Source organism: Gastrolobium bilobum, unplaced genomic scaffold (assembly GCF_033153095.1).
Source record: "Gastrolobium bilobum isolate Gb01-03AN ecotype WA unplaced genomic scaffold, APGP_CSIRO_Gbil_v1 utg3288, whole genome shotgun sequence".
NCBI classification, from domain to species: Eukaryota; Viridiplantae; Streptophyta; class Magnoliopsida; order Fabales; family Fabaceae; genus Gastrolobium; species Gastrolobium bilobum.
The window spans coordinates 287,641-350,740 of record NW_026899098.1 but is presented as its reverse complement, the minus strand read 5'-3'; the positions used below and the strand labels follow the sequence as shown (position 1 = coordinate 350,740).

Here is a 63,100-nt window from a genome sequence, read left to right as displayed (position 1 = left end):
ATACATGACATATTTTTATAGAGAAAAACTGATTAGACGAAGTTCGTTATTAGTGATAATGAATTTAATACTTAATGTGATCACGTGTCGTAAAATCATAAACAAATATAATTCACTATCAATTATAACGAATTATATCATGTGACAGTTTGACAAAAAATACTGTTCGCATACAATAATTTGGCAAAACGGTTCCCAATTATCATGACATGAACACTTGTACAAAACTCAAGGAACAAAAGAAAACCGATACTACAGCTGTGTTGCATTACAAATATTTTCACACACGTCATAATTTATTTTTACCTTTTTTAAAATACTATGTTATGAGTTTATTAATCTTATTATTTTGTTATTTTCTAGATTATTGATTTATTTTGATTTAGTGGATAAATTCTAGATAATTATTAAGTAAGTGTCAGTAGTGGGTAATTTATTTTAGTTCAACATATTTAATTGTTGTTGCATATAATTATTATTTTCAAATTATACTTTATTTATATAAGAAATCATCATATGAATTATTTGGAAAAATACTATATGCAAGAAGTCAAGCTTTCTCATTAATAAAGTTACCCTTGTATGTATGTAATAACTTGGTATGAGAGCCTTCAACTATATTTTTCGATTGCAATCGAGAGGAACAGATGGTAACGCTAGCATTGCAGTATTTATCCAGGGCTAGTAAATGCAAAGCTAGCCCAGGCGTCAGGGCTGCAGAGTATAGTGAAAGGTTATGATCCTACTCCAAAATATGAGACTTCTACTCCCACATCGAAAACATAGGGTTCTAATGTTGGGTTTATATAGATTTTGGGTTCTCCTATTTCACTGACTAGCTTTTTAGGTGAAGCACTCCCAAAATTTATATCAATTGGTATCAAAGCCGAGCATTACAAAAAATGATTGAAAAAATTAAAAGATGCAAGTCACGCACTAGTATCAATCATCAAACTCTCTCAATAAAATTACTTTCTATGTATATAATATGAGATTGCTTTTTCTTATGTCATTGGAGACAAGACTATCTCCTATAGAGACATCTTCAAGTGGGTCCTACACTATAACAAAAAGAAAATAAAAATAAAAATTGATGGCTCAAATTTCGAAGGGTCTATAGCATGAGGTAAGTTCTCTCCAATGACATAAGAAAAACATTATCCATATAATATACTACTTGATTCAATAGTTAAAATTGACATTTTACGTAAAATCAAAAAGAGAATAAAAAATTATAAAACAAAATATAAAATTATAATATAAAAATTATAAAAACATTTGAAATATTAATAAAATTATAATAATAAATCAAAATTTTATCTACTATAAAATCAAGCATTCAGCGGGGAAGCGGAACATAAAATTCGCTGAACATAAAATCACACTACTCACTCAGATATAACCATTTCTTATTCCCCTATAACTCTAGCCATTGCTTAATAGGGGACTATGAGAGTCTATCTGCTGCATTCACGTGTTGGATTGTAAGTCACACATTTCGTACTTTATAGCATCTTATGAAGAGTCTTGGGTATATTATTTCACCGAACGTCCCTGACCTGACTATTCAGCAGTAGCTGCTTTCCATATAAAATATTAAATTCAGCTCGTGCTGCCCCTCTCATGGATTGGAGAAACTCCCGCTGTACCTACATTCATATTAAAACTTTAAAGGGAGAAATTTTTGCAATTTAAAAAGAGAATTATAAAGAAAATCATAGATTAAAATAAAAAATTTAATAAAAAGATGATTTTAATATTTCTACAATAAATATAGATAAATTAATTATATTCTCTCTCAAAATGACATTGTTTTGGATAAAAAATTAAAAAATTATAATGAAAAAAATTATTATAATCCTGAAATAAATTATAATTATAAACATATCTTGATTTCTATCTCAAAACGACATCATTTTGAACTCCATATAAAAAAATTATCTACATTGACAATAAAAAAACGAACCCTAAAAAAAAATATCAAATTCGTACTCTCATTCTATTAAAGAAATTTTCCATGAATTGACAAAGAATGATTATAATAATGTTTTGTAAATGTACGTCACAATTTTTTCTTGCACAAGCTATTATGTTTGTTTTTTTTTCCTTTAAATGAATTGATCATGTGCAATGTGAGTCCACAATTTATATATAGAATATTAAATTTGTCCAAAAAAATATTGGGCTCATCTTCTACACGGGGCAATGAATTATCCTTGGGCCCTGATTAGGCTAAACCGATAGGCCTTGGCGTTACAAAACAGTACTTTGAAGGGGACTAAATATTTAACATCTTATTCCATTAAAATCCAAAACAGGAGGAAAATAAAATAAAAAACTCTTAATTCCTTATACATATATAATAATACACCCACATAAAAATAATATTAAAAAGAAAAAAAAAAAACAAGAAATTAATTGTGTTCATATGGCTCTAGGAGGTTTTTCCAGCAATGCAGAGAGATATACCTCATCCTTTGACTTCTGAGAAATAACCCACTTGTGTTTTTTGTACCTGAGTTGAAGAAACATGTACATATAGTCATCCAAATCCTTTCTCTTACAGAAGAATCTGTCTATCCAAAGTAAACCTCCTGGTCTTAGAATTCTATCCCAATCATATAGTATAAAGTCCAATAACAACAAGTCAATCCAGCCATCCATGAAACCAGTGGTGTGAATCAAATCCATAGTGTTATCAAAGAATGGAAGCCTTTGATTTAGTGTAACATATAAAGGAATCAAACCCCTTAGAGCTATCATCTCATTAAAAGGAGCCCCAAGATTTAGAGCCGTTGAGACAATTGTCACATTTTGTTCCCTCATTCTTGCAGCAAATGTGCCACTGCCAATGCCATAGTCTAGTCCAATCCTTATCTCTCCTTGCTTAATTGCCAAAACATCACTGATCAAAAACACTGCAGGAAGTGAGCTATTAGAAACCCATTTCAGCTTTTCCTTTTCCATTTCAAAACATCCAATGCATTTTGAATAGCCCCTCTTTGGGTTCTTGCTGGATAAGCACTCAAAATTCCTGCAGTGGTAATTCCCCCACCTCACATTTCTGCCATCTGGTATTCTCCAAAGTGACTCATTGATAGGGTAAGGCTTCTGGTAAGCCTTTGAAGCCCTTGTCAAACACCTTCTTCTAGGCAATGGATCACACCCATTGAGCATAAGCTTCTGAGCTAAATTCCAATCATCATCACAGTAGGAACCAATGTCATAGTCCATGTACTCTTCTAGCTCTTTCTTGTGCAAAACACAAGCATGACCAATTGTGTTATAAACCTTGTCCGTCCCATATAGATTAATCTTACCAACTCTATTCTCCTTTGGGGTTATATATTTTCTAATCTCCTCTCTGACAAAAAAATTAATCAAAGGATCCTCCTTCAATGTGGAGTTCCTTCCTTCAATCTTTGGAAGCCGAATCTGTCTTAGAGCAACATTAGCATTGTGAAGAGGCCTAACTATTTCATCCTCTAAAAACTTCTTATCAAAGGTGCCTCCCTCGTCTTTCTCCATTTCTTGTACTTTTGACTCAAGCTTGACCTGCAAAGTTTCCAACCTATCCAATACTTCTCCAACTCGATCAGAGAGTGCTTTGGCATCAAAACCATCATAAACAACATCCTTCACACTATAGAAATGTTGGCATATATCTTCATTGTGGAAGAAAAAACCAACAGAGTATAATCTAGTTAGACTCAAAATGCTTACCAAGATGACCAACCCTCCCAAAATAATCTGCAGCCAACCCATTATTCGGGCAAGTTTGCATTTGGGAAGACATGACCTCCTCATTGGACACTCTCCAACAGATGAAAAATAATTGAACACTATTCTATAGATGCAAAACTAGGATGAACAAATTGAGGGAAATGTAAAAATAATAGAGGCTCATCATACCATAAAAGAAACACAAACAAATGCTCTAGCTAAAAGAAAGAACACCACAAACCAAGATTGTGGGTGCTGCGTGCTTCATTAGCTGATGTGAATAATTTCTGTTGAAGAACAGCAATTGGGTATGCATTGAAAGTAGAATAAAAAAAAATAGCATCCTCACTGTGATTCATGAACTTGAAATATATGATAAGGTACTAAAAGTGGTCAACTGACTCAACTGGTTCATAAACTATGATATATAGCACATGATTCTTCCACGATCCAAGGAAATCTATGCAATAAAAAAAAAAACTATTTGAGAACGTTCCGATCCAGTTTTAGTGGTGGAAATTCTTAGATTGCAAGAAATGCCACATGAAGGTTGTAAGACTTCACAGACGTGAAGGCACGTAACCACTAGAAAATTACAAATAATTATTCATGACTTGTACAAAAATTGTTAGTTAAGTATATGCTATGTAGCACCGATACCGACACGGGACACGATACGACACGATACTTCGACACGTTAATTTTAAAAAATGTTAGATTTCGACACGTTAGGACACGTTTTGATGTTGAATAATATTTTTAATTTATGTTGCGTATATTATATTTAATATTCAATAATTTTATAAAAAAATAAAGCTAAACCTATAATACCCATTAATTTTGCAAAGATACATAAGATATCATAAATATTTATATTAAATTCAATAAAATAATAATAAAAATCCAACGAATCTAATTGATAGAACTAAAAACGCAACCTTTGAACTTTTTTGAATTTTTTCAACGCACGTTGAAGTGTCGGGGAGTGTCGGAGTGTGAGAGAGTGTCGAGAAGTGTCGGACACGACACGTCGGAGTTTTTGAAGTGTCGGTGCTTCATAGAGTATATGTATATTAAAAAAGAATTGTGTCCATCACATACTCACTCAGACATAACAAGGAAAAGAAGAAGAATTGCAACTTTCTTGCATTGGCAAAAGGCAACGACTTCGTCTAAGAAGCTTAATTTAAGTGGCACCAACACCAAGTCCTTTTGGGAATAATTTGAACGCGGGTTAGTATCTTGAACAAAGAACTAGTTTTACACCCTTTTCTGTTAAGTTTAACATTACTCACTCCAACTTGAAAACGTGACTTTTCTGTTAAATTTAACATTACATAGATGTCACATGACTTGTAACTTATTAAAAGTGAAATTCCTAACTTATTCAAGCTTGCTAGAGAAAAAGTCTTAAGAGTAATGTCACTTTTGATAAATTACAAGTCACATCATCATTCAAGTTTACTAGACAAGGTGTAATGGAAAAGCTTGAGTGAAAACAGAGAAAAGGAGCATTGATCCATCATTGAGAGAACGATAGAGATAGAATGAAAAATCAAGAGTGTAAGTTGAAGCTGATAACTAAAATTCCATTTTCCAGCTATCATCAGACTCATCCCATCAACTTCACCTCACCAATCATGCAACTAGGAGAATGTGAAGGGACCACAAACGAAAAAAAAGACGTATATGGAGGTTTCAATTCAGATAAAGGGAGGAAAAGGAAATGGTATCTATCTACCTTTGGTTACAGTAGCTAAGTAATGTTTTTTCCTCTTCATTTGTTTGGCATGAGGATGTTTCTCTTCTTTCTTTGTTTGGCTCAAGTGATACTTTGTGCTCCCTCAACCCTATCTTCACCTCCAAATGCTCCCTTCAAAACTGATTTGACTAATTGACTCCAATTACGCCTCACTTATATACACAAATTATCTTTCATCGCACCAAATGTAGTTAACTAATAAAAAAGTGATATCTTGTACATGATAAACATGATTTTCATATATTATACCTCTTACGTGCTTAACGATTGATCTTGGACATATTTTGTGAGTTTAGGTTCAAAATTGAGTTTATTGGCATTCTTCAGCATAATTGAATAGTTAACATTGTTAGGTACTTGGAGCATATCTTGAGTTTTAGACATCTATGAAAATGAATACAATATATAGAGCTTAAAGGGATCTCTAAAACTCTCATGAAGAGCTCCAATACTAGATTGGATGTCTAAGTGAGCTTGAAAGTTGAAACAATGTTGTTGCTGGAACTTGGATCTGCATGCAGAAATTGGCCCATATTTGCATCTCGACAACTTATAGTTTACTGTATCTTTGATTGTGTTCTAATTTTTTTTATATTAAAATTGTTTTGTAGAATAGTTAATAAAATAAGTGTTTTTTATTTTGTTTTTTATTTTGAAAACTAAAAGTCAAAAGACAAAACAAAAACAACTAAGATATGTTTTTTAAATTTGATTCTAAAAAATAAAAAAACAATCACAATTTTCAATTTTTTTTTATCAAACAAGCCTTATTAAATATATTTTTTTCTTCTAAAAATTAAAAAAATATTTTTCAAAATAGATTTCAAACATGCTCTTAATCTTGAGAGTTTGCTTTATTTGTTTTTATATTTTAATTGAATTTATCTTTTTTCTCTTTACTCTTGATCTAGAATTGCGTAAGTAGTGATTTCTACTTGTGTGTGATCTAATTTAATCTTGGTTCTTGACGAAGATTTTAAAGAATTACAAACGACGAATCTTGATTTATCACTAAGAATGTAGAAAATACATTATGCATTCGTGGCGTTTGGTGAAATTCTTTAATTAGCTGAATTTAAGTTTCTAAATTGACATGGATCTAAATATAAATTGTGCCATTGCAAAATTATGTCACTTGTTAAGTTATAAGTGATTATCAAGTAGAGAATTCATGGTTCACTGTAGAGATCTCGAATAAATCAAAGTTATGATAGATCAACCGCAAGTGATAACATAAAGGAAGATAAAAATATACTCCTACTTGTAGCTAGGGTTTGACCATTATTTATAGGGGATATATTCTCGGTATATGTGCATGACCTAAGTTATAAATGTGAGATTTTGACTTTAGAATTATAATATTTGTTGATAATGGCAAAATTCACTTTAAAAATCTTTATTTCTCGAAATAATCAATCTTCTGTTGTTAGTTCAGAAATACTTTGAGAAAAATTAGAGGTAAAACCTTAAATCTGAATATAAAAGTAAATAATTTATAAAGAAAGCGATATAGACAAAATTTTCTTACAAATTAATTTAAAATTTAACATAAGAAGATTTATTTCGCTACTCATTTATTATTTTCTAAATTGGTTTCTTCTTCTCTAAGTGTTTCTTTGAAAATACTTAAATTATTAGAAATAATTAATTTTTTAAATCAGTCTAAAAAAGCTCTATATAATTTTTTTTAAATGAACTAATATAAACTAACATTGATTCTAAAAGTTATAGTATTGCAAGTGGCATTGTTTAAAAATATTCAAAAGGACTAATAAGTAGTAAAGTAAAAGACAAAGTTTAAGGAAATAAATAACATCAAATAAAAAAGAAAAAACTGATTGTGACATATAGCAATAGGTCAATTGACTGGGGGATCGATGCTTCCAACTTAATTTGGAGCATGTTAATTGTCTCCTCCATTTTAAATTTAAAGTTTACTTTAACCAATACTTTTCCGAAGAGAGATATTCACACTATCATAATTTTTCACTACCAACTTACTACCTACCTAATCACCATTAGATTAACATTTTCTCTCTCTTCAATTTTTTTTTAATATTCTCTCTCTTTGATCCAATGGTGATGTGATGAGTAGTAAGTTAGTAGTAAGAATTTTTAGTAGTTAGAATATCCTTACTCTACTTTTTCCTCCCTGCGACATGCAAATTGCAAATAGAATCTTACTTAATTGAACTAGAGAATATGCCTCAATACTTTTTATTTTTTTAGGAACCTCAACACTTTATATTTTTTTAAGTACAAGTTGTCAACTTTACGATAACTTCAGAGCCATGCACACGGCTTCAGTCAAAAAAAGAAGGAAAAGAAAGTCATATAACACTGCTAGAGTTGGCCCTGGAAGGACTTGTGTCGTAAGACACACGCCAAGGGAATCTAATAAAGTACTAAAAAATGAAAAATGATAGATAATAAAGCCGTTTAGTCCAAACTTTCTTTTTTAATTTAGCCTATAAAATTACGAGACTGATCTTTCACCTGCCCATCCCTTTATTATATATGAGAATAATATTTTTTATATTATAAGAAATAATTTTTTTTATATATATATAAAAATACGTGGGACTTATATTTTTCTTTTTTACATGGCTTCATATGAGCCTTACATATTTTTATATGTGTATAGCATAGAAAATTATCTCTTATAATATGAGAAATATTTCTCTTTATATATATATGGCTTATCTTTTCTCAAGTTGCTTGAGATAATTTTATCTTCGATTACTAATTAATAACCGTATAAAGATGGATCAATGGTGATAAAGAAAAAGAAAAAAAAAAGAATCATAACTATTCAAAAGTGAATCAATTAACATAGGAAAATAAATAAATAAAATAACATAATTTTTTGGTAGACAGAGATAAATATATATCAAACTGCTTGAAAAATATTTTTCTCATATATATATATATGATCAAATAATTTTTAAAAAAATTAGATAATTTTTAAAAAAATTAGATAATTTTTTCACACATAAAAATAAGTGAATTTTACTTTTTTTTCTTTCTCTTTTATCTCCTTATAAGATCGTACCCATTCTCATGGATATACACGAAATAAAGTTATCTTTGCAGTGGCAGACCCAGAAAATTATATGACCTGAGACGAAAATTTATATTACTATTATGAAAAGGTAATGCCAGTTTTGGTTGGATGATCACGCTAAGAATACAAAAATATCTATTAAGAAGAACCTAATAAAATTAAGAATTTTTTGCCAATTTTTTGGTTGGAATGTCAATTTTTTGTTTCCGGTGACAGTGGTTCACTACACCTTCTATTTCAACGGGGAACTAGCCATAAGACCCTATATTTTATTTGTAAGATCAATTTTTTATTGTTTACCTTCATGCCTTCTGGTATTATAATTGCACTTTCTTTGATTTCTTTATAATCTTATTTTCTCCCTTAGCTGTTATTTAGCAGAAGACACAGTAAATTAATTAATGTGTTATTTATTTTTAGCATTTGATCTCAATTAATAATTGATAACTATTATTGACCTTTTTTCTTTGCCAACAAAGTCAAAGCTTAAATACTCTTCTCTTAAGTTCTGAACAAATTTTTAATGATTATAAAAAGAAAATTAGATAATCAATCAATATAAAATCAAATTATAGGCAAATTTGACAGGTAGAGTGAATATGTATACTAGCTGAACTCTTCTTTGTATACAATGGAAAAGCCAAATTTCACATTGATTGGGAAGGGTAGCAGACCAAGAACAAAACTCTCATATACACTGGCAGGTTGAATATGGTAAATAATAGTTATCTCTAATTGGATGCAATGAACGGGTGAAACACTTTTCTTATGAATAATATCGCCTGTCTTTCACTTTTTAAAAGCATTTTCAAAATTTTAATTTTTTAGACCATGTTACATATCATATAGTAGAACATATTTTCATATTTTAGAGGCCCACCCTAGCCCTTATGTAGGTCCGCCCCTGATCTCTTGCTTATAAGAGAAATATTAATTTTATATATTGTTATACTAAAATTGTCTTATAAAAAATTATACTATTTTTTGATTTTTTAAAAATTTTAATCGTTTATGATAAAAAAAATTAATCGTTTTCAGAATAATTTGAACTCACAATAAAAGTTTTATACAAAATTTAGAGTAATCTTTATATTCAATTCATAAATTCGTGAAAATATCTGAATTCCGTTATGAAATTTAACTAGGATTTTGATTGAACGGTTACATAAAAGCTTAGAATAGTATTATTTACACACTTCAAAATATTGTGTGAATTAATGTATAGCCATCGATCAGTTTGCAGAGGTACGTAATAGCACGTGGTATGTGTTTTCTGACCAAGTTGAGCGAATCTGTTCGTGTCACCCTCACTAATTGATTTTACATGCAACCACACATATAAAATGTTAGTTGGAATATCAAATTTAATATGGTTAAGAATATATTTAGTTATTATATAGAGGATGTGATATTTGTGCATAAGAAGGAATATGCCTGGAAAATATGCACCCTCTTTTATTTTTCTTATCTTAACCTCATTTGATTGGAAGTATTCACTGATTCACTCTTTCTTTTTCACCTTTTCCTTGAAACTCTCTTTCTTAGCGTATTTGCACCGTCCAAACGCGAATAAACCCCCCTTTTTTTAATTTTAAAATAAAAGAAATAACTCAAAGTGCAAAGGGAATAAAAAGCAGAGTCATTAAGTACTATTAGTTGGTTCACTAATTTCTCAAATAAAAAGTACTATAGAAATATGAAAATAAATATATGACTGTAATTTTCAAATAAAAATTCTATATATCAAGTAGAATAAGCACTTGTTTTTTTTTTAAAAAAAATATTAGTCACTTATTTATACTTGCTTTGTCCCAAAAGGAAATAAAAATCCAAACATATTTCTAAAATAAGTTTTTTTTTTCCCCTAAAAGCTTAAAATTTATTAGATCTAAATGTTTTATACTTATTAGGTGGATCTCGTACAACCAACGCTTACGAAGAAAGAAAAGAAAATATTTATTCTAAAGCAATAAAGCATGTCATAACTTCTTTGAAGACAGAAATACCAAGTTGCTTGGAGAATTGTACGAAACGAATCACTGATTATGAGGAATCACGGGACAAATGTCTCACTGTCTTCAATCACTTTACTTATTTTTTTGTTAATTCATTTTAAATAATATAATTTAAAATAATAAGTATATTTTTATCTAATAATTTAAATTTTTTGAATTGAATTGATTTTTATATTAAATTAGAACTCTCGTTCTCCATTCTTGTATTTAATCACATATTTCCTTGTTGCTTAAATAAATCTTTCAGTTTTTTCTTAAATTTCTTTTCCCCATGACTATGAGTATTTAACTAATTTCATTTGTATAAAGTAAATAAAATTAGAAGAAAAATTACTCAAAAGTAAAAATATTTTCAAAATTACATTTATTCCATAAAGGCTAAACTTTTCTTGAGCACCATAAAATCACTAGTTATATATTCAATTAAAAAATTGTAAAATAGAATTAAAGTTAATGAAAACATGAATGTTATTACGTATTAGTTTTTTTGCTAGATATAGTCCTATTAGTTTAAATTGTTTATTATGCCTTACTTTTTATGCATAAATCATTCCCTATTTTAAATTAATATTAATTTCATGTTTATGTATAATTTTTTCTATATATTTTATATGGAAACGGATTCACTTACCACAACAAAGTTTATCACTTTTACAATTAATTTAATCACCGTTGATTTTTATCAATCTAATAGTTATAATTTATTGAGAATTAATAATATTTATTGTGTTATAATTATTAATTTCTAATAAATTATAATCGTTGGATTGATAGAAATCAACGGTTATTAAATTAATTGTAAGAGTTGTAAATTTTTATGATGATAAATATATCCTGTATTGCTTACCAAAAAAAAAAATATCCTGTAATAGTAGAATTGTACTAACGAGCAATTACTATTACTAATAACATTAGTTTTTTTTGTACAAGTAAGGAAATTAAACAAAACAAAACAAACTAACTACCCACTATCTTGGGCACTGTCCTCTCTACAATCTCTCAACAAAAGATTTCTACAACCCTCAGGGGGTTCACTATACCAAACAACATTCATATCCACTCTAGGAGCATGACCAGCCAACCAATCATCCACTCTGTTACGTTCTCTATGAACATGAACAAACCTTCACCATCCAGCTTTTCTCCAGCATCTCTTTTATCCTAAGCATGAGCAAATGGCAATGGTGCGAAACCACACATCCTTGAAGAATCAATTCATAAGCATCCATAGAATCTGTTTCCACCATCACCTGCTGATAGCCTTTCACCCAAGCTCATTCCAAGCCAATTAACATTCCCCCATAATTCAGCCATCAACACATTACCACTGCCAAGTCTCTTTGAGAATCCAGAAATCCAGTTCCCATAGCAATTTCTGATAACTCCTCCACAACTAAGTTTGGTGCCCTTCCCAAAACAAGCTCCATCATAATTGAGCTTAATCCAATTGCGGGGGAGCTTCCCATTGAATTTTCCTCTCACTCCTATTGTCAATAAGGAGCCAGCTTTACAGAACAAGGTCTCAGCCACTGTTATGTTCTGAATAACCGAGTGAGCATGATTCACAACCTCTGTAGGAGTTTTCCATTCATCATTAAAGACCATATTGTTTCTTTCCTTCCATATCAACCAACAAACAACCCCAAACAATCTCCTCCAATCTCTATTCTGTTTTGTCCTGCTCAAATTTCTATCAATCCAATTAATAAAATCCCCTTCCCAAAAATAGTTAAACTTCATACCTTGACAGCATAACTGCCAAATGTGTCTAGACCAGCTGCATTCCCTGAAGATATGGTTACAGTTCTCCACAATAGTCTGGCACCTCATACATTTAGCATCCTCACAAAGATGTCTCTTCAATCTTTGATCATTGGTTAGCAGATTCCCCCCAATAAGTAACCAGAGGAATGCTCTTATTCGCTGAGGACCCTCCCAATCCCAAGCCAGAATCCAGTTTCTGCTATCAACATTATCAAGCTGACTATTTAAGGAGTTATATGCAGACTTAATAGAAAAAATACCTGTGTAGGAGTGGTTCCAGATCACCTTATCAACTCCAGCTGCCTCAGATGTAGGGCTCACCTTAAAGATAGCCACAACAGCCTCATCACCCAGAAATTTGTTGAATTTTGACCACTGCTAGCCTCCATCATGATCAACACAATCTCTCACCCACCAATTACTTGCTTCCTCCAGAATGGGCTCAACAATTCTATCTATGAGCCTTCCCATTTCAGGTACCCATTTATCCCACCAAAACTTTGTTTGGTTTCCATTTCCAATATGTATTTTCACCCTCCTGGACATGTCTACAGCTTTTGCACACTCCTCTCCAAGTATTGGAATTAATTCGTGCTTCTTTTATCATTGGGATTAATCCAGATTCTACCTTATATTTGCTCCTCAGAATTCTGGCCCATAGAGCACCATTATTTGTCATCACCCCATACCCAATCTTCATAGCATAGGCTTTATTAATCAACCTCTGGTTCCTCAGCCTGAGACCTCCCTCCACCTTTATCCTGCAAACATTGTTCCAGCTCACTAAATGCACCTTCATTTTATTAGGACTTGAACCCCAAATGAAGCTCCTAGTCAACTTCTGCACTTCCTTACAGATGCTAATGGGAACATCAGTTGTTTGCATTGTATATGCTGGAAGAGCTTCCAGAACAGATTTGGCCAATGTAATCCTCCCTGCTAGAGATAAAGAAGCTTGATTCCAGGAAGACAGCCTGCTCTGCACCCTTTCTACCACATAATTCAAAGACCTTCTGGATACTCTCTTGTGATTAAGATTCACACCAAGATACTTTCCAAGGTCACTGGTAATACCCACTCCAAGACAATCACCAATTTCCTTAGCTCTGTTGATACCCACATTCTTAGAAAAGAACACTCTAGATTTTTCTTCACTGACTTTCTGGCCCGAAGCAGCAGAAAACAACTTGAGAACTTGATTAATTACATAGGCTTGGTCCAGAGAAGCCTCTGCACAAAGTATAATGTCATCAGCAAAAAATAAGTGAGATAAGGGGGGGGGGCATTTTTGTTGACCATGATTGGCTTCCAAGCTTTGGTATCCACAACTAGCTGGATGAGATGGGCCAATTTCTCCATACACAGAACAAAGAGATATGGAGAAATGAGATCTCCTTGTCTAATCCCTCTTTGAGGATTAAAATCTTTTGTTAATCCCTCATTCCACAATAAGTTTATTCTGCTAGATGAAATGCAATTAAAGATCAAATCTGTCAGATTCCTACGAAGCCCCAAATCCTCCAAGGTCTCCTTAATAAACTTCCAACTAAGGCGATCATAAGCCTTCTCTAAGTCCACCTTAATCTAATAACATTAGTTTTATATACATACACGCACACCTTAGATTTCTTGCATTTTTTACATATTACTATACCTGTTGAATTAATTAATATTTTGGAGTAATTGCATATTTATATCTATATATTATTATGATGAAAAATAATTAAAATCTCCATATTTATATCTTTAATGTGTATTGTTTGGCCAATTTTTTGTATCGTGTATCGTGAATCATATTCAATTGTAAAATACAAAAATATAATAAAAAATAATTTTAAAATATATAATATAATTAATATCATATAAATCCAAATTTCAAAAATGATTCAATAAGCAAAATACATAAGTAATTAAAATTCAAAACAATTATTCTTCTATTCATCAATCATTAAGACTAATATTATCACTATCAGCATTTATCAGTGACATAACTAATCAATTGTCCTTTTCCAAAAAGGATCCTTTTGGGATTTTTAATTTAAATCGCAAATCAAATATTTATTTCTTTTTTATATATTAAAAATTACTAATTTTGACTTAATTTTTGTTTCATATGATGCACGTATCGTAAGATATAATATTATATCGTTCGATATAAATCTCTTTATGATACATTCCTCGATACGTATTACTGGGCTTGTGAATCGTATTGTATGAATAATATCGTGTATCGTAAGATAATGAAAACTATGGTTAAGAGTATAAGTGGGAAAGTTATTAAATAAAAAAGTAATTTGAGACAATATCAAAAAGGGTTTGTAAGAAAATTATTCTATCTCATTCTCTCTTAATTTTTTATTTCTTTAAATTCGAGACAATTAAAAAGTAATATTATTTTATCTTAAAAACTTAAAAAATTCATAGAGTTTATATTAATTTCGACAATGTAAAAATATAAGTGATCATGTTAATTTTCTATTTACAAATACATTAAAATAATTATTCAAGCTGTGTTTTAACTATTAATTTTGGTTTTAGAATTCAAACTCAAACTAAGAAAAGAAAAACACCTCCACACCAAAAAAAGAAAAAAGAAAAAAGAAAAACACCTAGTCATTAAAAGTCAGTGACGCTTCTACCATACTATAATATCAATTTAGTGATTAATGTAATATTAGAAAATTATCAAGGGACCATTTTAATATATTCCTAAGCAAATGAACAATTTGATATATTTTGTAGTGAAAAAAGACATTTATCGTATATTTCGATTAAACGTGAAAAAGCATTTAAAAATTGATTATATATGTAATTACTTTTTTACCATAAAATCATTTCTATAAAAATATGTTAATTGAAAGGGAAAAATATTTGTTATTTTAAATATTATAAATTTGTGTCATTTTTAATAAAACTACTTTTGACATGTATTTGATAATTTTTTACATTCTCTCTCATTCGCTTTCTCTCTCTTTTTAATTTTATGAAAAAGAGAGAATATAAAAAATCACTAAATATACATCAAAATGATGTAATTTTATTAAAAATAACATAAAATTATATTTTTTTAAATGACAATTGATTTTCTCTAATTGAAAAGAGATAATATGTCATTTAAACTATGATAAAATATTTGTCCTTTTAAAGTTCTATTATTTTAATTAAAACTACTATTTTTATTTAATCTTTAAATTAAACAAAACCTTTATATTTTCTTCCTCTATGATTTTTATTTCTCTCATTATAAAACATAGTGATTTTGACTAAGATGACATAATTTTATGTCTTTTAAAAAAACAAAAACTAATCCCTTAAATTATACTAAAAAATTACTTGTACATAATAAGTAGCGATTAGTATTTATCCTTTGAAAGAATATAAAATTGTGTCTTTTAAATGAGATAAAAATATACACAATAAAAATAATGGGAGAGAAGAGAAAGTGGCTGGTTTTCTTAATTTAAATTTTGTATAAAAAACATAAATTTTAACTAAAATGACTATTCTTAAAATAACAAATATTTTTTCATTTTAAAATGGGACATGATTTGTAACTACCAAATAATGTTACTATCAATGTTATTATCATATTTTAATCGTTGATTTTCGTCGATAAATGATTATTATTTTCTCAAATTAAATTTATTAATTAATTATTAATTCGTAATAAATAATAATTATTGATTGACAAAAATCAACGATTAAAATAAAGTAATAATATTAAGTGTAAGATTATTTGATAGTATATCCTCGTATCCCTTTTAAAATAACAAAAAATAATGAATCGTGAATCAAAATATAAATTTGTTGATAAAAATAAGTGCAGTCTTTCTAAAAGTAAATATGTGGTAAACCAAATTACCAAACATAGGAACACAGTTTATACTTGAATCAATCCCATGTATCTGGGAAAAAGTTGAGGGTCTTGAAATTCCTCCGTTCCTGTGAAAAACACAAACAGCTTTCAGGTTAGTTTTCAGTGAACTTCTCCTTTCTTCTCTGTTTAATTTTTTTTCTATTTTATTTTTTTATACATTTGATATTTCTTCATTCCACATTCTCCCCTTAAATTTGCACCTTTCCTCATGCTTGATTGGTAATTTTGATTCAAGTTTATGTATACATATACATAGTTTTCCCCCTTTTTTTTTTTTTTTTTTTTTTTTCTCGAAATGGGTATCACCGTTTGCTTATACTTTTCGGATCTGGATGCATTTTTCAAGCAAAGTTTCTTTTTTGATCTTACCCTCAAGTGTGTGTCTCTGTATTTGTGTGTGTTTCCCTTCCTTATATGCTGATTTTGGGTGTTAGCATTCAAAAGGTGGTGTGTGCGTGTTGATTGAGTTCCAGTTTATGAGGTTATGGTATAATTGGGTTTCCGGCTCTAGCTTCAAATTTGAGGTTTAGGATTAGCATTGTGCTATTTGATGCCCCTTTAGCATTATATTTAGCATATTGGGTAGTTGTGCTTCTTCTTCTCCTTCTTCTTTTTTTCTTTTTTCCTAGTTATCAATGAGCACTAAAGCCGAAAGGCATGCCTGATTCACTCACCTCAATCTAAACTCGGAAACCTTGGTTTACTATTGTGATTAATTATTACAGTTTAAGATCTTCGATCCTCTTACATAACACCTGAGTACTGTATAAGTTTTCCCTTTTATTCTTCTCCATTTATGGGTTCTTATTTGTTTGTTTGATATGCTTGTTTCCCATTTTCATATTTTTATATTAAAAGGTTGTTTTTTTCTTATTCTTTTCCCCATAACTTAGGATCGATTCTGTGTTTTATTTGGACACCTCTTAGAAAAATGTATCATTTCACTGTAAAATACATTAAAAAATTTGGCCTTTTCTTGTCAGTTCATCAAGTTGCATTATGGATATCCTTTCAAATTTGTTCACGTTGATTTTTTGTGCTTGAAATTCAATATGATTTGTCATTTTTTTACTGCGTATCTGGCAAGTTCCTACATTTATTCAGTCAAGTTGTTATTGTTCAAAATTCAGCAGGTTGTGCTGAGGCTTAACTGGTCCTTGAAGCAGATTCAGAGTTTTGTCAGAGAGAATGGGTTATATCGGGGCTCATGGTGTTGCAGCTCTGCATAGATACAAATATAGTGGCGTAGATCATTCCTACCTGGCCAAATATGTACTACAGCCCTTTTGGAGTCGCTTTGTTAATTTTTTCCCCCTTTGGATGCCGTGAGTACTTTTATCATTTGAAACTACGGTTCTTTCTTTGTTACGACTTAAGTGTTTCATTATAATAAAAATATCTCCTCACTTTGGGATTGATAAATCATATTGTGAACTTCATTTGAGCAGATTGAGTTAATTGTTCCAACTATGGGAACTTTTCACTTATGCATAATACAATAATATCATTTTGCTGTTACTTAATACTACCGTCATCAGTTTGAATGAACTTGCACAAAGTTAACCCTAGCCTTAGGATAGTGTTATCACAATCTTTTCCTGTATCTGTAATTTAGGATCTTGGTTTATATACAAATGACTGGTTTATATGCTTTGCTTGTGTTCATTTAGTTACTTAAAAGTGATTTAAATAGCCATCATTAGAAGTTGGAATTCCCTACCAGAACAAACTAAAAAGAAATTGTTTACTTAGATGTGCCTTTGTTGGTCTTTTTGTCAGTAATATCAGCGTAAATGACTTCCTATTCCACAAGTTTTGGGTAATAAATAACTTCAGAGTTCAGAATGACAATGACAATGACAATACATGATGATAACCGTGGGATGGAAATCATCTGGTAGCTTATAGTTGTTACCATCTGACACTGGGATCATAGTGCTTGTAAGTTATAACATGTGAATTGTTCATTTCCTGATTGTAAGTAGATATGACATTTTCCAGCTATAACCACATACCCACACTTACTCACCAATGGAGATAATACTATCATTTAGTCTTCTGCAATACTCTGGTTTAATTTATCTACAATTTTAGCTTCTGAATTCTAAATTCACTAACTTGTACCTTTTTCTCTTATTTATCTCCTTCTCTCGGCATTTTGGCATTCTGCGATTCTTTGCAGTCCAAACATGGTACACCTTTGTCCTTCGTCATCTGTAATTGTTACTGTTGCTATCATAAGCTATATCCTGATAATTCATAATTTGTTTCATTGCAGATAACTCTTACTGGATTTATGTTCTTACTTGTGTCTGCATTGCTTGGCTATGTAAGTGGAACCTGAGTACATTAGTCTTCCTACTTCATAAAGTTGAAGTCATAGTATGCTTCACTTTCTTTTTCATTTTTGTCAAATGATAGAATGAAATTTGCAATTAGTAATAACAAGTATATGAAGTGTTTTAAGATTGCTGGTTAATCTCATGCTTTATTGATAATTTCTTTCGTAGAACTGTCCATTAGATGGTCATGGAAGGGTATTTGGATGTAGTGTGAATGGCTGTGTTGAAACAGTGAATTCCTAGACTCATTATACTTAAACATCTTTATTAATTAATTTTTCAGATTTACTCACCTCAATTGGACTCAGCTCCACCAAGATGGGTTCATTTTGCTCATGGCCTACTTCTGTTTTTATACCAGGTCTGGTTGAATTCCCATAGTACAGTACTTGCTCACTTCTTATTCCTTTTTACTATAGTCTTAATCTTTATGTTGGGTAGCCCTGTTTTGCTGTCATGATGCCAACCTACCCTAATAATTTTACATCCGTAAACAGTTGCCTTGAATATTGATTGTCAAGGCTGTGGTGTTATTTCATAATGAATCTAAATGATTTGACTTACAGCTTTTTTAGATGCATGCACCTCTTGATCTAATGGTTGTAGCCTCTTATATTTGGTGTCAAATCCCTAATTATTTATCAATTTACTTTGATAATAAAAAATTTTAGAATTCTAATGTATAAATTTATATCTTATACATATTTATCTTAATGTATAAGAATTTTCGAATATAAATTACTGTTTATTGTAATCTAATTATTCATTATTATTATAAATTCTAAAATAACATATACTATGTATATATAATATATATACTATTAGTATTATATAAATATTGTAGAATATCTAAATAATATAGAAATATAAGAAGAGAATAATAATATGAATAATATATTATTATAAAATATCATTAAAATTAAATATAAATATAATTAAAATTAAATTACGTGATATTATCAGAAATCTTGAACTTTGAAGCATGTTTACATTTGACCTTCTGTTTCTTATTGCAGAGGATTTTCCCGCAAAAGGAATCTATATTTTGACCTTTTTTCTTCTTTTCCACAAGGATTGTGTAATAATTTATACCCTACTAGGTTTATTTGTTCCAAGCGTAGTTTATCTCCTGAGTCCTGACAACTAAGTGGTTATTATCTTTCTAGGAATTTTGTGCAATACTTTTATGGTTCATATATGGAAGACTTTTACTATATGATGCCTAAGATTCCATTTTACTATATATATGTATATGCTAGACATTTGATGCTGTTGATGGGAAGCAAGCTAGACGAACAAATTCTTCAAGCCCATTGGGGGAGCTGTTTGATCATGGTGATTTTCCTCCACCGTGTTTTTCATTCTATTGTTTTTCATCATGCATAATGCTTGTCATTAATGAAGATATTTGCAATTGTATTGCAGGTTGTGATGCACTTGCTTGTACAGTATGTCTCTTTACCTTTGGCTATTATTTTTAAACTGTTAAAAAGAAAATAAAGACAATCATCAATGAAAACTGCTTTTCAGTTTGAAGCATTGGCTTTTGGGAGCACAGCCATGTGTGGAAGAAGTACTTTCTGGTGGTGGTTAATATCTGCAGTTACATTTTATAGTGCAACCTGGGAGCAGTAAGTTATTATGTTCTATTAATATATGGTAGTTGGTATGTTATATTACATTTTTTAAAAACATTTTTAATATTTTATTACAAAGTCTTACAGCATTAGTTATGGCAGTTTGTGGAGCATAAAACTGTTTTAAATTTGTTTTGGATGCAGCTATTTCACCAATACACTTATACTGCCTGTTGTAAATGGACCTACAGAGGGTCTCATGCTAATATACGTCTGTCACTTTTTCACTGCTGCCGTGGGTATGCCCTTTATTTGAGGGTTCTTTTTTTATTTATAAATACTGCTACAAAATTTGCTTAAAATCCAATGCATGTTATTACTATTATACAGGTGCTGAGTGGTGGGTTCAGCAATTTGGAAAGTCTTTGCCTTTTTTAAATTGGTTGCCTTTTATTGGGGGTAAGACTGTCCTTTTATTATACGGTCTTTTTACTATATTTGGAACCAAAAGGTTTGAATGTCTGTATTTTTTCAATGCTATGTGTGATAATTATCATACTTGTACCAAGTTTCATATATAACACCTTTTAAGAAGTATTTTTGGTAATTCCGTCACTGAAGGCTTTTCATGTATTTGGAGACAGCTTTTTGTATATTTGACTATGTCTATTATATAAGAAATACTAGATTTATAGCAATACATACTCATTTTCAATCCAATTCTTAAATTTTGCATGTTCACTGGAGACCCTGACGTCTTTTCAGTTCAGATGGTTGCTTGTATCTTGTATGAGATTTGGATTTGGGTAACTAGGCATAAGGAACATATTTAATTTGAGTTACGCATGAGTGGGAAAATCATCACTATGACCTGACCAGACTAATTGAATTGTTTGGAATTTTGTCTTTTCATCATGTTTTATTTTATTCAGAGAGGGTAAAGTCCTTTGGTAAGTATTATAATCTGAATGCCAATATTTTCCTCTCCTCTTATTGTATGGTCTTTTAGTTTCAATTCCTCAATATGTCTTGCTGTTTTATGGTTATCTTTTCATTTCTTTTAGACTAGTGAGAATCCGTGCAGTCATTAAGATCATATTGTCAATATGTTGCACAAAACCGGATAGATTATACTATGCTAATTAAGATTACTTATATTTTCATTAGAATAAAATGAAGTCTAGTGTGGTGGGTTCTATTTACTTGTTCAGTATGAGCCAGGCCAAATGGCCTTTGGGTGGTGTAGTAGAGCCAACTTGAAAAAGATATATTGGTTTATATACTGTCAATCTCAGTTTTGCGCAAGTTCTTTCTTAATAAATTATTGCTTGACTTTTATTGTTCTTTCTGGTTTTCAGGGATCACAACATACAAAGTTATAATGTTTATGATGATAGCTTTTGGTGTTATACCTACTATCACATGCAAGTATGTATAGCTAAAATGATCGAAGTTTAATCTTCTTTAGCATGCGTAATACCCCACTAGCCCTTGGTATAAAATTTGTGCATTCTTTTTCAACTCTTATTTCTCAGATAATTTCTTTTAGGTTGACTATTCTGTAGCATCCTATTTGGTTGTTATTTTGTTTCCTAGTTATATTATTAGCATTGTTGTTAAAACGTCGTTCCAACTCGTAGAAATGTCCGTTTCTACGTTTTTTTTTTCAAAATCGTGTTAACACGGTGGTTGAAACGGATTTTGAGTTGAAACGGTTGAAACGCCGAGTCAACTCGGTAAACTCGGTTGACTCGGCGAGTTAACTCGGTAAAAAAAGAAAAAGAAATGGAGGAAATGGCTCTGTCTCCTTCTCCGTGGGCTAATCATGGTAAAGTCATCGCAAGAGGGCAGAGAAGGAGAGGAACAGAGTTATGGTGCTATTTCGTCTTTGATTTGGTGGTTTGCGGTGGAGACAGGTGCATGATGGCTAGGATATGGTGGTTCGAAGTGGAGGCCTATGGCGTTGAACCATGTGCGTGATTCGCAAGTTGACGGAGACTGTGGTTGGGGTTGGAGATGGCAGGTGGTGGTTTATGGTAGATCTGGCTTGCAGTGGGATGTGGATGACCATTCCTTTATTTTATTATTGTTTTCTTTTTTATGTATGATGGCACCTACTCACTTAAGCTAAAAAGTTACATATTGTATATCCCACCTCACTCTTTTTCTTTTCTTTTTTTATTTATTTTGCTCCTTTGTTAAACCAACTTCGTACGGTCTAATCTTTTGTCCATCTGCATACTATTTCCTTTATTTTATTATTATTTTTTGGTTAGCATGATGGCACCTTTTGATTCAAATTAGATATTATATATTCCACCCACTTTATATTTTATTGTTTTATTATTCCATCTACATACTAGTTCGTTTCAGTAGATATTATTATCATATTAAGTGATTATATATAGTGTCATTTATTTCTATTCAACCGTGATTTATATTTTATATTCCACCTTTTTATTATATGTTTGATTATATATTCTATTCATTATTCATGGCTCATTCGTAATGGTTTTGATAATTATAAATATATGTTGGTTATATATGGTACGTAGTAAACTCTTACGTCTCGTTTACGTTACACGATTTTACGTTTTTGCTCACCCCCGCCGTTTCTACGTAGACTCTACGTTTTAACAACACTGATTATTAGCACTGGTGGACTGAAACTATAGGTTGAAGTTATTAGAATACTGTCTTTATTACATTTTAGAATATTTTGAAGCATCTTACTTGATCTTGTAGGAGTGGTTTCGAATTACATTATATTTCCTAATTTGTTTCTTTATTTGATTAGAATTTGGAGTCTAGTACAAGCATAAATTGGGATAAATGTTTTGTTTTTGGTATGACATCATAATTCGTCATATCAATTTTAATATCCTTTAATATTGAGTCTATATTCACTCCTTTTCTCCTTCTGTACCTAAACCCTATAATTTCAACATGATTTTAGAGCAGTACCGTGCTCCTTGATCTGTCTCATCACTATTCTGTTTTTGAGTTGACTGAAATTTAGAACTCTTCTGTTTGTTTGTTTCACTTTACCTTTCTTTCCAGTACCCCCTTCCCCACCTTGTTGGCTGTGAGAAATTCCACCACCAAAATCCTAGATTTTTTTCCACCACCGTCACTTTGTCTCTGGCCTCTCTCTCTTCGATGACTGTGGGTGTCAAATCTCCCCTCATTCGCGCATCTTTTCAACTAACCAACCACACCATTGTCATCGCTGGCCCCAGATATTCCAATGCCCAAAGCTGCACCACCATTGGAGCCTCCATGTGCTGCCTCTGCCTGTCAGGCTGTCATCAAATATTCCAGCACGTGAGGGTGTGTCTAGCAACATTTTTGGCTGCTGTTGCCACCGCTTGACTCGTCGTTGTGTTCTCTACCCAGATCAGTCCTTATTTTGTTCAATTGTGTATTAGGTTCTTACATACCTTTTCTCAAAGGTGTTCAGGTATATTGTGGTTTTAGTTTTTGGCCTTTTTGCTCTGACCCATGGCTTCTTCTTGACCTATTGTTGGCCCTAAGGTTGAAACACATGTATTTAAACCTCAGCTCGGCAGTTAAACTTAGATGGTGACGTCTCTTCTTACCATCGATCATTATGGTAGTCCATTGATGATCATACCAGAAGTGATTTTTCTTTTGCTGATGATCATTTCAGTGACTTTTCTTTCGCTGAAATGAGTCATGTAATGATGAATTGACCGTGATTATACTAGCTTCTCATACGGAAACACACTGATGGTGATTTCTCCTATCTCACTGATTACTCATGTCGGTGATGAATTCTCCATGGCTGTCATGCACACCAGCCTTAGTTTCAATTTCAAAGTTGTCAGGTCAAACTTTTTTCTCCTGTTGAAGCTTCCAGATGTGGTTAGGAGAAATTTGGGACTTGCCTTGCTTGAATGCTTGCCATGTAATTTTGGTCTGCTTGATGATCACTCTAGCTGTCTTATTGAGTTATCTTCACAGCAATGCTCATTCCTCCAGCATCCTATTGTTGCCTTTCTGGTCTCTCTCTCTCTCTCTATATATATATATATATATATATATATATATATATATATATCAATTAGTTGATTAATATCTTTATTGTATTTTAGAATATCTTAGAGTATTTTAGATGATATTTTAGGAGTGGTTTCCAGATTTCATTTTAATTCTTGATTTGTTTCCTTATTTGATTAGGATTAGACATCTAGTGCTAGTATGAATAGGAGTTAGGGCTTTGTATTGGGCACCACATCAAATTACCCCATATCAACCAAGGATTTTCAACATTTTAAGTACAAAATGATCCTTGTGTTTCTGTTGACTGTTGTCCTTAATTTATTTGATGAAGCTCTGTTCAAATGTCAACAATATATTTTGTTTCTATGCAGTGTTAGTAATGTTAGTAAGGTTGTGAAGGCAAGAAATGGAAGCATGCCACTTGCATTGGCAATGGTAATAACTTTTTTTATTGGATATTCTTTCCCTAAAATCTGGTTGCTTTGTTGATTGTGCTTTTTTTTGGCAGCTTTACCCATTTGCTGTACTCGTGGGAGGAGTTCTTGTGTGGTATAACTCAACTGAAGATGCACTGTTTTTGTTCCCAGTTTTGTTTGGAAGATAATCACATTCTATTATGGTTGACTATTTTTGGTGCAGGGATTATTTGTCACCATCTGACATCATAGGGAGTTATCCACATTTAGTTATTATAGGAACAGGACTTACTTTTGGATATCTTGTGGTAAGATAGCCATGCTTTAAATTTGATAAATTGTTGTTTAAAGCTACACCTTTTTTTTTCCTTATATGGAAAAATGCCTTTTTCTATGTCATTATATTTGGTGCTCCTTTTAGCTAGTTACTGCCCATTAGTGTAACTGTTCATGCCTCTTTGGAGGATGAACCAATTTGCATAGGACTAGAAGGCTGTCAAAATGTAATACTAATTAATTTGGTTTCGGGGATTGTGGATTCATTCACAATATGGTTTTGAGAATCCAAATTTATTTTTTTTTCTTATCACAATTGTGTTGGCTTTGAAATTCATTAAAGGACTCTTTTATGTTTTGGAGTGAATCACTGAACCTTAGATCCTCTTTGGGATAGATTTGGAGAATTGATGCTAAAAGGATTGTTTTTATTGATTCTAGATACCAGACCAGGAATTCGAAACAAACAAGTTCTTAATATGCACAAAATTCATGTTCTTTGAGTCTGTTCTGGAAGTCATGTAGTACCTAAGTATATAACTTGTCTTCCTATTCTCTGCTTGCTTTGGGTCTGCAAATTCCATCCTGCATGGTATATTATTTGATTTCAATTTTCATTCATTTGTCTACTGTACCTGCACATCTGACTTTGTTGTAACTGTGATTTTATCCTCATCTTGTTATTGAAAGGGATAGATATTCCTTTCTACTATATCCTATTGGCATATTATTGGGTTCACTCGTCAAAATTATCTATTTTCTTTATGAACTGTGCATAGTGCGGAGCTTTATAGCATCAGGTTGCCCTCTTTAGTGATTTTGCTTATAACAATGAGATTTCTGCTTCATTTTGTGTGGCAAACTGAGGATGTGTACTGAAATTTCAATTTCTGTTCCTCTTAGTGGTTTTCTTAGTCACTCTACTTCTGAAGATTATATATCCCGCTTATAGCTTTCTTGTTTTGACAAGCTAGCTCTTTATATTATGATTTTTACTGAGGAAAGCTTAATTTTGCAGGGAAGGATGATTTTGTCCCACTTATGTGATGAACCTAAGGGCTTAAAAACTGGAATGTGCATGGTATTGAGCTGTTTTATTTGGATGATACATTCTCAATAAATTTTTTAGGATGCTTTATTTTTCATATTTGGTTATTGTCCCTCATGATAAAACTATAAAATCACAATTTAATGACATGGGCCAAAAGTTTTTATACGTTTTCAGCAATGTTACTTTCATTTATATGGGTGTCTTACCAGTTGTAGCTACAAAGCTACCACGATATTCAGGAGTCTCAAGCCATTAAGATTCTGGATGTCCTTTATATTGAGAGAATTATAATGTAAATAGTGTCTTCATTGTATTGTCTAACATAATCATGCAATTATAGTGATTAGGAAACTGTATCATTGCATTATTGACATTAATTTGATATATACAGCCTCTGTTGTGTCATTGAAACATGGTTTTTCAGATTCGGAATGATATTTCCTTGTAGAATTAGAGTAATCTTATTTTCCTAAACTTCAAATATTGATCCATAATAATACCCCTTATTGAAAATCTTTATTTTTTCATGTTTTGAATTTCGAACTCAGGCCTCAATCGTTGATCTATTTACGTTATCAATTGAGCTGAAGCCCAGAGGCTGTAGCTAAGGGTTTTTGAAAGTCCAATACTGTCCTGAAAAAAGAAAATTTTCAAAATGAAAACAATCAGTGATATTTGTTAATATCCAACTAAATTTTAGTTAAACCAGGTTGAAAATATTCTGCATATGAGAGTTCACTAAATGCTTTTGGCAGCATCTGTTTCCTATTTTTAAATGACAATGGTTTCATTTAATGCATTTAAGACAGTAAAACTCTTTTCAAACATTACAAATTAGTTCATGCAGTTTTCAAAATAAGATCTCAACCGTGAGTTTTCATTGCTAAAATTGTTGGATTATCCAACACATCTTTAGTTGTAAAATAACATTAATATTAATATTTAGAAATCCATCATTCATAATGAGTCCATCAATGTTGGACTGACAAAGAACTTGTTAGCTCAATGAGAACTCTTCTATTTATCTAGCTGATTTCATTCAAGTGATTAATTGTTTTATTACACTAAAGTAATTGATGTAAGCATTATTTATCTTGTACAGTCCCTCCTGTATCTCCCATTTGCCATTGCTAATGCACTTGCATCAAGGCTAAATGATGGGTATGTACTGTGATTATGCGTTCTGAATTCCATTGATAGATGTCGTTCATGTTATTTATGACTGTCGCCTGTTTCTTCTCATAGAAATCCGTTAATATTTTTGGCAGGGTTCCTTTAGTAGATGAGAGACTAGTTCTTCTTGGTTACTGTGCATTTACAGGTACAACTACCCTTTTTTTTGGAATAAAAGACAAAATATTATTAGAAAAGAGAAAGAAGTAATTACAATAGAAAAGGATAAGTATCCACCTAAATGAAACCGAAAAACAGAATAACCTGAGCAAAGAAGAGAAGCATAGTATCTAATCAAAGCTTGCCACTACATGACTAGCAAAGAAACCCCTCTAAAATAGCTATTAGCTGAGCACCATAAATTTGCTAAGGAGACCAATTTATCATATAACAGAGACAAATGCATTACTTATCCTCAAACATTTTGGCATTCTTTTCCCACCTTAAATCTTGATAATAACGTAGCATTTTGCCAAAGAGCCTTGGTCTCTCTCTTCCTCTCAAAATCTCTGAACTGAGAAATTCAACAAACTCTTTGAACGGATTTATACATTCACTGGACATAGCAAAAGAGTTGACGCCATGAATATCTTGCATACGCCAATATTTCTGTACTATGCTTTTACTTGTAAATTACTTTTCTATCAGATGTTGGATCCGATTTGTGGCCTTTATTGTTCTGCTTGTGATGTTAAGCAGCTCGTCTCACTAGGAAACTACTATTAACAAATTTTTTGAACTTGAGAAATTGGTGCACGCCACTTCTGCACTTGGGAGTTAAATTTTGTTTTTTTGTTTACACTTGAGACGTAGTACATATGTAATATTTATGTTAACTCTCTATTTCTCTTGCTTGATGATTCTGTTTCTATGAATACAGGAACACTGTACTTGCATTTCGCTACGTCTGTCATTCATGAAATTACAAATGCCCTGGGAATATGTTGTTTCAGGTAAATTACCAGCCTTAGATTAGTATGCTTGCTGTAAAATTTGGCATTTATTGCTCCCTTTAATTCATTTCCACTTGATGAAGTCTAATTTATTCTGTTAGTGCCCATAGAAAACTGGTTTCTTATGCTATTATATGTAGATTATATGGTTAAATTATTACATCAATCCATTTTTTATTTTTTTTTGGAACTTGTATTTTTGGAAAAGCAGGTGATAGCTTGTCCTTGGCTAGTTATGGTGTGGTTTATAATTTTGTCTCTGCTAACGACAATGGTTTTTTATGCTCACTCATTTACCTTCTGTTATTGCAGGATAACTAGGAAGGAAGCTTGAATGTACCCAAGATTTTCTTTAGGTATGCACTTTTTCTAATTCATGGCTTGTGTTTTTATTTTTTAAATTTTGTCAATTTCAATTTATAAAATAGCATTTTGTTTGAACATACAGTCTATTTCCTTTCTTCTCCATGTCTTGCTGAGTCACTATTTTTGTCATTTCAGCTTGCAAGTCAAGAAAAATACTGGCAAGGTTTTGGTCAAGTACTAATTTTGCTTTATTTGACAAATTCGATTAGCATGGAACTTGTAATTATATGTTGATTCTTAGATAGACTAGGAGATCTATTCGTGGTAACGCGAGTGTTTTCAATTCTGCCACTATAACTATTTATTTTATCTTGAATGTGACTTTAAAAAAAAATCTGCGTGTATTTTCTTATATATGGATTGTAATGTAGAACATATTTTAGTTCACGCCTAGTGTCAACTTCGTTTCAAAGAGAAGTATATTCACATTTATTGACTATATTTACACTTTTGTCTATAAATAATTTTGGGTTTGAATGGAGTACCACATCATTGTGTTCCCATAAATCGCGTTGAAGTGAGATCAATAATAAACTTTCAAACGGATTTGAGTACGTACTCATTTATAGTTGATTAATTGAAGGGACTAATATTTTTTATGTTATAGAAGATAACATTAATTTTTATATATACATAAAAGTGTATGAAGTTTATACGAGGCTATGTGAAGAAAATATAGGGAAAAAAATTCCACATTTTATGTGTAGAAATAAAATATATTTTTGCAATATAAGAAATATTATTCCCTTAATAGAAATCTTAAAAGATTTTTAATTTTTTTATTACAGAAAAGGGTAATAATTAAAAATAAAGGCAAACGTGAAAGATAAATATTCTCATTTAACACATAATATAATGGTGAAGAACAAGAAGTTAGAAGAATAGATTAAGGAAAAACATGAGATGCAATGTATTTAATTAATAACGTTAATATTAAAAATAAGAAATTTTAAAATTGATATTTAATTTGAATATGAAACGTAATAATTGTGGTGTTTGAGGAACTTTTATATTATAGATTATTGTTAAAAAGATTGAATATAGTATATATTTTAAGTACAAAATCGTTTTAAAATGTTATTACTCAACTTAGAACCCAAAATTAGAAATTCAATAATAAAGAACATATATGAAAATATGCTTAGACCACGACAGTGGAAGAGATTAAGCCCAGCAACTCTTCTGTTAGTATTCGTCCTTTTTATCTATGTAGTATGTTGAATTATTATGCCATTGTAGAAAATATACAACCTCAGCCAGCTATCCCTTCTCAAACCTCATTTGAAAAAGAATAAGGTTCCAATTGAAAATTTTGTAACACCTTGAATACATATACATATGGCATCATATCATATGGCCCTCTCCAGCCATCTTGGTAATCTTAGAGAAGACTTCATCCCCATTCTAGTAAGGAAAACGGAATACAGAAGGTGGAGCAAGAACATGAAACAACCAGAATTGAGCAAAACCTGAAAGAAAAAAGCACATCAGAGAGTTTTAGTACCTCAAGAAATAAGTTAATAGAAGGACCCTCTCAGAGAATAGAGTAACATACCAAAATGCCAAATAGGGTATATATCACGTTCATTGAAGGAATAGAATTCACACCAGAGGCAGTGAGCACTAATGTAAGAGAGGCGTGAATGTTAATTGTGATCTACTAGTCACATTCCCCAGAAAACAACAGATGTGTCAGTGGTTTTGTGATATAAAGATGGAATAAAATTAGGAGAGAATTGCAGAATAAATTACCAAAGCTAGTATATTTTCCCTTATCAAGAAAGATGAAATCAAGACAAAGCCAACGGCACCCAGTGATCGTACCTGCAAACATTACTAAGATTTCATTATAAAAAAAAATAAGCAAAAAACCAGCATAAACAATCCATTCAAATCGGTATAAGATGTTTGAGGCAAAAGGTAATGAACATTACAATTGTGCACAAGAAAATTGACAAGTTCCAACTCGCTCCCGACCTGACAAGATGCAAAAAGAAGACAGTATAGCAGTTACAGCATTATTTAGCTTATTTCAACAACCAAAAAAAGGGTTAATGGTTTACAATTGTCATCCATATAAGAAAACATTTCAGTCTTGTGATAGACCTCCACCATTGTCTAAAGTATATATTAGTAAGAGTATTAGGAGATGCAGGGGAACTGAACTTCAAAGCAGCATGGGACACATGGTGACTTCAGAAAACTAACTGTCTATGTGACCGGGGCAGATTGGAGGGAAATGAATTCAGTTAGATTAGAGTGGGGGATATAGAGAAGAGAGGTGAAAAAGTGGAAGAGAGGAAAAAGGTGTGACTAAAGGTTTGCGAGGGAGAGACCAGGTATTCTCAAATTGCCTCTCCTACATGAATCCATCTTGGTCAGTGTATATCAAATCAACTAATATTGATAAGCAGGAGAGAATATCTAATTCAGTTGTCTATTTTACATCTATAATCTGGTCCAATTCTATCATCTTGCCACTTGCAATGTTTGGATATCTAATAATGGATGAAATGAAAAGGAAAGAGAAGGGATAGAATGAAATAAAATTATCATACCATTGTTTGGATATTTCATGATGGAATGGAGGAAAGTTTACATCCCAATGTTTGGGAAGTGAGCAAAATGATAAAGAAATTAATAAAAAATAAGTTGGTTCCCCATCCTACACCCCTGAATTGAGGGGAAGAAAAATAGAGATATTGGATAAATTATAGAATGGGATGGAATAAATTCCATTAGGTTCCATTCTAATCACTTCATTTTTAAACAATCCAAACAACGGCAACTAATGCCACTCCATTCCATCCTTTTCCATCAATCCAAACATAGCCTTAATCTAACAACAGTAAAATCTGAAATCAAACAACATCAACATTTAATAAAGCAACAAATTGAAACAAATATGAATTGCTTGCCCACCATGAAACAATGGAATTTGCTAGTCATGCCTATTTCAGAAGACTATGATCGGTTACCAAATTCAAATTTAAGAATTTCAAGCCAAAAGTGAGGTGAATAAAGCCAATGCATGTTAACTTGAATTAAAAAAATAAAATAAAAATATTATCATTACTGATCAACTGCATTAGACAACCAGAACAATACTCTCAATTCAAGGAAATTCACATAAAATTTGTGCATGACATACCTCCACAAAGTACCCATTGTGAAACCGACTATACCATGCTTAAGCTGCATGAAAAAATATTCATAAATCAAGTAATTTACAGGCAGTTTCACTACAGTATGCAGACTATAGATAAAATGTATGCTGGTTCAGCTCTGAATACAATTTAGTTTTATTACACACACAAGTTAACACCATGTTTACAAGAAAGCATATTTGATAAGAAATGCATCCTCCAACTAACAGGCAAGCAACTTTTTTCCTCCTAAAGTATAAAAATACTCAAGTCTCATAAAATGACCTTACAACTCACAAAACTAAACTTTTGTTCTCTCCAGAACAAAATCATTCAGCATAAAATGTGTAAATATAAATAATAGGCAACAGCAATGAAAACATAAGGACAGAGTTGAGAGTCCTATTGCCTAGCTCAGCAAGTTGATAAAGTTTAAAGCAAGCTCACCAGATAGGTTAGGGCTTTAACTGGACCAGACAAGACAAACAAAAGTATAGTTGTTGCCACCTACAACAAGAACATAATTGCAACAATAAAAATCTGAAAACGCAATAACTCTTCAAGAATTATCTATTGAATTTTGGCAAGTCTAACCAGGGTTTTCCTTCCAGCATCAACACCCCATCTCATTGAGGATATCACTATTGGCAACGAGAAGAAACAACTAAAGTAATTCTGCAATCAGAAACAAAAATCAAATAGTAAGAAAAATAAATGTGACAAATTTCTAAAATGTGAATTACAACTTTTCTATCAGCATAAGTAGAAACGAAAAGAGCATCAGCTAATCAGTTTTTGTTAGAACTATCAAATTTTCAACCTACCTTCTTAGCCAAACCTTATGTAGAAAGATCCAATTTTTATTAAAAAAAAAAAAATTTTAACCAAAAAAATACAGACCCATTATTCTACTTTCTTAACCAAACATTATAAACAAACAAATACCCAGTTTTTGATTCAGATTAACCAACCTCAATGGCAAGAGAATTGCTCAAGAAGTAGACCAAACCAGTGAGTGCAGCAAACATGGAGCACTCAACCAATTGCAGTGTTTTCTGGTACACTGGGCCGTTTGTTGATAAGTCCTGAAGCTCTGGTGAACTTTCCTTGTGTTCTTCTTCTTCTTCTTCATTTTCACTGCTGCAAACTGGCACTCCAAATTTTGAAACCCTGAGAAGATTAGAAGAGGTGGGCAAAGAAAGAGAGAGCAGAGAGAATGAAGGTTTGGAGGAAAATGGAAGAGAGAGAAAATGGGGTTGGAGAGAGATGTGAAGAGGGTTAGCTTTGGAAATGGGGAAGAAGGAAGAATGTTGATAAGTTTTCAGAGGAATCATGGAGAAAGAGAAGACTTAGGTCGCGTTTGTTTGAATGGAAAAAGGTTTAAAACGAAATGTGTTTTTGTGAAGAAAAAAAAAAAAGAAATGATAGAAAACGATTCAAAGGAATTTCAATATCATATATCCAGAGTCACTTGACACAGCAGTCTGCATCTACTTAAATGGGTTATTAAAAATACAGAAAAACATTTCTGCATTTGCAGCTGCATAAATATTTATATGCTACACACTATGTATTTCTTAAAATACAGTTTAATTTTTTAAATGAACTCCATTTTTGTGGGAAAAAAAATATTGGAACCCACTCCTTATTTTATGAGAGTGGCACATAATCCTTTTTTTTTTTTACAATAATTGCAGAAAATTAAACCTTTAAGAATATTAACAGCTAACTTATTTATTTATTTTAGGATATTTTAAAAAATAGGGGTTTTTTTCACAAAAAATAAGGTTTTACATCAGTATAAAATATGTTATTAATCTTGATAGTTAATTTTAAGGTTTTACATCAGTATAAATTATAACAGCTAATTTATATTTGATATTATGCCTATTAATTTTTTTAATTTAATATATATAATAATAGTCATGAGCTTTTTTTTTAATATTGAAAAAAAATTATTTCTACAAAAATTATTTTATTTTTTGGACATATTTAGTTATTCAGGACTACATATTACATTCACTTGAATTACAATGCATATACTCATTTAATTACACTTACACTCATTTTCTTCACAATTTTTTTTGTTTTATTTATTATTTAAGTTCACGTGTTATAATAAATTACGTTAATATATTACACTTTATTCTGTTGACAATTAGTTTGAAAGAGGTTAAATTATAAATTTGATATGACTAATTTTTAAAAATAGAAGGTCTGGTTCAGCCTATAAGACATAAGGTAAATTCAATTGTAATAAATAAAATATAAATTGCTTAAGAAATTAGAATACAAAATAAATATATTATTTCAACATATTTGAAAGTCTTTCTATTTTTTGTTCAGTTTATTTCTGAACCATACAATAGTTGTCGAATGTACTTGCGATATCTACAGATGAAACTTTGTAAAGAAATATTTGATGTTAACTATAGAATTTGAGTTCTTATGTATGTGGCTCATATAGTAGAAATATTTTATCGCCTGTAAGAGTTGAACCTCAAAATAAGAGTTTCCAAACCTTAATACATTATCAATATCTATAATATTATTTTTTGATAACCTATAATATTATTAATTATAAAGGTGATACCTTTATTTGGTCTCTAAGAGTGTACATGACAATCATTCTGTTCCCTGATATTGTTTCTGAAAAAAAATAATTATTTTCTATTTCTGTGCCTTGAAACAGTTTTTGAGAAAAAAAAATATGTATGATAATATGTCATATTTTTATTTCAAGAATCAGAATTGCATTTGATAACATAACAAATCATAGAATAAAAAATATTCCTATTAAGCATAAAAAAATTTCGGATCATCTCATTCCTTTTCATTATGATGTGGTGGTGGTGGTGATTGTGGCATGATGGTGGTGGTGGCGACGATAGCAGTGGTGATGGCATGATGGTGGTGATGACAATGACTGCGGCAATAATGGTGGCGATGGAGGTGGTGTGGTGATGATAGTGGTGGTGGTGGTAGAGATGACGATGATAGTGGTGATGGCAATAGCTACGACAATGATAGTGGTAATAATGGCGGCGATGGTGATAATGGTAGTTGTGGCGGTGACGATGGTGGTAGTGGCGTGGTGATAGTGGTGGAGAATGATTAAAAGAGACAAGTGTTTCTCATTTTGTGTCTGAGAACAAAAAAAAGCAGATTTTATTTTTATTTTTTTCTGTTCCTCAGTACATAAATTGAACCGGTTCATTCCCGGGAACAAAAAAATAAATCGATTTTGTAAAATACTATTTCTATCCATTTATGTTCTCCGGAACAAAAATTGGAAAAAGAAAAATTCTGGGAAGATTGTTCTGTCATCCTAATTTTATTTGTTATCATTATTAATTACTCATATATAAATTTAAAGATAAAACAAATAAAATTATAAATATTTCTTATTATTTTTATATAAACAAAGGTCTAAGCCCAACCAAACGGAAGAAAAACAGAAAGGAAAAGAACCTAAAAATTACACACCACTTCACGTGGTCTACTAACAGAAGCCAAATCAGCAAGAAACAAAAGTCTTATACCAGGAGGAGGTTCCCACCAAATTCTTTTAGATGTCTGCTCTTGATCATCTAAAATAAAATTGGCCAACCAATCAGCTTAAGAAATCCCTTTCCTATAGGTATGCCAGTTCCTTTGAAGTGATTACACACGGATTGTTATACCATTCTTGGTTAGCAGAGTGATTACACGGGAAGAATCACTTTCAATGACTACATTACGATAACCAGCACCCCAAGCCATCTCCAAACCCCTAAGCACACCCCATAATTCAGCTTTTGAAAGAAGTACAGAATCCCAACCTATAAGTAAAACCACCCAACCACTTTCCATTGTCGTCTCTCATAACACCACCACAAGCAGCAATACCCGGATTACCACGAGCAGCCCCATCAGTGTTTATCTTAATCATACCAGGACAGGGAAATTGCCAAGAAATATCAATGCTCATTGTTCTTCTCTTATCAAACTTATTGGAATGATTACATCAAGCATTATTTATATCAGCAACTAAATTCCGAATTGTCCTTACTCTATCATTAACCATGAGAAAACTAGAACCATGACAAACTTCATTTCGCCAAGCCCAGGCCTTCCAGTAAGTGACAAAAAAACTGCTCAACCAACTTTCTATTACATTACCTGTCAACCTCAAATTGAAATTAAACTCTAACTATAAATCCAAGTCACCAAGAAAGAAGCTATGCATTCGTTCATTTGGCACCAGACAAGTCCAAATATTCTTCACCTGCTGACAGTCCAGAAGAATATGAATCACTGTCTCTTTTTCTAATCAACATAAAGGACACAAATCATCCCCATTTCCCCAACTAGCAGTTTTTGCTTTAGTTAGTAGCCTCCCATGCATTACCTTCCACATAAAAACTTTAATCTTATGAGGACCAAACCACTACCACAAGCTGGACCAATTGGATCTGCAATTACCATCAGAACTGGACTGATTAGTTAAAGAAGAGTAAACAGCCTTGACAGAAACTTCACCTTCACCAACCAGGTTCCACGATCTCCTATCAGGACCATCTGCTGCATTAGGAGGAAGAGTTCCCAACAGGATGTTAATAATATTACTAGTAAGCCATTGCTTGAGGAACATCCAAATCCACTCCCTATCAGCTGTAACCATATCCGCCACATTAGCATCTAGTCTCATATTGGAATCCCTTCTATTAGTACACTCAATTAGAGGATGATTCGGAATAATCCATTTATCCTCCCAAAAATTAATATTAGTACCATCACCCAGCTCCCAGGTTAATTTATCCTCCATTTCCTTCCAAACTCTACACAGATTCTTCCAGAGCATTGAATTTTCATTTGAAGACTTAAAAACACCAGCCCTTCGAGAATTAGCAGCATACTTGGCATGTAAAACTTTAATCCAAAGCTGATCTGATGCTGACATAAACATCCAAGCTCTTTTAGCAAGAAAAGCATAATTCATTACCTCCAACCGTTTCAAACCCAAACCACCATCCATTTTAGACTTCGTGATGATCTTCCAATTTATCAAGTGATGTTTCGTCATATTATCCTTGTCTCCCCAAATTAAATCCCTTTGTATTTTTTCTATCTTCATGCAAATAGAGGTAGGGATCTTGGTACTCTGCATTTGAAAGTAAGGAATAGCTGCTAAAACAGAATTTGTCAAAGTAATACGACCAGCTTGAGATAAGCTTTGTTGATTCCAAACATTTAGCTTGCCTTTTATTTTCTCAACAATTCCATCATAAATATCCTTAGAAACCCTGCCATGTCTCATCATTGACCCAAGATATCGGCCAATATTTTTAACATATTTAAAACTACTCCTCTGAATAATATTAGCAATAACCTCAACAACTGTATTTTTAGAAAAGTAAATATTTTTTATTCTACAATTATATAATTGATTTCAAATACTTTCAAACTTCATTATTATTATAAATACTCTTTATTATTTTCTATGTTAACTAAAAAAATGTATATTAATAAACATGTAATGCTAGTTAATACGCTAATAAACATAAACATAATCAAAGCAATAAAAAAAGCTAAATTACTTTCAATTTTTAACGATATAGACATTGTTATGAACTAAGACGTATCAGGGAAATTCATATGTGAGAAAAACAAGTAGAAATTAGAGAGAAATTAGAAAATAATTCAAGAGAATATGAGAAAAGGAAAAAAGCTCAATCTCATTAATACAATGGTAGTACCCATATATAGGATTACAACTTTGAATGGTAATTAAACTAGTATTGAACAATCATAAACTGAGGGATAAATTCCAACGGTTTTTAGAATACAAATTTGAATTACTGTTTCAAAATACAAATTGAAGTCATCCATCAATATCTCGTAACACTCTCCCTTGGATGATGATACACTATGAATATGCCTCTTTAATATCTTGCTAAGCAAAACTCAATGGGATAAAAATTTAGCGAAGGAAAAAGAGTACAATATTTATAATAATTTATTATACACTAGCTTAGATTGCCTCATTAAAAACATTTTCAAGAAAAATCCAGTGGAATAAAAATTTGGTAAAGAAAAAAGAGTAAAGTGCGTATAACTCCCCCTCAATTAGACCATATAGCTACTGCAGGAGCTAATTAATCTTGTGTACTCATCACATACTAATGCCGTATACTAATTTCTCGAAACTTGATGTGGTAGTGATTTGGTAAAAAGATCAGCAACATTACTCACGGACTGAATCTGTTTAACATCAATTTGTCAATTTTCTTAGAGTTCACGAGTATAGAAAAATTTTGGTGAGATATGTTTGGTCCTATCACCTTGATATATCCTCCCCTAACTTGTGCAATACGAGCAGCGTTGTCTTCATAAATTATTGTTGGGGAATCCGTGATCGGTGTTAAAGAATAAGAATTTTGGATATGTGTTATAATGAATCTTAACCAAACACATTCTCTTCTTACTTCATATAAAGCAGTTATTTCTGAGTGGTTGGAAGCTGTAGCTACTAATGAATGCTTGGTAGAACGCCAAGAAATTGCAGTTCCGTTATAACAAAATAAATAATCGATTTGAGAACGAGCCTTATTTGGATCAAATTTATATCCAACATCAGCATATCTAACTAAGCCAAGAGAAGTTGAACCCTTGGAATAATATAGTTCCAAAGTTGTGGTTCCTCGAAGATATCGAAATATATGTCTGATTTCATTCTAGTGTCTTCGAGTTGACTCAGCATTAAAAAGTACTAATAAATTTACCGCAAAAGCAATATCTAGTCTCATACATTGTTCTAAGAACATCAGTGTCCCAATTGCATTGAGATATGGTACTTCAAGACTTAGTATCTCTTCATCAGATTCTTTAGGACAGAATGGGTCTTTAAGGGATTTAGAGACCTCACAACCATATGGGTGCTTAATGGGCGAGCTTTATCTATGTTAAAGCGTTTAAGAAATCTTTCAATATACGCTGATTTATGAATAATAATTCCATTTTCTTTATGCTTAAGTTCTAGACCAAGACAAAGTCTCATTTTATCCAAATCTTTAACTTCAAACACCTTTTTCAAATACTCAACAGTTTTGACTAACTCTTCCGAAGTTCTAGTTAAATTCATATCGTCAACATAAATTACTATAATAGCAAATCCGATTTTTTATTTTTTTGATAAACATGCATAGGCAAATAGGATCATTTTTGTACGCATCCTTAATTAGGTACTCATTTAAACGTTGATACCGCATGCGACCGGATTGCTTTAAAACGTACAAGGATCTTTGCAACCTTATCGAGAATAGGTTGCGGGGGGTACATACATAAGGTATTTTGAATCTCTTAGGAACTTTTATATAAATATCAGAGTCTAATGAGCCATGTAGATATGTTGTCACAACATCTATAAGACACATTTCCAATCACTTAGAAACTACCAGGCTAATCAGAAAATGAAATGTAATCATATCCATCACAGGTGAATATGTCTCATCATAATCAATCCCGGGTCTTTGAGAGAACCCTTGGGCAACGAGTCGAGCTTTATACCTTACAACCTTATTTTACTCATTTCATTTACGAATAAATACCCACTTGTATCCAACGGATTTTACATTATTGGAAGTTTGAGTAACAGGCCCAAAAGCCTCTCGTTTGGCTAAGGAAGCTAATTCAGCTTTCATTGCTTCCTCTCATTTAGGCCAATCTTCCCTTTGACGACATTCAATAATAGATTATGGCTAATAGTCATATGTTATAATTTTATAAGCAACTGAGAATGCAAACACATCATCAATGATGATTTCATTTTGATCCCAAATTTCATTATAATATGTAATGGAATTCTCAGTGTTCCCAGGGTTGGAGATATTTGTATGGGTTTGCGCTGCTTCAGGGGTAATAATTTCTTCAGGAGTAGGCACAACACTAGGCTCTTTTAGAGTGGATTCTTGATTATTATCCCTTTGTTGGACAATTTCATTTGATCTTATTGGTCGACCATGCTTCAAAGGTGGTAGATTTTGATTCATTTCAGTATGTCCTTCAAGGACGACTATCCTAGATAGAGCATTCACATTTGAAATATGAGACTTTGTTACCTTAGTAGCATCATTAAATACATATGGAAGTCTATAGGCCAAAGCCTGTAAATGAATTATATGTTGCACCTCGTTTTCACATTCAAGAGTCCTTGGGCCTAATTGAGACAAATTTGTTGTATTCCAGGAGTGTCCTCAATTGGTTTATACTTTCTAGATATGGAACTTATAGGTGTCCCAATATGGAGGAACAATGTCGCATCGAAATGGCAATAAACAAATTTGGCAGTAAAATGGTTACCAATAGTAGGTTTTAAAAACCTAATAATGGGTGTTGAATCAAAACCAACATAAATTCCCAAACGACGTTGGGGACCCATTTTTATCCTTTTTTGGAGGTGCTACGGGTACCTATACTGCACAATCAAAGGTGTGTAAATGTGAAATATTAGGTTTATAACCAAGAACCAACAAAAAGGGATATTGTAATAGAATGGTAGTTGGACGCAATCTAATAAGTGTCGCCGCATGCAAAATTGCATGATCCCATGCAGAAACATTGAGATTTGTTCTCAATAACACAATACAAGAAATAATCTAGATGCGTTTAATCAAGGATTCTGCCAATCCATTTTGAGTATAAACAAGTGGGACCAGATGTTCAACTTCGGTTCTATGCCAAAGGAAACACGATAAGCATCAAAACTCTTTGATGTAAATTCACTAGCATTATTTATCCTTATGTTGTTGATTGATAATAAGGAAATCATGCTCATAACTTTATAATATGTGCAAGTAATCGTGCAAAAGCAACATTACGCGTTGGTAATAGGCAAACATGAGACCATTTGTAGGATGCATCCACTAGTACCATAAAATATTAAAACGGACCACTTGGTGGGTGTATTGGTTAACAAATATCTCCTTGGATTCTTCGTAAGAACGAAAGTGATTCAAGCTTAACCTTTGTCATATAAGGTTTAATAATAGGCTTTCCTTGTGAACAAACTTCACAATTATAATCCTTGGATAATAATATCTTTACATCTTCTAAAGGATGATCTTTTGTATTATAGATTATTCTATGCATCATTGTAGCACCTGGGTGACCAAGGCGATTATGCCATAAGCAAAATTTGTCAAGATTTATAGTAGCGTATGTCTCAATTATTTTAATCATGACACAATATAAACCCATTAGAGAAGCTTCTAGCTTCTCATGGATGGTCTTTTGACTCATCTTATAAGAAATATAACAAGATATTATTTATTTTGCTCAATATGGTACCCATTAGCGTACTTCTTTTAAGCTAAGTATATTCCTTTTAGATTTGCTACTTAGAAACACATTCTCAATATGTAGAATGGTATTGTTTGGTAAAACAAACATGACATTCCCAAAGTCGTCGATAATCCTAACGAGCCTCGAAATTGTATGGACATGTGCCTTACGTAATGTCACGCTCGAGAAAAATGCTTACTACAAAATATGGAGAGTGTTGATCCACCATCAAGCAAACACACATCTATTTTTTCTCGGTATTATCCATTTGTACTTATATTGTCAACTTTAGGTTTCAAGCTTCATAAAATTTGTATATTAGTTATGGTTTCGAATTAAATAGATTAGCAAATAAAATAAATAATATAAATTCATAAGCATTTTATTAATGACAAAATTCAAGGAACAAAAGGAAAAACTTGAAAGGAAAATGTAACAATAAATGAAAAGTAACAATGAAAAAGTTCAATCTAAAATCAAAACTTAATCCTAAATCATAAGTCCAATGCTTCACCAAAGCAACATGAAGTCCTCAAGGTCATCAAAGAAATCTGATACACCCAAGGATGTATTTGTTGCTTCAAGAGCAAAATGAACCTTATCAATAGAGGTGTTGTTGGCCTCAACAAAGGTTATGGAAGTAGGGACGACCTCGATAGCATGAGATTCACCACGCTTGTCCTTATCTTTTAGGGATGCCTAACACATGTTAACAAAATGTCTTGGCGCATGACAAGTACGCGACCAGTGTTCAGTCATGCCACAATGATGACACACATTATCATTAGTCATCTTTCTCCCATTATCCACCCTCAATGGCTTCTTTTCCTTATCATGTTTTGGGCCAAAATTAGACTTTCTAGATTAGTTAAATCTCTTGCCACCCCTTTGAGGGTTGTTTCCATGATTGCGCTCATAGCCCCTAAAATGGCTAGAGTCTTTCATAGAAGTGGCATATGCTTTAGGCATAGCTTTTGAACCCCTCAGGTCCAAGATTATGATTTTTTTAAAGAAGTTCATTAGTTTGCTCAGCAATCAAGAACACAAAAATTAATTCTGAATATATAGCAAACTGGCATTGCCGGTATTGTTGTTGCAATACTATGTTAGAGGCATGGAAGGTGGAGAATGTTTTCTCTAACAATTCCGCTCCAGTCAGCTTGACACCGCATAATTTAAGCTAAGAGACAATGTCATATAAGGCTAAATTGTAATCAGACATCGATTTAAAATCGTGCAGCCTAAGATGCTGCCAATCATACCGTGCCTCAGGAAGGACAATAATATTGTACGAGCATATCGATCCTTCAACCTCGTCCAGAGGATCTGAGGGTCCCGTATAGACAAATATTGAGTCTGCAGACTCTCATGCAAATGGCTGCAGATAGAGATCAATGCACTTGCCTTATTTTTTTTCATTTGATGTACCGATTTGGTAGTCACATATGCGGGGCCTTGCCCTTGAAGGTACATCTCTATATCTAGACGCTAGGACAAATAATTGTTACCACTCACTTCCAAGATATGGAACTTGGGCTTTTCGATGTTTGCCGTGACACAGCTACTTCAGGAGTAAGAACCTACTGTCACTTTAGGGACAAAAGAGTATTTCAGATTTAAGATTAAAAAGAAAAAAAATGGTAGAAGAAGAGTAAAAAGGAAGAATATACTATCTTGTAGACAAAAAAGATTATTCCTTTTTTTTCAAAGAGGTTTTTCAAAAAAAAGAGAAAAAAAATTGTTGCAAGATTTTTTTTTTGTAGAAGGCTATGGGTTTTGAACAAGATGTCGTTGCAGATTTTTTGTTAGAGCTTCGTGCTGATAACATGTTATGAATTAAGACGTATTAGATGAAGGGAGTTCATATGTGAGAAAAACAAGTAGAAATTATAGAGAAAATAGGAAGTAATTCAAGAGAAGGTGAGAAATGTGTTCATGAAAAAAGCCATCTCATTAACATGATGATACCCATATATAGGATTACAACTTTAAATGGTAATTAAACTAGTATAGAACAATCATAAATTACGAGAAAAATGCCAATGGTTTTCAGAATTCAATTTTGAATTACTGTTTCAAAGTATAAATTGAAGTTATTCATCAATATTTTGTAACAGACAACTCTATTCTTTTAAAAACTTACAGAAACCTTTTCTATTGCAATTTATTACTTAAAAAAAGGAAAAAAAAGAAGAAGAAGATATGTTTCTCTAAATTTTACAAAACACAATTTTATAGTTTAAAGATAATAGATGTTATCTCCAAGAGTTAGGATTTGGGTGTACGAATAGGACTTATGGAAGATCTATTGTACTAAAAAGAAGGTAGTATACTTTTTGTAAGAACTCGCACCGTTAATTAAGGAAGTTAATTAATTAATTATGTGAAATTAGGAAATAGTTCCATAATTAACCCTAATAATTATCATGAGGCTTAAATAAATATAGGAAGTGGTTAATAATGCTGAAAGTCGCTTTTCGGACGAAAAGCGCAGATACTGGTTCTGCTACTCGGTATAAATGCGTACCGAAAAAGTATCCCAAAAAATTATAATAAGTGCATGATAATTCCTAGAATATTAAATAGGACTAGTAAAACAAGTTTCAAGTTAAAATAATGAGAACTGGTGCCAGAAACTGATACTGGCTATGGAAAGCGCGTATCGAAAAGGTGCTGCGAAAAATAAAATAAAAATATGATAAATCTTGTAAAATTGAGTAGGTTAAAAATCCTGAGTTTGAGATTAAAATGCTAGGCGTAGGAATTAGCGCTAATACTGTGCGTTTATGACTTAAGTGGCTATAAATAATCTTATTTGCACAAAATCCTAGACGTTCCTTTTGTTCCTACGTGACCTTGGGCGACTGAGGTTCTCTTTGTACTGTTCCATTGCTTTCTTACTCCATTTCTTGAGCTTTGAGGCCACTTCCTTCATGAATTATTCTCCTAAACACTTGGTGTGGGTGAGAGTTAGCTTTAGGGCTGTGTTGTTGGCCTTCTTCTGAGTTGAGAGTGTTGCCTTGTGTGAAAGTGTGGGGCTGAGTTAGTGGGTGGTTGTGTTAGAGCCTTGTTCTTGGTTGTTGAAGCCCCAAGTGCTATCTTTGTTAAGAAAAAAACCAAGTCTTGCTTGCCATTTTCGTTTTCTTGAGAAGTCAGAATAGAGGGACTAAGTTGTGAGCTCCAAGAGCCTTCTTTTGCTGAGTTCCAAGCTTTGGTAAGTTATACCAACCATGATCTTGAGTTTAATGCTTAAAAAATAGAACCTTGATGCATGTAATGAACCTTTGATCATAACCTAAGGTTGGGTAATGTTAAACACACCTTAAATCGCATGTTTAAGCTTCTGTATGCATGAAAAGAACTATCTTTGGGAAGGATATCTCGCGAAATGCAGAACTGCATTCTGTCGCGAAATATCCGGATATGAATATCCGGATATTGTTATCCGGATATGGGTTCTTGTGATATCCGAATATGGATATCCGGATATGCCCCCGACATATATTCGGATATTCTGAGTTTCCGAGAACAGTAACGGTACTGTTCATACATAATTGAGTTAGGGGTTTGTGGACCCTATATTGTAGAAGTTGAACTTCTGTAATGATTAAGTTAAGTCAGTATCATGTGATTAAGGGCTTGAGGCTTTGTGAGAAGCCTAAAGACTTGAAACGCAAAGGAAAGGCGTCATCTTTGTGTCTTATGCTTGTTAAGCATGATTATTGATATATTGTTGATCCGAAACAGATTGTGATGCTGCTGTGTTTGGGCCTTGAGCATTGGTTGGACTCTTGGCTTGGATTGTTAGCTTGCAAGGTAAGCTTTCATGTCCTCGGATTAGTCTGTTGTTTGTTTCACCGACCTCCATGGGAGGGTGGTTTATATGCATGGTATGCTTTTATGAAAGATGAAATATACTTTGATATATGCCTGAGATGTATTAAATTAATTGTTGACTACTTGCACAATCAGACAACGACTCTGGTGCATAAGACATGTAGTGTATGAAAGTGATGTTGTCACTTACACGTTCAGACAGCGACTCTGGTGTGTAAGGCATAAGACTGCAACTCTTATGTTTAGATGGGTCGCAGACGTGCATAATTCCTATCCTGTTCCCTGGCCAGTCGAACCGCATTTACATACATCACCTGATTAATGAGTTATAATATTTAGCTCGTTGAGCAAGAGATTATACTGTCATGATATATATGCCTTAACATGAACATGCATTGAAATTAGTGCTTTTGAACTTATATGATACTTGTAAGTGAGCTTGGAGCGGAAGAGTCCTTGAGGACCCCTTGTCTTACTGAAATTTCTTGTTTAGAGATCTCACCCCACGTTTGGGGGCGCTTATTTCAGGTTCAGGTAATTTGGGGGCTGATGCCTCTGGCGGCAGGAGGCCGGAGCTTAGTTGATGATTATTGTTATATTTATGCTGACATGACTGAATTGGATGTTGTTTATGTTTTTCGTCTTATTATTATGTTGTTGATGTTAAGACTTATGTTGGGTTTGATGCCTTATTTGGATGAGCATGAGGTTTGTCCATGCCACTTTGATTTCTGTTATGTTTAAGTTTAACTGGGTTGTATAAACTATCAGGGTTGTCCGGTCTACGTGTTGTAGTTCCCTGACTAGAGACATACTTATGTTGTTTATGTTATGAGGTATTTCAGTTAGCTGTCTTTTGCAATTTACATACAAGCAATGTTTTAAAAATGAATTAAGTATTCAACTTGGCTAAGTATAATGATGTCATAATTGAAAAGAAAAAAGATATTCCACAATTTTAATTAAGCGCAGCTTAATACGATGATATGATAACATTACCGGATATATACGGGGTGTTACACTTTTCAAGTTAGGGTTTACACTAAGTGTCTATTAAAATAAAAAAGAGAGTAAATACCCTTTTTGGTCCTCAGCAAATTTTACAATGCCTGTTTTAGTCCCTAGCAAATAAAAAGGCCCATCGTGGTCGCTAAGAAATTCAAAATGGACCCATTTTAGTCCTTTTAAGGACTAATATGGGTCTTTTTTGAATTTGTGAGGTACCACGATTTCAACTAAAAGGGTCCATTTTGAATTTCTTAGGGACCACGATGGGCCTTTTTATTTGCTAGGACTAAAACGGGTATCGTGAAATTTGCTTAGGACCAAAAATGTATTTACTCTAAAGAAATATATATACTTAAGTGGTTTAAACCGCTGTTCATTGAGAGAATGGTTCTTTTGGAAAAAATAATATATGGGTTTTTATTTTCTCCTGTAAGAAGAGATAAGATAGCTCTTGTTGCAAATATAGTACATGATAGGTTTCGCTACCTATAAAAAAAGATTGTTACTCAAAAATCAATGACTCAAAGTAGGAGAAAACAACTCTCAAGCAACAAGAGAGTTGTTTTTCCCATAATATATATAGGAAAAAATTATTCTCATGCTACATGAGATATATTTTTCTTCCTACACACCCTTCGATAACTGTGCTATATTTTTTTTTTCAAGTGGAGGAGCCCACAAATTTGTCTCTATGACATGAGATAACTTATCTCCTTTAACATGAGATTAATAAAACCCATATATATATATTGGTGAAAAATAAAAAATATTTATTGTTTCTATGCAAATAAAAGTGTTGAAAAATGAAAATGAAAAGGAGAAAAGTATTGGAGGTTTGAAAAAAAAAAGAAAAATACAGAAAAAGAAATAAAAGTGTTGAAAAAGAAAAATGAGGAAGGAAAGGAGAAAAAGGATTATTTTTTGAGTGTTTACACTTTACCATGATCTTTCTGTATTTAATTATTTTAGCTAATTTTTCCTTATTTATCTTACCTTCAGCCCAGCCCCATTACAACCTGAATAAAGACCTCTTGATCTTTGTGCATGTGAATTAATTATGGAAAGTGAGAATATTATCAAGCTTATGAAAATATTGAAACAATGAAAAATTGAGTGAAACACTTACCCTTAGACAGATGAGTGATGAGTGACTTGATATATCTAGTGAGGGATGTGTTAAAACTCAATGTTTATGCTTGATTGACTGAACTCATACTTCGATTTTATAACTTACTTACTTTCAAGTCTGCTTAGTTAATTGTCTGTTCTTAAAAATCCTATTATTTTTTGTCTAAGTCTGATCATTCATAAATTGATGTATTGCCTAGTTTTATATTAAGCATGCTTACATTATTCCATGTTTTTAATTCAATTCATTGATGAGGACAACAATGAGTAAATCTGGGAATGTTTTGATAAGTGTCTAAGACACTATGTTTTTATGGCTAAAAAGAGTTTAAATAATTATTAAAATAGTTCAAAATATAGTATTAAAACAATAAAACAGTAAAACAGAATGAATTGCCAACAAATAAACAAATTCTAAATATTTGTTGTTGTTTCAGGTTGTTGAGATTGGAATACTGGAATAACAAAGTAACAAAATGAGGCAACGAATACGCGGAGCAACGGGGAAATCAGAGATTAAATAATAAATAAAATAAAATTGGTAACGCTCGCTCCACTGCTCGCTAAAGCGAGCAAGTGGGCGAGCAGCTCGCAAAGTTCTTAGCTAAAGCGAGCAAATGGGCGAGTATCTCGAAAAAGTCCTCGCACCAGCGAGTAAGGGAGCGACCAATAACAAGTGCTCGCTGAGTTACTCGCTTCAGCGAGCTCCTCAGCGAGCGGATTCAGGAAATTATAGCCAATGTTTTCCCTTTAAATACAATGCGAAGGAAGCCGTAAAAATTGATTCTGGAACACGGAGAAAGACGAAGTCAGAGACAAAGACGAAGGCAGGAGCGAAGAGGAATGCTGGAGCATTGCAGAGGAGAAGGAACGAATGCAATTTGCATCATCATTTGTCTCCATTAATCAAGTTTTACGATGAACCTTATTTCTTTTACTGTTTATTTCAATTCTGCATTTATAATTATGTCTAGCTAATTTACTTTCAGTAGTTAGGAAGATACAGAACCAATGGGTTCTTAGTTGATGTTTGTTTATTCTTATGAATTACATTCTTGTTTCTAAATTATGCAATCAATCTGATATTTATGCTTAGTTTTATTTATGACTCGATCACTCATAGATAAATATACGAGTCACATATGACAATAGGGATGTTGGTATGTGATTCCGATTGGTTGATTGCTGGAATTTGCATGATCTAGGGATAGACTTGTGAATTTTATAACTTGAGTTCTTGCATTAATGCTTATTCTATGAGAAGGTACTAAGGGATTAGGCTTTGGATTAGAGTAAAGGATTAGATTACCAAGGGATTGGGATTTAATCAATCGTAGAAAGAATTGTTAATAATTCAATCTTGAATGTAATCGTGAGAATAGACAAACACGTTAAGAAACCATTGGGGAAGTTGAATCCTAACTACACCCTTTTATTGAAAACTTAAATCAATTTCTTTTAGCTTTAATTAATTTTGAATTAAATTTCTAAAATATTAAAAACCAAAAATAAGTTTATAAATTCTGTTTTTACTTTAATCACAATATTCTCAAGAAAACCTTTAATGATCGATCTAACTTTAATTAAATAAATAGATTATTGCTTGGTCATCAGTCCTCGTGGGATCGACAACTCTACTTTATCACTTTATTACTTGTACGACCGGTGCACTTGCCGAGTTCGTCAACAAGTTTTTGAAAATAGAGTGACGAACTCGGCAACGGCGCCAAAAACTTGTATGTAGAGTGGTCAAAAAATAATCCTTTTTCTCCTTTCCTTCCTCCTTTTTCTTTTTCAACACTTTTATTTCTTTTTCTGTATTTTACTTTTCTTTTTCAAACCTCCAATACTTTTCTCCTTTTCATTTTCATTTTTCAACACTTTTATTTGCATAGAAACAATAAATATTTTTTATTTTTCACCATTTTCCAACCTTTGTTTTTGCTCCACTCACCTGACCTCCTTTTTCACCACTTTGAATTAAATGATAAAGTACTCATGTTTACACCCTACCATGAAATTTCTATAATCCAATCTTATTTAAGGTAGATGTGTATGTAGAGTGGCTAATTAAGACAACAGGTATTAAGAACAGGAAATGTATAGGCTCAAAGGGCTAAACAAAGGATATCATAATGGTTGGCTTTTTGGCTAACTAGTTAAAACAATAAAATGCCTCAATCATTTCCAATATGCATGCAAACAATTACTTCAAGGAGAAACAAAGCAAGTTCTGGTAATATTTTCAACAGTGAAATGCACACTGAAAAGAATTTTTCTGTCTAGGCTCAAACCTCACGGTTATATGTGTGCAATTCAGTAATTTATGCTCTTTCTCAATCACTCATACTGTAATTTTATTATTCTTACTGACTCTTAGACTAACTCAATCAATGCTCATTCATAAAACAAATATATTCTAAGTCATCATATCATAAATTAATTTTACTGACTAATTCTAACTTAGCATGATTTATTAATCCAGACAAAGAAAAGAAGAGACATAATATAATAAAGAGGATAAGAAAAGAGTTCTCCCTGTTTTGTACAAAAATTTTGCAGTTCTACTCATCACAGGAATCAATCATACTTGTAAGCTGCTGCTACTGCTACTAGATATGTGGTGCGGTGCGTCCCCATTCCCAGATTTAGGAATTTGTTGTCCTCAGCAATTAATAAATCAAAAAGAAAGAACTGCACACATCAACTCAAAAATATCATCACATAAAGTCAGTAGTAGCAATCATGCTCATAACAGAGTGAGAAAATAAAATCTGTACATCACCAGAGTCATCACTAATCAAAATAGATAAACAAAAGAAAAATAAAACTAAAATGGTCCTAAAAAGAAAATAAAATCTGCTGGCATCCTAAAATAAACTAAAATAATTAACTTAAAAGCGATAAATTCTTAGGCTGTCTCCTAAGAGTGCTTGTTTAACGTCATTAGCTTGACGTTGACAGATGATCAAGATGGCTTGTAGCAAAGAACCAAAGCTGGCTTTGTTCCCTTGGTCATAGTCGTCTTTTTTGTTTTCTTTATCTTAACCTTGGGTTTGCTTTTAGTTCTTAATAGATGAGAGTTTTCGAGTCTTGTTTTTCCTTCTCCTTTGTCTTCAATAAATTGTGCATGTAAATCTGAGGAGAAGGATGTAAGTGATGGAGAATTAATTATAAAAGCAGCAATATTTATTTGGTCTCCATCCACCTCGCGAATCACTTCATCTTTCAGCTCAACTACCATTGCATCTGTAATGGCCAAGAATGGTTTTTCCAGAAAGTGAGAAATAGATGGGTCCTCATCCATATCAATGACTGCAAAATTTTCTTTGTATTCAAAATTTCCCGCTTTGACTAGCACATTTTTAGCAATACAAACAGACGTTTGAATGGTGCGATTAGGAAATTGCAGAGTCATTTTCGCGGACCTTATATGCTTTATTCTCATTTTCTCCAATAAAGTAATTGGCCTTTGATTCACAGTGTTCTCAACATCATATAAAGTTGGCTCAACATATATGTCTACCATAGGGGTGGGAATGTCAGTGCTTCTTTCATTGGATGCCTCAGTTGAAATCAAAAGATTAGTTTCCTCGCAATCTTGCTCATTTGAAGATTTTATCTCTAGCACCTCATAGTTTGCATCCTCTTCAGTTCCATATTCCTCCATTTCTAGTGCTTTATCATGATACTGCAAGAGGGTAATCTTCATTGGAGAGAGGGTTTCTTCCGCATAAATTTCATCCACTCGCTCTTCCCCCACTTCAGAATATTCCTCAACTTTGGATTCTTCTTCTGCAGCAGATTCCTCCTCGATTTCGGATTCTTCAGTAACTTTCTCCAAATATTGATCCTTCAAGTGCAAATTTCTTTCAGCTTATTCAGTGAGTTGCTCAGGATCTCTGACAGATGCCTCTTGGTTTTTGAACAAGGTTCTCATTTCTTGTTTAGACAATGTCTCCGCTTCAATCACATGTAAGAGTGACTTTTCCCAATGGGAGAGGTTATTCTGTTGTTTTATACACTCCTCTTGATCTAGAATGAATAACTCATCCCTGACTCCTTGCTCAACTATTGGCTGGGCCTTGAGTGCCTGATATTCGTCGTAAACCGCTTTCTCGATCAGCGCTAGAGCTTCTTCAGGTTTCTTCAGATAAAGTGGCCATCCAGCTGCTAGATCTAACTTTATTCTTGAAAGTGGGCATAGACGATTGTAAAAAAGTGCGAGCCACTTGCCAATCTTCAGGGAGGTGATCTGGGTATTTTCTACATAATCCTTTAAGTCTAGCCCAAGCTTGATGTAAATATTCTCCTTCCTTTTGTGCAAAGGAATTAATCTCCTCTTTACCCTTTTTGGCTTTAGATGATAGAGAGTATTTGTTCAAAAACTTGAATTTCAGGTCATCCCATGTAGAGATGCTTCGTCGAGGTTGAGACTTCAACCACGTCTTAGCTCTATCTTTCAGAAAGAAGGGAAACAAGTGGACCTTAATGGAGTCTTTAGTGACTCCTTCTATCCTTATGCCATTGCAAAATTCTAGAAACTGATCTATTAGATCATGAGGATCCTCTGCATGTTTACCCCCAAAAAGTTTTTCATATTTTATGTTGAGCAATTTTTCCTCTAATTCTAGTGGAATTTCAAACTGATCAACCATAATGTTGACAGTATCTCTTAAAGAACCAAATCTTTTTAATTTTTAAATTTTTAAATTTTTATTTATTTAATTTTTGTTCTTCCTAAATCTGGTTTGTACTGTAAGGCACTGGTGTCAACAGTGTCTTGCATATGCTTAAACCAGAAAACTAAGGCTCAGTGAGACCAACTAACGGAAACTACTAACTAACAGAAAATTTAAAATTTAAAATTTAAAGCAAACAAATTAAACTAAGAAAATAAAATAAAAAAACAAATAAAATAAATAACAATAAAAATATTAAACTAACAAAGCAAAATAAATGACAATAAAATAAAATGATCCAATCTATAATTTTATAAATAAAATTAATGTTGATTAAATCAGTCCCCGACAACGGCGCCAAAAACTGTTTGACGAACTCGGCAAGTGCACCGGTCGTACAAGTAATAAAGTGATAAAGTAGAGTTGTCGACCCCACGAGGACTGATGACCAAGCAATAATCTATTTATTTAATTAAAGTTAGATCGATCATTAAAGGTTTTCTTGAGAATATTGTGATTAAAGTAAAAACAGAATTTATAAACTTATTTTTGGTTTTTAATATTTTAGAAATTTAATTCAAAATTAATTAAAGCTAAAAGAAATTGATTTAAGTTTTCAATAAAAAGGTGTAGTTAGGATTCAACTTCCCCAATGGTTTCTTAACGTGTTTGTCTATTCTCACGATTACATTCAAGATTGAATTATTAACAATTCTTTCTACGATTGATTAAATCCCAATCCCTTGGTAATCTAATCCTTTACTCTAATCCAAAGCCTAATCCCTTAGTACCTTCTCATAGAATAAGCATTAATGCAAGAACTCAAGTTATAAAATTCACAAGTCTATCCCTAGATCATGCAAATTCCAGCAATCAACCAATCGGAATCACATACCAACATCCCTATTGTCATATGTGACTCGTATATTTATCTATGAGTGATCGAGTCATAAATAAAACTAAGCATAAATATCAGATTGATTGCATAATTTAGAAACAAGAATGTAATTCATAAGAATAAACAAACATCAACTAAGAACCCATTGGTTCTGTATCTTCCTAACTACTGAAAGTAAATTAGCTAGACATAATTATAAATGCAGAATTGAAATAAACAGTAAAAGAAATAAGGTTCATCGTAAAACTTGATTAATGGAGACAAATGATGATGCAAATTGCATTCGTTCCTTCTCCTCTGCAATGCTCCAGCATTCCTCTTCGCTCCTGCCTTCGTCTTTGTCTCTGACTTCGTCTTTCTCCGTGTTCCAGAATCAATTTTTACGGCTTCCTTCGCGTTGTATTTAAAGGGAAAACATTGGCTATAATTTCCTGAATCCGCTCGCTGAAGCGAGTAACTCAGCGAGCACTTGTTACTGGTCGCTCCCTTACTCGCTGGTGCGAGGACTTTTTCGAGATACTCGCCCATTTGCTCGCTTTAGCTAAGAACTTTGCGAGCTGCTCGCCCACTTGCTCGCTTTAGCGAGCAGTGGAGCGAGCGTTACCAATTTTATTTTATTTATTATTTAATCTCTGATTTCCCCGTTGCTCCGCGTATTCGTTGCCTCATTTTGTTACTTTGTTATTCCAGTATTCCAATCTCAACAACCTGAAACAACAACAAATATTTAGAATTTGTTTATTTGTTGGCAATTCATTCTGTTTTACTGTTTTATTGTTTTAATACTATATTTTTAACTATTTTAATAATTATTTAAACTCTTTTTAGCCATAAAAACATAGTGTCTTAGACACTTATCATATATATATATATATATATATATATATAGGGTTCGCTTTTTCTGTAGTTACTGCAGATAAGTTATCTGCAGTAAGCTCAATACGGCGTCGTTTTAGAGCGAAAATCATGATGTTTTTGTAATTTTAATTTACTTCAGGGTTATTATAGTCTTTAGAATTATAATTTTTTAATTTTTCAATCCCAAAATGACGTCGTTTTGGAAATAAATACATATAACTTATCTGCATTAACTGCAGAAATATTCTTCTGATATATATATATATATAGGGAGATGATCCACTTACCACCAAAAAAATTTACAACTCTTACCACCAATTTAATCACCGTTGATTTCCGTCAATTTAACGATTATAATTTATTGAGAATTAATAAATGACACAATAAATGTTATTAATTTATAACTGTTAAATTGACGAAAATCAACGATGATCAAATTGACTGTAAGAGTTGTAAACTCTTTTTGTGGTAAAAAATCAGTTCTCGTATATATATATATATATATATATAACTTTTTTTTGTGTTTTAGCAACTAACTGAGACTTTATCATTTCTTTTCCCATTCTATGAAAACCTGTAGATGTTGCAGGCTAGCTTATAAAAGATATGGGACCATCATAATGGGACCAAAGTCAATTTTGTGGGCTTTTTTTCTTCATGGCATTTATTGTGCGGATTAATGGATCAGTCTGAATTGTTAGTACAGATCAATAGACTTATTGAATTAAGTAATTAAAAGAAAGATAACATTTATTTACAAAAGGAAAAAATCTGTCCAAAAAAAGAAAAAAAAATCAGATTTAATGAAAAAGATGGATCAAATGGTAAGAAAATTTTCTCTTTTTCAAAAAAAAAAAAAAAATGTACTCAATTGAATACATCCGATATACAAAAGAAATTTCCCTTAACCTGAAATGCAATGTGACCAATTGAACGGAGATGATTTACGACTAATAATACGAATAAACCTGGAATGCATTTTGACCAATTGCGTCATTATTTATATGAAATTTAATAATAGTTAAATTATCATGAAATCTTTATAGTTTTATTGAATTTTTAAACAAGCCCTTACAGTTTAAAAGTTTTAGCGGAATACTTATACTTCTACATTTTTTAAATATATATATTCATACTCATTAATGATTGTTAACTTTAGTTAAACTATAGGGATCTATTTGAAACTCAAATAAATAAAGTACAAGAACTTATTCAATTTTGCATATCCCTATAATTTATCAAAGTTTTTAAATAACCTCTACAATTTAGCAAAAGCTATAACATTTAAATGTGTCATTGAAGTTTTTAAATTATAAAGTTCTGTTTAACAATTTAGTAAAACCATAAGGCTTTATAAAGTAATTTAACCTTTAATAATTTATCTGATTATTTTTTTTTATTAATGTTCAATGTATATACATGATCAATTTGTCTATATTAGTAAAGTAGCCTTAAGAAGAATTAATGGCATTATTATTTATTAATTATTATGTTAAACATTATTTTGAAAATAATTAATAACACTACATATTATTAAACATCTATTATCAAACTTAAGATTTTTGCATAATTAAATGATTCATACATGCTAGCGGGTCAAACTCCTAAGAAGAAAACCAAAGTTAAAACTTAATTAAGATAATTATTGATAATCGCCGACAGTGCGGGATTGTAATAGTGCCAAAGGATTGATTTTACAGTAAAGCACAAAACCAAAGAAGTAAAAAAAAAAAAAAAAAAGTCCAGGGGGTTTGGTTGAGAATTTTTTTTTGGAATAGTAGGGAAATGTAATAGACAGAGAAATGATTGGAAAGATAGATAAAGTGAAATAGGTAGAAAAATGTAAAAAAAAATTGTTTGGTGGGGAAAAACTTTACTGGAAAAATTAGGTAAATTTTAGGGTATGTATGTTTGGTTGGAGGTGAGATATAGATGGAAAAACAATGTTAAATTACTAAAATAACCCTGATTTTAAAATTTAAAAAAAGAGCACAGCTGTCAAATTTGCTTCTACACAAGGGTATATTGGTTACACAAAATTTGTTTTAGCCGTGGTTTTTCAAAAAATCACATACGAAACAGCTTTCCAAACAGTGGACAAAGCGTCTTTGTCTTAACAATTTCTCAAAACTCATGCATTTTGGATCACTAGATTTATCAATCCATCTAACTAAACATGTCTTTTTTGGAATCCACACGCCATATGCCAAGGAAAATTGGAAAAAGAGGCTTGCCAAACACCACCTAAGTGCTTAATTTATAGCACTTGATCTAAGTGTGTGTATATATAATTTTTTTAAAAAGTTAAAACTTCAAAGAAAAGTTGTAGACACTTAATTAAGATCTAGTTTGAAGTGCATTATTTAATAAATTTGCAAAAAAAAAAATTATATAAGTTTTTCATATCATAAAAATAGTCACATAACATAACAAAATGAATTAAAATGATTTTTAATTTATTGACATAAGTTAAAGTTACACGTAAATAATAAAATTATAAAATAAAATGGTTAAATTGCAAATTACTCGTCTTAATTTAATTATACTTTGAAATAAACCTACATGAACTTTAAACATTTACTAATTTATATTCCTTTTCTAAAGTTAATAACTTTTTATACAACTTTATTTCTCTGGTGAAGTAAATAAAAAATAAAAATAAAAGTGATGAAGTTAGGTGTTAGCAATGTAAACAAAAATATTGAAAAAACTGTAAATTGTTGGAATATAAATTTCAAGAGGTTAAATTTCAAAAGCTGAAATTTCATGACATAATTTGTTAAAAGTCTGAAGTTTAAGTTAGTAACTTACAATTTAACTAATTTTTTTTTAAGAAAAGGAAGCTTATATAATTTTTCATATTTTAAAAAAAATTATCATTTAACATGAAACAATTAATTTAATGTATTTGTACCACTTACATAAAGTATTATATTTTAACTAAACTTTTCCGTAATCAAAATAAATTAATTCAAACACGTATTACAAAATTATTTGTTAAATTGAAAACTTTAAATAAAATATGAAACTTAAAAAAATTATATTTATATAGCAAGGCACGGAATAACTTGTATTTTACCTGTTATTGTATATCTACTCTACTAATTACTAGAAATAATTGAACAGCTATGTATATAACTGAGCATTAGAACATTCGTGACAGCATAGTTCTAACATGGCCCCCACATTAAGTGCATGTCAGACAACCAACATGCCCTTAACTTTGTAGGTTAATTGCACCTAATCATTTCTCATTCAAAAGAAAGCACATACACAATTTTCTTTTTCTCTTTTATCTTTTTAGGGTCTCCTTTCACTTTTGTTGGATGGCTCGATGTAATTGTTTTTTATTAGGATCCCAAATCATTTAAAACTTAATTGATTGCAAAAACAACAAAATAATTAGTGAACAAAGACCAAGGAAACATCATGATTACCCTAATATTTATAAATTACGACAAACTTAATAGATTAACTATAGAAAATAGAAGGGGAAAAAAAAATACATAAAAGAAAAGAAAAGTGAGAGACAATGCAGCATTGCTTAAGCAATATACTATTCTGCCTCTTTGTCCCAATGATTCAATAGGATTGTGCATGCTTGGGGCGTGCCACCCTTGCTATTATGTTTGTCTCATGCTCATGGCAGAGTTTCTATTGGTCCTTATAATAAGCTTGTGTAGTCATTTGCAATGTTTGATCGTACCCATGCTTCCACAGTTAAAAATCGCAAATAACATTGTACTATTTAGTGAGTGTGAAACCGAAGATCATTTCTGAAGCCACTCAAGGAACAATTAAATGCATTGACTTTTCTTTAACCTTTATCATTTTTGTTGGAATTAATCTTGAGTTAATTATATTTATGAATAAGAAGTTTGATACGAAAGAGAAGTGTCTTTACATCATCTCGAATAAATGTGTCTTTTCATTATGAATGAATGTGTTCTTTAAGTTGCGATCTTATTATTTTTATAAATAAATAAAAATCAAAATTTTAAGAGATGAGTTCTTTCCCTATTGGTTTTATACATGCATTTTCATTCCTCTATCCAAATGTGATTGGTCAGACATAAGTTGAGTTTGATAGAATTATTTAATATGAAAGTGTCGTCACAAGAAGAGCAGTAATCCATTCTATTCTAGGAAACAATTATCCACGAATCTTATATATCATAGAGAGAAAGAAATTATCAATGAAAATTGATGAAAGCTCCCTGAGAAATGTAATGCTTAATTCTAAGAATTTATATTCCCTATAACTTGAGCTGACTTTTCCTTTTATTAGCAACTATTATATATATGATTTATGAGTGTCGATATTTATCAATGAAAATCTCATTTTAGAAATTTCATTATACCCAAAAAATTAAAAATATAAAGGAAACGAAATGAAATATCGTTGATATATATATATAAGTCTAGTAAAAGATATTTTGAAATCGTTGTGGAATTCTCTTTATATGGCCTAGCCTAGACTTATATAACTAGTTTTTTCTACTTTTGGTATTGTAATGTACGTGGTTATCTTTTAAGTGATATTGTTTATCTCTATGTAATATATAAAAAAATGGGTAAAATTCATTAAAAAATAAATAAATAATGAATTCATCTATTTTTTTTTATATATTGCATCATATAATTGTACGAGACAAATTATGGAGATATAAAATTAATATTCCCTATCTTTAATTAACAAAACTCGTGTTTCTTTCCTCTTCTACCCACTTGCAAGGCTTAGGTCATGGTAAGGCCAAGTGTATGACTTGTCAGGAGGAGGGTCCTATAACCTTTTAGATGGAAAAGACAGGATGGAGAATTATATGAATACTCTAATACGGCACGCCAAGGCTCTTATCTGCTGCTCCAATGATATACATCACCCTACTCTGTGACCTCAATGAACTCAACCAATAACATGGCTTAAATTGGTCACCACTTACCACATTAATGCCTTCAATGATGATGGGAAATGGTACTCATAATAAACTTAAATGTGATATAAGTTTATATAATTTTTTTTGCAATATATGAAAATTGAATAATAAATCTCTTATGTTTAGGTAGAGAAAAGAAAATCCCAAAGGGTGATATATAGTGATGTTATTCGAAGTGAGAGAGACCAACAAGGTAGATGTGTCGGTGTGACACGTGGTAATGATCCAGGAGGAAAGGACACAGTTTATGAGTCTATGGTTTTGCTAGAAGGAATGATGGTAGGGTGCAAAAAAGAGAGTGGACAAATGAATATGCGTGCCACAGTCATGTTACTATGAAGGGTTGCTTTCTCAACCCACTAATCCAAGGGGAAAAGAGGGGGACACATGCAAAGTGGGTATTGCGGGGTAGGATTTATTGTCAAATCTCAATACCAATGGAATGCAAAAGTCAAGGGTAAGAGAGAAAATCCTTGGGAAAATGTTGTTGACAGTTCATATGAAAGATTGATGGGTTTTCAATACTAGATGATTTGAAGCCACTTTTTTTAAATTTGGTGAGGAGGGTCTTTGAAGTGGCACTTCAAAGTTGTCAACTTAGGTATGGTGGGGAATGGGCTTAGTGTTTGATATGCACATATTTATTTATCAAAAACATATGCATGCAATGCAAGTGTAACAAGTTATGGAGTCATGAAAGAGTTTTTGTTCACTGGTTTACTCAATTTTGCTGTTTCATTCTCTTCCCTACACAATAATGCCTGCAGGAGCTAGTGCTTTATCTCATTTCTTGCATTACCCTTTTTCTCTTCCTTCCTATCACTGTTTTTTCTGCATAGAAAACGTAAAGGAAACGCCTCTATGCTTCTTCTCACTCTAAAAATCTCCTAGTGTAGTACTCTTTATTCATTCAAATTCAAAATTCTCAACTTTTTACTAATAGCTTTAAAGAGGCTGCTTCTTCAAGCCAAGTATTTGGTTCCTTCTTTCATAAAACTCCTTGCCATTTTTCACTTTACTTTTGAAACTCCATCTTAGAGTGAAACCATGAAGGAGAGAAACAAAGGTGTGGAAGCTTACAGCAATGACATGGATTGCTATTACTCTACCTCTGAACTTCCATGTAAGAAGCACCCTTCTTCTTCTTCTGTTGGTATCTGTGCTTACTGTCTCAAGGACCGTTTGGTCAAGCTTGTGTGTTCTGATTGTGGGGAGCAGAGGCTTTCTTCTTGTTCTTGCTCTGATGAGATCTCTTCCCATCGGAATTCATGCACTGTTGAGGTGGGAAGCGTTGGTAGAGTCTCATTTCTTATTGAGAATGAGAAGAATGAGACCCCAGTTCAGCATTTGAATTCTAAGGCCAAAGTGCAAGATAAAGAGGAGGAGGTTATGGTGTTGAGGAGAAGCAGCAGCAACTGTGTTGAGATCAAAAGAAACGGGTTTTGGAGAATTGGGAAGTTGTTTAGGAAGAAGAAGGAGAAGGACTGTGGAAGGAGCGTTGTTGGTTTTGATGAGAAAAGTGAGATGTGGATGCTTGATCATGGGGGTGTCTCCAGGTCCAGGTCTCTCTGCAGCTTCAGAGGTGGGGGGTTATTTGGATCTGAGGATGGTGGAGATTCTCTGCTATCAGGTGCTAGAAGCTCTATTTCTGCAGCTAGGAGTTCTGGTGTTAATGGGGGTTTGATGTTAGAATCTGGGAGGAGAAGTGGATACAGTGAAGCAGAACCAAGAAGGAGTGGTTTTGATGGGGAGAGGAGAGAGTTCCAATTTGAGTCTGAAAATTGTAATGATCACAAGGGTGTGAAGAAGGGTAGCCTAATGGATGTTGATGGGGGTTTCTATGGGGTAAATAGGCGTGTCTTTTCACTCCGAGAGAGTGATTTCAAAGGCATGGATGAGTCCAGTTTCATTGACTTGAAGCTTGATTATTCATCAGAATCAAAGCAAGAGTTCTCTGCTGCAAAGATGAGTAACCTGGCTGATACCCTCTCAGCTTTTGGCAGCACAAGAGGTGGGAATTTCATGGCACATGATGGTGGATGTTCTTATGGGGGTTTGGGAGGGGATGGAGTTTTACCAAGTGGAGGTTCATGTAGGATCACTGTGAATGATAGAGGAATTAAAAGGGGAAGGAAAAGCATGAAGGGTTGGAGATGGATTTTCAGACATCATTCAAACTGGGGAAGCTCAAGGAAAAGAGAGCAAGACCTTATGTTCAAAACCTGATACATCTTTCTGTGTAGTTTCACTAGGCTAGTCTTAGTTTGTGGTTTAAATTGTCTTTAGTTGATCATTAGCCATTATCTTTCATTTTGTGTACTAATGTTTTTTTTCAGTAAATGCTTAATAGAGGGAACTTCATACTTCTTGGAAAGTTCCTTGCCAAATGTTTCTATCTATCAAACGTCAGGAAAGAAGAAGGAAAGTGCCTCTTACAAACATAATAGTCCTTAGCAAAAGATAAAGCGCCGGAATTACAAATTTTTCAATATAGAAAATTATGTAATTGGGCAATAGACATATGATTGCAAATTCTACAACAAAAGTGGTTGCCAAATTTGACACTTGACCTGTTGCTATCACAATAAATTTGATATAGATATAGGTTGAATTTATTTAAGACATAACAAACAAGATCCAGTACTGTGGCAACGACTTTAAACGTTGCTGATCTGCATTATTGAAAGAAAGGACCAGGAAACTGAGATAGGGGGACACTCCCTTTTGATTAGTCCATCTCTGGGCTGCAACTTTACTAATATTTTTTTTTTTGTACAATAGAATAGAACCATTACGAGTACACAACTTGTGAAATGTAATAGCTAAATTATTGTTTTTTTTATTTTATAATTCTCAATACCTTATTGTACAATTTTTATATTTATCGTAGTGCACATCTGAATCTGTACTTCAATCAAAATTTAACCAAAACGAATTAAAGTAAGATTACTTTGAATGGTATACATAAATTAAACAATTAAATATCAACAAAGTTCGACACAGTAGGTAGATGACTGGATCCCTTAAACATGCTGACATGGATTCGATCTCTGGCCATATATATGGAAAAAGCTTTGTTGATAGAGACAAAACCTACTTCGATGATTTTTACGTCTCGAAAAGATTAGTCTTTGATTGTCAACTGGAAGTCTTCGACTATCATCTGGATGATATCTTGAGGAAACTCAAAAATTAAACAATTAAATACTTAATTAAACCAAACAAAACTGTTATCTTATCTTATGTTGCACCGACATCGACACCGACTCAATACATGGGACACGACAGACACGATACTTTGACACGTTAATTCTCAAAAATGTTAGATTTTGACACATTAGGACATGTTTTGATAATAAATCATATTTTTAATTTATCTAGTATATATTATATCTAATATTCAATAATTTAACAAAAAATGAAGTTAAACTTATAATACCCATCAATTTTGCAAAGAAATATATGATATCATAAATATTTATATTAAACTCGATAAAATGGTAATCGTTAGGGGTGTAAATGGGTCAGGCTGGTCCAGCCCAGCCTACATTAAGCCTGACTTAGCCCGACCTTTCAGAAAAAGTAGAGTAGGCTTAGGCTTTTAAGAAAGCTTTTTTAACAAATAGGCCATAGACCAATTTTGTCAAGTCTGGCCCAAAGCCTTGTAGGTTGGCCTATTTAATTTATTAAAAATAAAATAATATTTATTTTATGTGGCATGGCAAAGTACCAATACCAACCCTAATTTTTAAATGAATGACATTTTCTTGTAGACTTTATTTCAGTACCCAATAATTGTATTTTTCTTATTTTCTCCATTTCTTTGACTCTATTCCTCTATGATATACATTCTAAAGCTGGAGTATTATGTTGACTCTTTCTGGTTTGTTATTTTTTTCTTATGAGAAGTACTAGTGCATTCATGAATTAAACTTTTTTGAAAATATTCCTTCGGTTCATCGCTTCGCGATTAGTCCGATTCAGGGCGGGTCCAGGTTTAAGGCTTTAAACCCCTCCCAAAGGTGGTACTGGGGAGGTTCGAACCCATGCCCTCACCCCCACCTGCTCAGTTCTCATGCGCCAACTGAGCTACCACCATTTGGTTCATGAATGAAACTTTCTTTGCTCTATACAATTATTTTCTTTGCTTAGTATCTACAGTGGTAGGCCTACAAGGCCTGTAAGCCATGTCGGGCTTTCTTATTTTTAAAAGTAGACTGGGTTTGGCCTACAAATAAAGCTTTTGATAGGCCAGATAGGCTGAATTTCTTTTTACGTAGGCTTGGGCCAGGAAGGCCAAAGCCCAGCCCAGCCCATTTACACCCCTAGTAATCGTAATCCAACTAATCTAATAGATAGAAACAAAAATGCAATGTAATGCAATTTTTTAATCATTTTTTAAAGGGCTTTAGATTCATCATGCAACATGATTATATTTTTTTTTCCTACAAAAAAAAGACAAGTTAAATAATAATAATAAAAGTTGAAAAGGCACACTCTTCAATAACTTTACTTTGTCTTAAGTAATTGCATGACACTAATTTTGTATATACAACATGATTCTTATTTATCTCTTTTTTAAATCTATTCAACATGTGTTAAAATGTCGAGAAGTATAAAGCTGTCAAAAAATATCAAACACAACATGCAAGTTTTTTAAATTACTGGTGCATCGTATATCCTGTATACAAGCAACCATCGTTCAGAATGGAACAAAATAGGGCCTAATTTATTAAACATTAGGAAAAAAAAAAGTTGATTAAGATTTAGAAGACCCCGTCACGAATTGTTGAAATGTTGAACAACTTCAACCTACAAAACATACCTAACATATTTTGTTTTATTTGTATGCCGGGTCAAATCTCTTTAACTTTACATCTCAGCAGTCCACTACAATCTCCAA

At 32.2% G+C, this 63,100-nt stretch overlaps 4 protein-coding genes across 5 annotated transcripts; 2 read left to right on the top strand and 2 right to left on the bottom strand.

The window, feature by feature from the left end:
- Positions 1-2,424: 2,424 nt before the first annotated feature.
- LOC133287151 (probable methyltransferase At1g29790) lies at positions 2,425-3,807 on the bottom strand. The gene has a single exon (XM_061484709.1). It carries the CDS (start codon positions 3,805-3,807, stop codon positions 2,425-2,427), a length of 1,383 nt encoding a protein of 460 aa, XP_061340693.1.
- A 12,368-nt stretch (positions 3,808-16,175) lies between these two features.
- Positions 16,176-28,777, top strand: LOC133287161 (choline/ethanolaminephosphotransferase 1-like). The gene is made up of 20 exons (XM_061484723.1): positions 16,176-16,296; positions 17,336-17,530; positions 18,388-18,397; positions 18,484-18,534; positions 18,831-18,908; positions 19,807-19,882; positions 19,973-19,995; positions 20,078-20,178; positions 20,329-20,423; positions 20,515-20,583; positions 21,483-21,552; positions 24,519-24,582; positions 24,656-24,696; positions 24,787-24,871; positions 25,858-25,920; positions 26,993-27,051; positions 27,159-27,211; positions 27,944-28,016; positions 28,329-28,372; positions 28,518-28,777. The coding sequence occupies exons 2-19, from the start codon at positions 17,394-17,396 to the stop codon at positions 28,348-28,350; spliced, it is 1,170 nt and encodes a 389-aa protein (XP_061340707.1). The 5' UTR covers positions 16,176-16,296; positions 17,336-17,393; the 3' UTR covers positions 28,351-28,372; positions 28,518-28,777.
- A 752-nt stretch (positions 28,778-29,529) lies between these two features.
- On the bottom strand, positions 29,530-32,920 carry LOC133287186 (uncharacterized). 2 transcript variants are annotated; one of them, XM_061484748.1, is made up of 8 exons: positions 32,500-32,920; positions 32,123-32,203; positions 31,976-32,035; positions 31,534-31,577; positions 30,317-30,359; positions 30,135-30,206; positions 29,938-30,039; positions 29,530-29,851 (listed from the first exon to the last, which is right to left on the bottom strand). In XM_061484748.1, exons 1-8 carry the CDS (start codon positions 32,860-32,862, stop codon positions 29,732-29,734), a joined length of 885 nt encoding a protein of 294 aa, XP_061340732.1. In that variant the 5' UTR covers positions 32,863-32,920; the 3' UTR covers positions 29,530-29,731. The 2 variants fall into 2 exon arrangements, with proteins under 2 accessions (XP_061340732.1, XP_061340733.1); XM_061484749.1 differs by lacking the exon at positions 29,530-29,851 and having other exon boundaries at positions 29,938-30,042.
- A 25,765-nt stretch (positions 32,921-58,685) lies between these two features.
- LOC133287189 (uncharacterized) lies at positions 58,686-60,546 on the top strand. Its single transcript, XM_061484752.1, has one exon. The coding sequence runs from the start codon at positions 59,245-59,247 to the stop codon at positions 60,421-60,423; it is 1,179 nt and encodes a 392-aa protein (XP_061340736.1). The 5' UTR covers positions 58,686-59,244; the 3' UTR covers positions 60,424-60,546.
- Positions 60,547-63,100: the final 2,554 nt, after the last annotated feature.

What these genes read in the sequence shown, in the direction of transcription:
- LOC133287151 (XM_061484709.1), bottom strand. Translation starts at nt 3,807, where the DNA reads ATGAGGAGGTCATGTCTTCCCAAATGCAAACTTGCCCGAATAATGGGT.
- LOC133287161 (XM_061484723.1), top strand. Translation starts at nt 17,394, where the DNA reads ATGGGTTATATCGGGGCTCATGGTGTTGCAGCTCTGCATAGATACAAA. An exon ending in TTGGTTGCCTTTTATTGGGG is followed by an intron (nt 20,584 to 21,482) that starts GTAAGACTGTCC and finishes TCTGGTTTTCAG; the next exon opens with GGATCACAACATACAAAGTT. An exon ending in GTGGGAGGAGTTCTTGTGTG is followed by an intron (nt 24,697 to 24,786) that starts GTATAACTCAAC and finishes TTTTTGGTGCAG; the next exon opens with GGATTATTTGTCACCATCTG.
- LOC133287186 (XM_061484748.1), bottom strand. Translation starts at nt 32,862, where the DNA reads ATGATTCCTCTGAAAACTTATCAACATTCTTCCTTCTTCCCCATTTCC. An exon ending in CAATTTTCTTGTGCACAATT is followed by an intron (nt 30,207 to 30,316) that starts GTAATGTTCATT and finishes TAATGTTTGCAG; the next exon opens with GTACGATCACTGGGTGCCGT. An exon ending in ATACCCTATTTGGCATTTTG is followed by an intron (nt 29,852 to 29,937) that starts GTATGTTACTCT and finishes TTTTTCTTTCAG; the next exon opens with GTTTTGCTCAATTCTGGTTG.
- LOC133287189 (XM_061484752.1), top strand. Translation starts at nt 59,245, where the DNA reads ATGAAGGAGAGAAACAAAGGTGTGGAAGCTTACAGCAATGACATGGAT.